The sequence below is a fragment of the Mustela erminea genome, chromosome 9 (assembly GCF_009829155.1).
Source record: "Mustela erminea isolate mMusErm1 chromosome 9, mMusErm1.Pri, whole genome shotgun sequence".
NCBI lineage: Eukaryota > Metazoa > Chordata > Mammalia > Carnivora > Mustelidae > Mustela > Mustela erminea.
The window spans coordinates 101,865,395-101,937,483 of NC_045622.1; the positions used below are offsets into that span (position 1 = coordinate 101,865,395).

At 37.4% G+C, this 72,089-nt stretch overlaps 5 protein-coding genes and 1 pseudogene across 5 annotated transcripts; 1 reads left to right on the forward strand and 5 right to left on the reverse strand.

Annotated features, from left to right (window-relative positions):
- Positions 1-8,073: 8,073 nt before the first annotated feature.
- LOC116599961 lies at positions 8,074-9,023 on the reverse strand (annotated as a pseudogene).
- Positions 9,024-21,860: 12,837 nt separating this feature from the next.
- Positions 21,861-22,805, reverse strand: LOC116599539 (olfactory receptor 5B17-like). The gene has a single exon (XM_032359425.1). It carries the CDS (start codon positions 22,803-22,805, stop codon positions 21,861-21,863), a length of 945 nt encoding a protein of 314 aa, XP_032215316.1.
- An 8,512-nt stretch (positions 22,806-31,317) lies between these two features.
- On the reverse strand, positions 31,318-32,256 carry LOC116599536 (olfactory receptor 5B3-like). Its single transcript, XM_032359423.1, has one exon. It carries the CDS (start codon positions 32,254-32,256, stop codon positions 31,318-31,320), a length of 939 nt encoding a protein of 312 aa, XP_032215314.1.
- Positions 32,257-37,790: 5,534 nt separating this feature from the next.
- On the reverse strand, positions 37,791-38,734 carry LOC116599962 (olfactory receptor 5B3-like). The gene is given in 2 exon segments (XM_032359896.1): positions 37,791-38,554; positions 38,557-38,734. Coding segments are annotated over 2 exon segments (942 nt in total).
- A 15,609-nt stretch (positions 38,735-54,343) lies between these two features.
- On the reverse strand, positions 54,344-55,291 carry LOC116599579 (olfactory receptor 5B2-like). Its single transcript, XM_032359475.1, has one exon. It carries the CDS (start codon positions 55,286-55,288, stop codon positions 54,344-54,346), a length of 945 nt encoding a protein of 314 aa, XP_032215366.1. The 5' UTR covers positions 55,289-55,291.
- A 13,290-nt stretch (positions 55,292-68,581) lies between these two features.
- Positions 68,582-69,519, forward strand: LOC116599586 (olfactory receptor 5B3-like). Its single transcript, XM_032359482.1, is given in 2 exon segments — positions 68,582-68,651; positions 68,654-69,519. Coding segments are annotated over 2 exon segments (936 nt in total).
- Positions 69,520-72,089: the final 2,570 nt, after the last annotated feature.

Genomic DNA, 72,089 nt, shown 5'->3' on the forward strand with positions numbered 1-72,089 from the left:
TTTGAGTCTTGTTTTACATATATACTTGCATTAGAATATGGTGGGGAAATATAAACATATGAATAAATAAAATATAATTAATAAGGTTCCTGATAAGCATAATTATTAAATATTTAAGGTCCTCATGACTATACTTTTAAAATTTTGGGGGGGGGAGGGCTTTTGAATTATAGTTTTAATTGATTCTCCAAAAACCAAGCATCTGTTCATGAAAATATTACAACTGTATGGGAGAAATCTGAAATTTCTTCTAATATAACTTTCTCAACTGAAATGTTAAATCTATTTTCTTCTCTTTTTTAAAAATTTTTTTAAAATTTATTTTCAGCCTAACAGTATTCATTGTTTTTGTACCACACCCAGTGCTCCATGCACTCTGTGCCCTCTCTAATACCCACCACCTGGTACCCCGACCTCCCACCCCTGCCCTTTCAAAACCCTCAGATTGTTTTTCAGAGTCCATAGTCTCTCATGGTTCACCTCCCCTTCCAATTTCCCCCAACTCCCTTCTCCTCTCTATCTCCCCATGTCCTCCATGCTATTTGCTATGCTCCACAAATAAGTGAAACCATAGGATAATTGACTGTCTCTGCTTGACTTATTTCACTCAGCATAATCTCTTCCAGTCCCGTCCATGTTGCTACAAAAGTTGGGTATTCGTCCTTTCTGATGGAGGCATAATACTCCATAGTGTATATGGACCACATCTTCCTTCTCCATTCATCCATTGAAGGGCATCTTGGTTCTTTCCACAGTTTGGCGACCGTGGCCATTGCTGCTATAAACATAAATCAGTAGCTTTCTTTTACACTAATAATGAAAATACAGAAAGGGAAATTAGAGAATCAATTCCATTTACTATAGCACCAAGAACCATAAGAATCCTGGGAATAAACCTAACCGAAGAGGTAAAGGATCTGTACTCGAGGAACTACAAAACACTCATGAAAGAAATTGAAGAAGACACAAAAAGATGGAAGACCATTCCATGCTCTTGGGTCGGAAGAATAAACATTGTTAAAATGTCTATACTGCCTAGAGCAATCTATACTTTTAATGCTATTCTGATCAAAATTCCACTGGTATTCTTCAAAGAGCTGGAGCAAATAATCCTAAAATTTGTATGGAATCAGAAGAGACCCCCGAATCGCTAAGGAAATATTGAAAAACAAAAATAAAACCGGGGGCATCATGTTACCTGATTTCAAGCTTTACTACAAAGCTGTGATCACCAAGACAGCATGGTACTGGCATAAAAACAGACACATAGACCAGTGGAACAGAGTAGAGAGCCCAGATATGGACCCTCAACTCTATGGTCAATTAATCTTTGACAAAACAGGAAAAAATACACAGTGGAAAAAAGACAGTCTCTTCAATAAATGGTGCTGGGAAAACTGGGCAGCTATATGTAGAAGAATGAAACTCGACCATTCTTTTACACCGTACACAAAGATAAACTCAAAATGGATGAAAGACCTCAACGTGAGACAGGAATCCATCAGAATCCTGAAGGAGAACATAGGCAGTAATCTCTTCGATATCAGCCACAGCAACTTCTTTCAAGATATGTCTCCAAAGGCAAAGGAAACAAAAGCGAAGATGAACTTTTGGGACTTCATCAAAATCAAAAGCTTCTGCACAGCAAAGGAAACAGTCAAGAAAACAAAGAGGCAACCCATGGAATGGGAGAAGATATTTGCAAATGACAGTACAGACAAAAGGTTGATATCCAGGATCTATAATAAACTCCTCAAACTCAACACACACAAAACAGACAATCATATCAAAAAATGGGCAGAAGATATGGACAGACACTTCTCCAATAAAGACATACAAATGGCTATCAGACACATGAAAAAATGTTCATCATCACTAGCCATCAGGGAGATTCAAATTAAAACCACATTGAGATATCACCTTACACCAGTTAGAATGGCCAAAATTAGCAAGACAGGAAACAACATCTGTTGGAGGGGATGTGGAGAAAGGGGAACCCTCTTACACTGTTGGTGAGAATGCAAGTTGGTGCAGCCACTTTGGAGAACAGTGTGGAGACGCCTCAAGAAATTAAAAATAGAACGTCCCTATGGCCCTGCCATTGCACTACTGGGTATTTACCCCAAAGATACAGATGTCGTGAAAAGAAGGGCCATCTGTACCCCAATGTTTATAGCAGCAATGGCCACGGTTGCCAAACTGTGGAAAGAACCAAGATGCCCTTCAACAGATGAATGGATAAGGAAGTTGTGGTCCATATACACTATGGAGTATTATGCCTCCATCAGAAAGGACCAATACCCAACTTTTGTATCAACATGGACGGGACTGGAAGAGATTATGCTGAGTGAAATAAGTCAAGCAGAGAGAGTCAATTATCATATGGTTTCACTTATTTGTGGAGCATAACAAAAAGCGTGGAGGACATGGGGAGTTAGAGAGAAGGGAGTTGGGGTAAATTGGAAGGGGAGGTGAATCATGAGAGACTATGGACTCTGAAAAACAATCTGAGGGGTTTGAAGTTGCAGGGGGGTGGGAGTTCGTGGTACCAGGTGGTGGGTATTATAGAGGGCACGGATTGCATGGAGCACTGGGTGTGGTGAAAAAATAATGATACTGTTATGCTGAAAATAAATAAATGAAAAAAAATAGAGCTTCCCTATGATCATGCAATTGCACTACTGGGTATTTACCCCAAAGATACAGATGTAGTGAAGAGAAGGGCCATCTGTACCGCTATTGCACTACTGGGTATTTACCCCAAAGATACAGATGTAGTGAAGAGAAGGGCCATCTGTACCCCAATGTTCACATCAATGGACACAATCACTAAACTGTTGTAAGAGCCAATATGCCCTTCAACAGATGAATGGATAAAGAAGATGTGGTCCATATATACAATGGAATATTATGCCTCCAATATAAAGGATGAATACCCAATTTTTGTATCAACATGGACAGGACTGGAAGAGATTATTCTGAGTGGAATAAGTCAAGCAGAGAGAGTCAATTATCATATGGTTTCATTTATTTGTGGAGCATAAGGAATAACATGGAGGACATTAGCAGAAAGAAAGGAAAAGTGAATTGGGGTAAATTGGAGGGGGAGACAAACCATGAGAGCCTGGACTGTGAAAAAGAAACTGAGAGTTTTGGAGGGGAGGGAGGCAGGGGGTTAGGTGAGCCTGGTGACGGATATTGAGGAGGGCATGTATTGCATGGAGCACTGGGTGTGGTGCATAAACAGTGAATCTTGGAATACTGAAAAAATAAAATAAAATAAAAAAATAAAAAAGAAATGCAAAGGCCAATAAAAGTCTACTATGAACAACTATCCATCAACAGATTGGGCAACCTAGAAGAAATGGATAAAATCCTAGGAATGTACAACCTCCCAAGACTGAATCATGAGAAAAAAATCAGAACAGATCAATAATGAGTAAGAGTTGGTAATCAAAAATTTGCTAAGAAAGAAAAGTCCAGGATTAGATTACTTCATAGGTAATTTCTTTTTTTTTCTACTAAACATTTATTTAAAAATATTTTTATTAGTTTCAAAGCTAGAATTTAGTGGTTCATCAGTTGCATATTAACACCCAGTGCTCGTTACATCAAGTGCTCTCCTTAATGACTTCCACCCATCCAACTTTCCTCCAGCAACCGTCAATTTATTTCCTAGAGTTCAGTATCTCTTATGATTTTCCTTCTTCTCAATTTTCATCTTATTTTTCCTTCCCTTCCCCTATGTTCATCTGTTTTGATCCTTAAATTCCACATACAAGTGAAATAATATGGTATTTGTTTTTCTCTGACTGAGTTATTTTGCTTAGCATAATGCCCTCTAGTTCCATCCATGTCATTGCAAATGGCAAAATCTCATTATTTTTCATGGCTGAGTCATAGTACACCTCTAAGTATATATATCCCAGTATACATCATATCTTTTTTTTTCTTTTTTTCTTTTTTTTTAATTTTTATTTTTTATAAACATATTTTTATCCCCAGGGGTACAGGTCTGTGAATCACCAGGTTTACACACTTTACAGCACTCACCAAAGCACATACCCTCCCCAATGTCCATAATCCCACCCCCTTCTCCCAAACCCCCTCCCCCCAGCAACCCTCAGTTTGTTTTGTGAGATTAAGAGTCACTTATGGTTTGTCTCCCTCCCAATCCCATCTTGTTTCATTTATTCTTCTCCTACCCTACACTTAAGCCCCCATGTTGCATCACCACTTCCTCATATCTTTTTATCCATTCATCTGTCTATGGACATTTGGGCTCTTTCCTTATATTGGCTATTGTGGACATTGCTGTTATAAACACTGGAGTGCATGAGCCCCTTTGAATTACTATGTTTCTTAAGATTTATTTATTTTTATTTTAGAGAGAGAAAAAGAGAACATGAGGGAGTGGGGCAGCAGGGGAGGGAGAGAGAATCTCAAGCAGTTTCCCCACTGAGCATGGAACCCAACTTGGGTTTTGATCTCACAACCTGAGATCACGACCTGAGAAGAAACCAAGATTTGGATGTTTAACTGATTGTGTCATCCAGATATTCCTCTACTAAACAGTTAAAGAAAAATTAACACCAATGCTTTTCAAATTCCTCCCCAAAGCTGAAGAGGCAGGAACACTCCCAAACTCATTTTACAGGGCTAGCATTACCCTAATGCCAAAGCCAGATATGCATTCTACAAAAAAGGAAATTACAGGTCAATATCCCTGATGAAGGTAGATGCCAAAATTCTCAATAAAATACTAGTAAACCTGATTCAGTAGCACATTAAAAGGATCATAAACCATGTTATCCCTAGGATTCAAGGATGGGTCAACACAAGCAAATTAATAAATATGATACATCAATATAGATAGAAGGAAAGATGGAAGTCAGTATTTGTAAATACAAAGCAATACAGTTAATAAATGTCTCAATATTTACATGGAGAGGATTGACAATATAGAGGAGGAAGTAAAACAAAAAGGCAGGAATGGAATGGAAAGGAAAGGAAAAGAAGGGAGACCAACAATTCTTGCACATCTCTTCTGTTTAAGGCACTGTACTCTGTTCTGGCTTAATCAGTTTGTAATTTTATGAGGCAGGCCTTATTTTCCTCAGCTGAAGCTCAGAACAATTGATTAACTTGCCTGTATCAGAAAAAAGCTTTCTTTTTTAGAATGGAATTCAAGTTGAGCTATATTCTGTTCCTAAAAACCTGTCCCAATTTTATTTTGTGCTAACCATTTTAGTGTTGATATGGAGGTTGAGTGAGGGCTCACAAGTAAACAACTCTGGAATTAAATTGTGTTAGAGCAGTTTGACAATTTTCCTCATTATATAGCTCCTCACTTCTGGTTTACTTCCAACAGCATATAGATTGACTTAAAGGAAACTTTCTTTTTAAAAATTTTTTAGATTATTTATTTATTTGTCTAAGAAAGAAAGAGAGAGAGCACAAACAGGGGGAAGGAGAAGCAGCTCCCTGCTGAACAAGAAGCCTGATGTGGGACTGGATCCCAGAGTCCCAGGATCATGACCTGAGCTGAAGGCAGACACTTAACCGACTGAGCCACCCAGGGGTCCTAAATTATAGGAGACTTTCTGTATTTGTTCATGTGAATATTGCCATCTGCTATACAAGCAAATTCCAGTATTGCAGTGCCATGAGCATAGAGGTTTTTCTTGTTTATATACAGCTCAATTATTTTTTCTATGGGAAACTGAACTGTGGTTCAGTGACCTGGAGTGTCTCCATTTGGTGGTTTTACCATCTCTTGTGGTATGAACTCTCTCTGTTGAGCTGGTGACAAGAGTAAGAATGAGCAGAGGAATCACACAAACGTTTAGTGAGACAAACCTGAAAATAGCACACGACATACACTCACATTCATTCACAAGATCATAATCACAGGGCCTCAATTAACTTCATGAAAGCTGAAAAAATTGAGCCTACAAGCTATGTGCTCAGAAATAAAAAGGAAATAGCTGGGAAAACAATTAACTGTCCTTTCCATTTCAATGCTTTGATCAGCAAATGTCTGGTTTACATTCCCTCCATCCAGAGGACACATTATCCACTTCTACCAGGGACACAGCCTAAAATCTAACTAATCACCATAGAAGTTTCACATCCAGGCTAACAGATAGATTTAATTGCCTCTCCATCTAGTCCAGATATGGCTGCTTATGGTCTAAACACTTATGAAATAAAAAGAAAACTTAACTCATTCTATAGGCACACTCAGCAATAATTTAGACCAAAAAAAAAAAAAAATCCCTCCCATTTGTAACAGACAGTAATGGAGGACCCACTGGACAGTTTACAAATCTTGCTGAATTGACATTACAAAGGCCCCCTCAATCCTGGTGATGGAAAATATTTCTTTATGAGACTGGATTTTTTTTTTCCTCTAGGCATAATTCGATTCTCTACCGTTTTCCTTGGCCTCTTATTCCAACCACTTGAATGTTTTTTCTTAACCATTATTCTTTACTGCCACTTCTTAAGCATATCAAACACAAAACACTGTCACACACAAAATTATCAAAAGCAGTTTATTCATAAATTTGCATCAGAGGAAACCATTTTCAGTGCTTCATTTTAGTAGGAGTTCAAAGGTGTTAGAAAAGAGAGTAAGTTCTTTGAGTAAAATGAAGAAATACTAAGTCAATGTTAAAGTGGCAGGTTTTTTTTAAAGATATGTTTTTTGGAAGTGGGAGAGATGTTCTAAGTAGTCTTCAGGTACATTTGTCACTGACTGGCTGGCTGCAAATGGACAAGAGAAGAGTTTGGACAACTTAAAAAGAGGGGGAAATCAGATGGGGAGATAAACCATGAGAGACTGTGGACTCTGAGAAACAAGCTGAGGGTTTTGAAGGGGAGGGGTGGTGGGTTAGGTGAGCCTGTGGTGGGTACTAAGGAGGGCACATATTGCATGGAGCACAGAGTGTGGTACATAAACAATGACTCTTGGAACTCTAAAAAAATAAAATTTAAAAAAATAAAAAGAGGAAGAATTTCTCAGTGTTAGAAGTGGAGAGTTTTCGGAGACTGCTAATTTCCTGTAAGAGTTGCAATGATTATCGAGTTGACACTGGTGATAGTCTTCCCTCGAAATAGAGTTTTTGTAGCTCACTTTTACCTATATAATTTGGAATTTCTGGAGTTGTTTGATGCTCAACAAAGTGATTTTTAAATCAGGCTCAAAGCTTTATTTTCAGTGAAATAACCGTATTAAGCTACCACTTAATGGGACTCTCCATGCAAGTCAAGGCAAATAGATGAACAGGTGAATACATAAATACAAGAGCTGAATGTGGATAGTGTTTCTGAAAAATAGAGAAGACTCAGGGAAAAAGTCCATAGGAAGGGAGTGAATATTTTGTAAAGTTGCTTATGGCAAGCATCTATGGCCTCCCAGAGTAGGTAACATTTTACCAGCAATCTGAAATAAATATAAAAATTCCATACATTGGAAATAATAAATACAAAGACCCTGGGACATGGCAAGATGGGGGCTGTCCAGTATTGCCAGTAACCAGTGTGAATGAGGTGGGATGAAAGGTAGCTCAACTAAAGCATAAAGCGATAAGTGACATTAACCATTTCAAAACAGTTATTACCAAAGAAAGCCGAATACCCTTATTATTTTTTAAATGGATTTAAAAAAAACAAAATGTGAAGAACTGTTATTCAAAATATTTAAGGTGACAATAATGTAATTACATCTCCTTTTATTCTAATGTGATTTTTTACTTTTGGAAACTGCCACATGAATGTGTTTTTTCTTTTTCAGATAACTCAGTAATGACTGAAGCATTAATCTATTGAGCTGCTATCATTATTTAACTCTGGATGGAATGTATCAACAAAGGCACATACTTCATTAAATAAATTTCATTAAAAACAATTGTTATATTTTTTCTGCACTTTAGTTGATTGGATCTAATCCTCAACTAAAGAAATAAATATTAGACAACATTTTTTTCTAATATCCCAAATGTCCACTACCATGTGAGTTCTGGCATGCAGTAGACCTGATTGGGGTGAAATAATTTCTCTGGATCTACATCACTCATAGACTACACCTAGAGAATATTTTGCCTTTTCAACAACCTTCCTGAATGCATTCTTGACCTCTTTGTTCCTCAAGCTGTAGACCACAGGGTTTAGCATGGGGATGACCATAGTATAGAACACAGATGCAATTTTGTCCGTGTCCATGGAATGATGGGAACTTGGCTGTAAGTACATGACGATGACTGTCCCATAAAATATGGAAACTGTAACAAGGTGAGAAGCACAGGTAGATAAAGCCTTCTGGTATCCCTCACCTGACTGTATCTTCAAAATGGTTATAAATATGAACAGATAGGAAATAAAGATAACAAAAAGTGCAAAAAAGACATTAAAGCTTGAGATAAAAACAAGAATGAGTTCACTGATGTGTTTATCAGAGCAAGACAGAGCCATGACTGCTGGAATATCGCAGAAAAAGTGATGAACCACATTGAACGTACAGAAGGAGAGGCTGAAGGTATCTCCAACATTTATAGAGGAATTTAAGACACCACAGGCATAAGAACCTATGGCAAGAAGTGCACATACACCTTTTGTCATTGTGGTGGTATAATGGAGGGGTTTACACACTGCTGTGTAGCGGTCATAGGCCATTGAGGCCAAGAGGCAATTTTCCAAGTGGCAAAGACTGCAAAAAAGAACATCTGGGAAGCACATGCTTTGTAGGAGATGATCTTGTCCCCTGTAAGGATCCCAGCCATGACCTTGGGAGTGACTGTTGAGGAGTAACAAAAGTCTACCAGAGACAGATTACTGAGGAAGAAGTACATAGGAGTGTGGAGACGAGAATCCAGCAAGATCAGCACGGTCATTCCCAGGTTCCCAACCAGAGTGATGAGGTAAATGAGGGTGAACATTATAAAGAGAGGACCCTGCAGCTCTGGGGCATTGGTTAGTCCCAGCAGGATGAAATCAGTCACCTCTGTGATATTCTTCATGGATGTGATTTGAGAATAACAAGATGTCTTATGACAACAGAAGAGAACAGAATGATCAATAAAGAAAAATTTCACAGAAACTGAAATGCATAGCATTATTTTATTATCACCATAATTTATTTTTTAACATTCTCCATTAGTAACCATGCTATGGGAATGGCAATCCAATTTAGTGATAACTTATCCATACAAGAATAGACTTTTGTTGGGCGCCTGGGTGGCTCAGTGGGTTAAGCCGCTGCCTTCGGCTCAGGTCATGATCTCAGGGTCCTGGGATCGAGTCCCGCATCGGGCTCTCTGCTCAGCAGGGAGCCTGCTTCCCTCTCTCTCTCTCTCTGCCTGCCTCTCCATCTACTTGTGATTTCTCTCTGTCAAATAAATAAATAAAATCTTTAAAAAAAAAAGAATAGACTTTTGTAGAGGAAGGTTAATCACAGAAGTTTCATCACAGATTGTCTTCCCAGCTTCTTATTTTTGTATATGAGTAAACTGAGTCAGAAGAAGGGCAGTAAGCTGTTGAAGCTCACATGCCTGGAATGGACTGAACTCCCAAATCAGGGAGTCCAAAATAACATCCACTTCCATATCCTCAAATGTATTTCATTTTCTCCATCATATTGATTTCATTATCTTTCATTATAGATAGATATATGTATATTTCATATTGATTTCATTATCTTTCATATCTTTCATTTCATTTCTTTCATTATCTCATCATATTGATTAGTTATTATGCCCATATATCTAATAAGTAAATTGACAACTAAGAGATTGAGTATTCAAGTTTACATGATTATTGATAGAACCATGCTTTAGACACCTTCAGAATGGTTACCAAACTAAATAACATCAATGAATTTGAATTGATTTTAATCTTACTCAATTTACACTTAATCATGGTATCCATTCTTCCAAGCTTAATGCAGTAGAACAATCCACAAATATATGCATATACATGCAGTGAGATAAATGCAACATTAGAGAAAAATACAGTCTATAAAAGCAAAAAAAGATACAGAATTGGATATAAATATTGTGCTCTGGGTGAAGTGCATGTGCATCCACACAGAAGAAGTCCCATTTACAACCTGGGAGACACTGATCCTAAGCTAAGTTTCCCAAGCCTCATTTTATCCATCAGTGAAGTGAAGGTAATATGAGAACCTACCTGCATGTTCCTGTGAGTGTTCAGTGAGGTAATCATGACAAACAGCTCTCATAAAGTGGGTATTCAGCCCCATCCTGATGAGTTCTACCTGTAATATTACAAGTAGGGTGGTATAATGGTGTCTGTTGGTGTAGGAAGTTTGGTAGTGACATGCATGGCTTCAAGGTGTCAGTGATTTTTGATGTCTGGTAGCTTTTCTCTGTCTTGTATTTTGTCTCTTTCTTTCTTTCCTTATTTTTTTTTTAAGATTTTGTTTATTTATTTGACAGAGATATACACAGTGAGAGAGGGAACAGAAGCAGGGGGATTGGAAGAGGGAGAAGCAGGCTTCCCGCTGAGCAGGGAGCCCAGTTATGGGGCTCAATCCCAGGACCCTGGGATCATGACCTGAGCCAAAGGCAGACGTTTAATGACTGAGCCACCCAAGTGCACTTGACTTGTATTTTCTCACGTGTCCACCTAGATCTTTTGTTTCCCCCAGTATTTCTCATTCTGTCCTACCTCTCTTGTGTTAGTGGTTTGTTAAACATTCTGTGTAAGAACACTCACACTGATATCTTTTGCTTAATTTCTTCCTTTTGATCCACATTTTAGCAGGGTTTGAAAGATTCCTATTTCATTTTAGACTCATTCTCACTGTTATTATTGTCAACACTTACCAGTTCATAACTATTGAAATTTGAAAATCCACATCTGCGGATTTGACTCTAACTCTGCAGATTGTTCTCAAGAAAGCACAATGTTTAAAATTTTTTATGTATATTTGAATCTTTGAAGGTGCATCCAAACAGTACCTACAAACAGTAGGTAACTACTGTTTGCTACCATCTTCCTCCTGGCCCTTCCACATATTACATGTCTGGAATTTATAGTATTTTTGGTTGTGAACCCACCACTCAATAATATTATAAGCTATAATTTCTTATTTAGCATTTGCTATGTTTTATGACAACTGGAATGTTCTTATTGGGTCCCCATGGATAACTCAGTATAAAATTTCTATCTCAAAATCCTTAACTCACTCATATGTGTACAATAATTTTTACCATGTAAGAGAACATAATTACAAATTCCAGGATTAGGATGTGGGCATACCAGGAAGCATTATTCTGACTGCCACAATGGGTATGAAAAGAATATATAATAGGTAAATTATCTAGAGAGTTAGAGATTGTTGAAGCTGAGACACCTTCACAGATCTTGTGGCCAATTTTCTGATTGTATATAATAATCAACAGAAGAGCAGAAAGAGGTATTAACTTCTCCATGGTCACGTATCTGGAATGAATCTGTTCCCAAATCAGATTTCTGGGGATTAATAACAACTGTACTACAGTGCTTATGTGATAGTTTATCTCCTAGATAAACAGAAATAAGAAAAGTCAGACAACCAGGCAGGCAAGTAGACACCAAAGATGGAAGATGGCAGGATGAGGAATGGATGGATAGATGGATAGATGGACAGAAATAACAGAAGAGTAAGGTGTATAAATTGTGTATGCACACACAATAACAAAGACACATACATATAACCTAATGTACAATTAAGAAAATGAAGGATTCGGGATGCCTGGGTGGCTCAGTCGGCTCAGGTCATGATCCCAGTGTCCTGGGATCGAGTCCCACATCGGGTTCCTTCCTCAGTGGGGAGCCTGCTTCTCTCTCCACCTCTGCCTGCTACTCTGCCTGCTTGTGTGCTCTCACTCTCTCTCTCTCTCTCTGACAAATAAATAAACAAAAAAATCTTAAAAAAAGGAAAATATAGTATTCAAGAAATCATGTGTCTTCTTAAAATTCTACACCTAGTATGAAATGTTTAAGATACAAAACTATATCTCACTGATATTAATGCGTGTGGCTTTAATCATTGCATTGTCAGATTTTTTAGATACTCGGGTAATAAAAGGGCAGGTTGTATGGAAATGGTATTAAAACTGGAGTTCATGGAGCACTGGGTGTGGTGCAAAAACAATGAATACTGTTATGCTGAAAAGAAAAAGAAAAGAGAAAAAAACTGGAGTAAGGATCTCGGTACTTCATGATGATCCTTCTAGAATCTAAAGAGTGTCATTTCATGCTGTTTGGTTAGTTATCTGTCAATAACATGTCAACACAAAGTAAACAGGAGAGATTTTACCACCTATTCAATCGAGTACAATCTATCATAGTTGCTGAGTAAGCCCCAGTTGATGGTTTTTCTTTTTTTCTAATGCAAGTATCCGATTTATGCTTTGATGTCTAGACATCCACTCAGAAAAGCAAACACTTCAAAGATTTCTATCTAGAATAAGCACATTGCCATCCACCAGATAAAGAGCCAGCTCCCCACCCCCTAGAGTCCTTGGTTTTAGAGATCTTGGTTGGTTTAGATAACCTACCATCTGTGCCACTTATTTTCTCTTCCTATGCTTTAAATTCTCTTTTATGTATTAAATTCATCACTAAAGAGCGAACCCAGGATACTCTAGGCTCCCATCCTTCACACCAATAAAAGCAGAACCCAGGCCTGCTCTCTTTCTCTATCCATGATCTTCCTATGTGGCCTCAGGTGTACCATGTGGTTTCCAGGACCTGTGAGTAATAAACCTTGTCTCTTTCAGAGTTACTTGGTGGTTATTGCTGAGCATGTCTTGCAATCATTTTAAGAACCACAAGGGTCTATCTAGCCAAAATATTGGTTATCAATAGCCTTCGAACAGCAAAAAACAAAACATTTATACTATCCTCCCTCTTAAGGAAAGCAGCAGGAAATATCATAAATTCTACACTACTCTCTGTTGATTAAAATGTTTTTACATTTGAATCCTGTACTTAAGACTGTGTTTCAGAAAGCGCCCAAAAAACTAGATACGAGCTCAAAAACTCATAGAAGAGGTAGCTGCCCCCGTGCTTCTGCATCCATTACATTTTTCACTAAAAGTATATATCCAATATAGAAGCTTACCTTGTTCTTGAAAAGAAGGAAAAGACAATCCTGAACTGTGAGTCTGAAATCAGAAATTCAGACCTGCAAGAATGTATAAACAATTTTGGAGCATATCTCAGATATTGGTCAAAATCTTCCAAGGTGTCTGAAAATGTTCCAAGGTGTCTGAGACATGGAGAAATAAAGAAGGATCATGAACATGGAGCTAGGAAGCCAAGTTTCAAGTCTTGCAATTACCTTGGATTTTTCTTTGTGTTAGGAGAGTCATTTACCTTACACTGAGCTCAGTTTCCTTGTTAATGGCATAGAAAAAATAAAATCAATTCTCCCCTGATTTCACAAAATGTTATCTGTTAATGAGTGTGGGTCTATGAATATCTTTTGTAGAGGTTATCCTTTCAATATAGAATAATCTAATTATTATCTTGGGTTTTCCCCCCCAGCTCTGGTTGCAGAGTCACTGCCAACTCTCCATTTGGGGAAAGACTGGTGTGTGTACTAAAAAGCGTTAGCATTAATTTGCATAAATGGTGACTGAATGGGTATACTCAGGGTCTGGTCCCTTTAAAATATTTTCAGGTGGAGTCATGATATGATTTCAGAGCCTGATGAATGAGAACCAGGAGAAATATGTAGGCATAAAATTCCTAGGGGATGTGAGCCCAGTGATGGGTATTAGGGAAGGTATGTACTGCAGAAGCAAACAACGAATCATGGAACACTACAACAAAAACTAATGATGTACTGTATGGTGACTAAAGTAATAAAAAAATTTTAAAAAATTTCCTAGGGGACAGGCCCCTATGAGGGCAATCACTTCTATCTAGGGAAGAAGCAATTAAACTAGATATAGGCATATATTTTGTTGCATTGAGTAGCACAGAGATGCATTTGTGAAAATAGTTTTCCTTGCCAGGGTATGTGAGTGGCTCATTTGGTTTAGCATCTGCCTTCTGCTTAGGTTGTGATCCCAGGGTCCTGGGATTGGGTCCTTCACTGGGCTCCTTACTCAGTTGGGAGCCTGCTTCTCCCTCTGCCTGTCCTCTAGACCCCCCTCTCCCCACCCCGGCTTGTGCATTCTCTCTCTCTCTCTGAGACAAATAAATTAGTAAAATCTTCAAAAAAAATTTTCCTTCCCTCAATTTTATTAAGTTGTCATTCAGTACATAAATACTGGGTATAATATTTTTGCATTTTTTTATATTATTGATATTTAGAATATGTTCTAAAAACATTTTGGTTTTGGTTTACCATCTATTTTATTTATTTCACTGTTTCCTCTTTCCATTATTTTACTTGTTATAATTAAATTGTAAGCTACTGGATTTTTAGAGATCGATAAATGAAATCCCTGTTTTTCTTTCTTGTGTTTACAACAAACTGACAATATGGCACATTGGCCAAAAATATGGAAAGTAAATTCAGCCTTAATACTAAGAAATCTGTTCAGAAATTCAATTCAGGTCTGTAGACAGATGGGCTTCTTTACTACCCTGAATTACCCTGTCACAACAGATGCTCTTAATGCTCTATCCACATCCCCCAGGCATTCACGTGGCTCCAAAAGTGAGAGTTGGGGACTCAAAAAAAACATGTATAGGTGGTCAAAGGTACAAGTTATATGATAAATAAGTTCTGAGGATATGATGTACATTGTGATAACTATAATTAATAATACTGGTATATATATTTGAAGGTTTCTAAGATATTAGATCTTAAAAGTTGTCATAATAAGACTAAAAAAAACCTTGTAACTATGTGAGGTCATACATGTTAGCCATTGTTACGGTCATTTCTTTTATTCCATGACTTTATATATTATTTTACTTAAATTCAAGTTAGTTAACATATAGTATCTTATTAATTTCAGGGTAGAATTTAGTGATTCATCAGGTGCATATAACATGCAGTGCTCACTATGCCAAGTGCCCTCTTTAATGTCCATCACCGAACCCAACCTCCCACCCACCTCTACTCGAGCAACCCTCAGGTTTTTTTTTTTCAGTCCATAGATAAATTACTCTCTTAAGGCTCATTTCCTTCTTTGTTTTTATCTTATTTTATTTTACCTTACCTTCCTCTGGGTTCATCAATTTTGTCTCTTAAATTCTACATATGAGTGAAATCATATGGTATTTGCCTTTCTCTGACTGACTTATTTCGCTTAGCATAATATACTCTAGTTCCACCCACATTGCTGCAAATTGCAAAATTTTATTCTTTTTCATGGATGAGTAATATTACTGTGTGTGTGTGTGTGTGTGTGTGTGTGTGTGTGTGTGTGTGTGTGTGATGTGAGATACATATATATCCCACATCTTCTTTAACCATTCATCTGTTGATGAGCATCTGGGCTCTAGTTTGTCTATGGTGGACATTGCTGCTGCAAACATTGAGGGTTGCAATTATTTCAAATAATTATGTTGTGTCTTAAAATTACATTATGTGTTATATCAATTACATCTTAATAAACTAGAAAAAACAAAATTTGAATGGTCAATGTAATTAACCAGATTGAGGAGAAAAAACACACAATTATATGATTTATTACTTCATAAAAAGTATTTGCCAAAATCTCCAATGACTTCATGATAACTAGAAATCTTAGAAGTGAACTTCTTCAAAATTATAAAAAGCATTAATGAAAAACCCACAGCAAACATCATACCTGAATGTGAAAGAGTGAAATACTCCCCTATAAGATCACATGGTAGACAGTGTGCCTGCTTTCACCACTTTTATTCAAAGTTGGGCTGAAAGTTCTATCTAGAGTAATTACACAAGACAATAAGAATTATAAGGCACAGAAATTGGAAAGGAAAAAATCACATGATTTTCAGATGATATGATCTTATATAAAGAAAACCTAAACAATGTGTAAGAAACTATTAGCTAATAAACTTATTGACCAATCAAAAATAAATTGTGCTTACATACACTAGCAATAAACAATCCCAGAGAAAATTAAGGGAAAAAATTCCACTTAAAACAGCATCCTTATGTTAAAATACAGAGGAATAAATTTAACCAAGGGATGAAAGGGATGGGTGCCTGGCTGGCTCAGTCAGTTAAGTGACTGCGTTCAGCTCAGGTCATGATGCTGGAGTCCTGGGATTGAGTCTTGCATCAGGCTCCACAAGAAGTCTGCTTCTCCCTCTTACCTTCTCCTCGCTCATGCTCTCTCTCACTGTCTCTCTCTCAAATAAACAAATACAATCTTTAAAAAAAAAGGGGGGGGGAAGGAAGGGCTTTACACTGAAACTACCAAACAAATTGCTGAAATTCAAGGAGGCCTAAATAAATGGAAAGACAGTCTATGTTCATGGATTGGAAGATATGATGCTGTTTACTGGCAATATTATCCAAAGCGACCTAGAGGATTAATGAAAATTCATATCATACTAAAATGGAATTTCAAGGGACCATGAATAGCCAAACAATATCAAGAAGGACAAACAAAGTATGAGGACTCATACTTCTTGATTTCCAAACATAATACAAATATGAAATAATCAAAGAAATTTGATATTGCCTTAAGGATAGAGACATAGATCAACTGACTAGAACTGAGAGACAAGAAATATATTTCTTGTTTGTGTGTGTGTGTGTGTGTATATATATATATATGTGTGTGTGTATATATATATATCCAATTGATTTTTGACAAAGATGTTAAGTCCAGTTAATTGGAAAAGAAGTCATCAACAAATGGTGCTGAGACAACGAGATGCCCAAATGCAAAAGAATAAATTTGGACCCCTTCCACACTCAACATATAAAAAACCAGCTCAAAATGGCTGATGACCAAAATATGAGATCTAAAAACATAAAACCATCAGAAAATATGGGGAAAAATCTACACATTGGGTCTGGAAATGGTTTCTCATGTATTACACCAAACACAAGCAACAACAACAAAAAAACATGCTTCTCCATACCTTCACTTTCAGTCTGGATGTGTTCTTAGGTTCAAAGAAGGACCATCTGTACCCCAGTGTTCATAGCAGCAATGGCCACAGTCGCCAAACTGTGGAAAGAATGAAGATGCCCTTCAAAGAAGATGCCCCTCAACAGATGAATGGATAAAGAAGATGTGGTCCATATATACTATGGAGTACTATGCCTCCATCAGAAAGGATGCATACCCAATTTTTGTATCCACATGGACAGGACTGGAGGAGATTATGCTGAGTGAAATAAGTCAAGTAGAGGGAGTCAATTATCATATGATTTCGCTTATCTGTGGAGCATAAGGAATAACACGGAGGACATGGGGAGATAGAGAGGAGAAGGGAGTTGGGGGAAATTGGAGGGTGGGATGAACCATGAGAGACTGTGGACTCTGAGGAGCTAACTGAGGGTTTTGGAGGGGAGGGGGGTGGGAAGTTAGGTGAGCCTGGTGGTGGGTATTGTGGAGGGCATGTATTGCATGGAGCACTGGGTGTGGTGCATAAATAATGAATTTTGGGACACTGAAGAGAAATATAAATGAATAAATAAAAATTTTAAAAAGAAATTAAAAAAATGGGTCTACCCCATGGCCCTGCAATTGCACTTCTGTTTATTTACACCAGAGATACAGATACAGTGAAATGAAGGGCCATCTGTACCCCAGTGTTCATAACAGCGATGGCTACAGTTGCTAAACTGTGGAAAGAACCAAGATGCCCTTCAGCAGATGAATGGATAAAGGAGATATGGACCATATACAATGAAAGATTATGCCTCCATCAGAAAGGATGAATACCCAACTTTTGTGTCAACATGGACAGGACTGGAGGAGATTATGCTGAGTGACATAAGTCAAGCAGAGAAAGCCAATGATCATATGGTTTCACTTACTGGTGGAGCATAAGGAATAACATGGAGGACATTGGGAGAAGGAGAGGAGAAGTAAGTTGGGGGAAATCAGAGGGGGAGATGAACCATGAGAGACTGTGGACTCTGAGAAACAACCTGAGGGGTCTGGAGGGGAGGGCATAGGGGGTTGGGTGAGCCTGGTGGTCAGTATTAAGGAGGGCATGTATTGCATGGAGTACTGGGTGTGGTGCATCAACAATGAATCTTAGAACACTGAAAAAATAAAATAAAATTTAATATTGAAAAAGAAAGAAAAGAAGAGTGGATTTCAAACTTTTGTGTATCAAAGTATGTCTTCAAGAAAGTGAAAAGGAGGGTGCCTGGGTGGCTCAGTGGGTTAAGCCGCTGCCTTCGGCTCAGGTCATGATCTTAGGGTCCTGGGATTGAGTCCCGCATCGGGCTCTCTGCTCAGCAGGGAGCCTGCTTCCCTCTCTCTCTCTCTCTGGCTGCCTCTCCAGCTACTTGTGATCTCTCTCTGTCATATTAATAAATAAAATCTTAAAAAAAAAAGAAAGTGAAAAGGAAATCTACAGAATGGGAGATAAAATTTGCAAATCATATTTCTGATGAGGACATAATATGTAAGATATATAAGGAACACAAAGAACTCAACAACAGAAAAACCAATAGCTCAGTTGAAAAATGGACAAGGCACCTGAACACACATTTCATTGAAAAAGATTTACTACAAGCCAATAAGCCCATGAAAATATGCTCAAAATAATGAGCATTAAGGGAAAGTAAATCAAAATCACAAGATACATTTTCACACCCATTAGGATGGCCATTATTAAAAAAATGGAACTAACAATTTGTATCAAGAATGTGGATAAATTGGAACCATTGTACATTGTTGGTGGGAATGTAAAATGAGACAGATGCTACTGAAAACAGGTTGGTGGTCTTCAAAAGTTAAGCATAAAATTATTGCATTAACCAGCAGTTCTGCTCATAGTAATATTATCAGAGAATGAAAACAGGTCCTCACACAATACTTGTGCATGAATGCAAATAGTTATGCTGCATTATTAACAATTGCCAATAGGTGAAAAACATCGAACTGTCCATCAATTGAAAATGGATGAAAAGATGTGGTATATACATACAATGGAATATTATTCAGCCATAAAAAGAAATTAATTACTGATACAGTGCACCACAGATGAGCCACAAAAACATTAAACTGAAAAAAGAAGTCATACATAAAAAAAATCACATATTATATGATTCTATTTACATGACATATCCATGATAGGTGAATCCATAGAGATTGAAGGCAGATATTGGTTCCCAGGGGCAGGGGGCCTTAATGGGTGTAGGGTCTTTGTGAATGAAAAAGTCTTTTGGAATGAAATAGAGGTGATGGTTGCAGAACACTTTGAATGTGCCAAATACTACCGAGTTGCACACTTTGTTTATTTTTGTTATTGAATTAAATTTGAACTGATTTAGTTATGTTAATCGCACATAAATTAAAAAAGGAGAAGGATAGGGAAATTAGATGATAGGAGGAGAAAATAATGTGACCACAAAAGTAGAGATTGAACTGATGGTAATAAAACCAGGAATATGGGTCAGCCATCTGAAGATGAAATATACAAGGGACAGAGTCTCCCCTTGACACTCTGGAGACTGATGCTTTTATTTCATCCCAGTGAAACTGATTTCCAACAACTGGCCTCCAGAGCTGTGAGAAAGCAAATGTGTGTTATTTGAAGGCCCCAGAGTGTGCTCAATTGTTACAGCAGCCCTAGGAAACTTGTATAAAATCTTTATGATCTTTGTTGTGTTCAACTGTATTCTCAATTTAATGTGTGACTGCAGCATAACCTAATGTGTTCAGTTGTTTGTGTTCTGTTTTTACAAACAGATACTGAGTTTCTCTGGTTCCTCTTATATGCAGCTTTTCATTCCTTAAAATCTTTTACTGAGCCTTAACTCTGATCTAGGCCTGAGTCTTTGTTAGACACCAGACAAGAAATTGTACTAGGATGCATAGAACTTTTATTTTAACAGGGAAAACAAACAAACAAACAAAAAGGAATAAACACACAAAATGAATATACAATGTTTTGATCAGTATCATGAAGGAAAAGATGATAGATGCAAATATTTGTGGGTTTTTCCATGTTACTTTGTTTCTACACAAGCTCACATTTCATCAGATACTCTTGAGTTCTATGAAATAGACGTTAGTCTAGGTTCTGAGAATACATACCTAAGTAAGATAATATTTTTGGTCTCCAAGGTTTGCAATTCAGGACCAAGTTAAACCTACAAAAACAAACCAATATAATCTATAAACGTTTTAATAGTTCTATGGAGAAGGTTGACAAATTAGATTAATGAAAGGATAAGAAAAGGAATAGAAGGGAAAGGATGCAAATACATTTTGAGCAGCTACTCTGCTTCAAGCACTGTGCTAAGATTTGGCTCATTCAGTACCCATTTAATATAAGCCTGTGAAACTAATGGGCATTAGTTTCCCCATTAGAAACTCAGAACCCTTAAATAACTGGCCCTATATCATAAAGTCTGGCTTGGAATGAAATTCACATTGAATTTGTCCTCTCTCCAAAACCTGTGCTAATTTTATTGGAGCTAGGCACTTTGGGTATGATATGGAGGCTGGGTGAGGATTCACAAAGAAATCATTGTAGAATCAAACTGTATTGGAGAAATTGATGTTTTTTTCCAGGCTATATCTTCCCCAATCCCACAACAGCATCCAGATGGTCATATGTGAAGCGCTCTCTATCTGTTAGTGTAAATAATATTAGCTGCCAACAAGCAAACTCCAGAATGGCAATGGCATGACCACAGAAGTTTTTCTTGCTTGCATATGGTTCCATTAGTTGTTCTGTAGGAATGTACACAGACATTCATTTGTACCAGTTCTTTCCATTTAGTGGTTTTGTCATCACTTGTGGTCTGAATTCTCTTCACCCAGCTGGTGATGAATAGAATGAACAGGACATCACATGGGGAGGTTCATGGGCAGACTTGGAAGTGGCATATATGACCTGTACTCACATTCCATGGACAAGAACCAAGCACATGGTCAAATTAACTATATGAAGTGTGGAAACATAGAGCCTATGTATGTTTCCAAGAGTAAATATAGTTTGGAAAAGAACTAACCAGTATTTTCCATTGTAATGCTTATGAACATCAAATATCCATCTTATACTTTCTCTCATACAGAAAATTTATTATCCCCTCCACAAAGGAAACAACCTAAATCCCAATTAACCAACACAGAAGCACAATGTCCAGGCTTTCCTACAGGTTAAATGGTCTTCTCTACCCAGTCCATGTGTGGCTCCTTGTTGCCCAGCAATTATACAAAGAAAATATAGTTCATTCCACATTCACACCCAGTAAATAGTGTTGGGCCTGAACAAAGATAATTGGGGAAAAAAGAGCCTCCATTCCGAACAGTCAGCAAAGAAAGACACATAAAATTTCAGTTTAGAAAATCTTATGGAATTGACAGTAAGTAGTCTGCTCCACCTGGTGACTGGATATATGACCCTGACTTTTCTTCCTGGGGAAAATTCCATTATCCACTGTTTTCCTTACTACATGTTCAAATCTTTTAAATTTTTTTCTTATCCATTATTTTTTATTACCATTATGGAAGTACATCAAGGAAAAAACTAAGTGTAACACAACAATAACAAGGAAGGTTTATCCATAAACTGCTTTCATTAAAAAATATCATATTTGTTCAGCATTTCAGATGCTTGGACCTGTTATTAAATTAAATAAATAAACAAAATTTGAGTGATCGACATGTTTTAATACTCTATATGGGCATGAACATTGAGTTATGACATAGAGAAGATTTAAGTGGGATGAAAAAACTTCTGTGAATTCTAGATCACTAGAAGATTAATCCTGAAGAATATCTTGTCTTCTCAAAACTCTTCTTTATAGCATTCTTGACCTCTTTGTTCCTCAAGCTATACACAATAGGGTTCAGCATTGGGATGACCATAGTATAGAACACAGATGCAATTTTGTCTGTGTCCATGGAATGATGGGAACTTGGTTGTAAGTACATGACAATGACTGTCCCATAAAACAAGGAAACTGCAACAAGATGAAAAGCACAGGTAGACAAAGCCTTCTGGTATCCCTCACCTGACTGTATCTTCAAAACAGTGATAAATATGAACATGTAGGAAATCAAGATTATAAGAAGGGCAAAAAAGATATTAAAGCTTGAAATAAGCATGAGAATCAACTCATTAATGTCTTTGTCTGAGCAAGTCAGAGTCATGACTGCTGGAATATCACAGAAAAAATGATGGACCACATTGGACATACAGAAAGAGAGACTGAATGTATCTCTAATATCAATAGCAGCAGTTAGAAAAGCAAAGACGTAAGAGCCTATGGCCAGACGAGCACACACACCTGTCGTCATGGTGGTGGTGTAATGGAGGGGTTTACACACTGCTGCATAGCGGTCAAAAGCCATTGCAGCTAAGAGGTAGTTTTCCACAGTTGCAAAGAATACAAAAAAGAACATCTGCACAGCACATGCATTGTAGGAGATGACCTTGTCTCCTATAAGTAATCCAGCCATGACCTTGGGAGTGACTGTTGAGGAGTAACAAAAGTCCACCAGAGACAGGTTACTGAGGAAGAAGTACATGGGAATGTGCAGACGAGAGTCCAGCAGGATCAGCATGATCATCCCCAGGTTCCCAATCAGAGTGACGAGGTAGATAAGGGTAAACATTAGAAAGAGAGGACCCTGCAACTCTGGGGCATTGGTTAGTCCCAGCAGGATGAATTCTTTCACCTCTGTGTTATTCTTCATATCACAAGATGTTCTATGGCAAAGAAAGGAACACAATGATGAATGAAACTGGTTGCACAGAAATGGAAATGTATAAGCATTATTCTATTAGAGTAATAATTTGTTCTTTAATATTCTCTATTTCTAAAGCATGTCATGGCAACCCAATTTAGTGACAACTCTCTCTAGAGTAATAAGCTTTTGGATAATGAGTGTCCTTACAGATCACATTCCCAACTTCTAGATTATGTATATGAGTAAACTGAGTTGCAGGAAAGGCTAACAAGTTATCCAAGTTCACATGTTTGGAATGAATCTATCTCCTATATCATATCTTTTAAATCTAACAAGTTACACTTCCACAGTGCTCTCATGCCAGGTGCTCTGTATGTGTATATTTATTTAATCTTCTCATCAGTCCTATTAGATTGTTTAGTTATTCCTCTCCTATAGATACCTAGTAATTTGGCAACTGAAAGATCAAGTAGTTTATATAAGTTTAGTTAGGTATTAATGGACAAAGCCAAGCTTTAGACACAAAAGGATTCCCAACCTAAGAGTTGTTAATAAATTTTTTTTATGTAATTAGATTTTATTTAAACTCTCTCAGCCATGTTTCATATTTTTCAATGTAGAAGCTTTGCATATATTTATCACATTTAACTCTATTTCATGTTTTTGATGCTATTAGGAATAATGTAAATTTAATTTCTGATTGTTTATTGCTAGTATATAGAATTACCATTGAGTTTTTTTTAATTAATTTTTTATTTTTTATAAACATATACTTTTCTACAAAGAAGACATCCAGATGACCATTGAGTTTTGAATATTGACCTTCTGACCTGCAAACTTATTCAATTTACTTATTACTCTTGCTAAGATTTTTGTAGATTAGATAAATTCTCAATGTATACAATAATGTCATCTGCAATTAAAACAAACTTATTTTTTCTTTACTATCTAATTGCCTTTTTAAATTGAATGTCTTATTGCACTAGTTTCAATCTGCACTAAAATGTCATATAGAAGTATTGAGAGCAGACATATTTTCTTGGCTTTAATTTTTTTATTAGAATTTTTATTTATTTTTTCTTTCTTTCTTATTTATTTTTATTTTTTTAATTTATTTTTTATTTATTTTCAGCATAACAGTATTCATTATTTTTTCACCACACCCAGTGCTCCATGCAATCCGTACCCACCACCTGGTACCCCAACCTCCCACCCCCTCGCCACTTCAAACCCCTCAGATTGTTTTTTAGAGTCCATAGTCTCTCATGGTTCACCTCCCCTTCCAATTTCCCCCAACTCCCTTCTCCTTAATGAAAAGCATGGTGTCTCATCATTTAGTATAATGATATCAGAAGATTATCACATATGTTCTATATCAGGCTGAGGGCATTCCCTTTTATTTCTTATTTGTTGAATTTACTTTGGGGGGGTATTGGAGAGGGCACGGATTGCATGGAGCACTGGGTGTGGTGCAAAAACAATGAATACTGTTACGCTGAAAATAAATTAATAAAAAAATAAAACATACTTCGACATGTAATGAATTTGAATTAACCTTAATGTCATTCATTACTTGTCTCTATTGTGCTGAACTTAATGCCTGGAATAGAATAGTTACATAGTTCACAGATAAATGCATAGTAGGTGCAGTGGACTAGATGCAGCATGAGAGCCATGTGCAATCAACAAAGGCAATTCTGAACAGAAGGTGTAGCATTGGATGTTAAGGCTTGTTCTCTGAGAATCATGTGTATACAATCACATATCACCCCTACCATTTATGACTGGGAGACATTGGTCCTAACTTCTCTAAGTCTCTATCCACCACCAAAATGAAAGTGCTGTTGGAACCTACCTCAAAGGATTATTGTAAGAATTTAAAGACATTGTGTATAAAAAGAGTTAGAATAATGAGGGTACCAAGCACAGTCCTAAAGAGTAGTAGCTATAATATTTTTAACATAGAACAATGGTCTCTATGTTGGTGTAGGAAAGTAAAGTGACAGATATAGGGGGCTGGGTTTTTTTAAAAAAATGTTATTTTACTTTTTCAGTGTTCCAAGATTCATTGTTTATGTACCACACCCAGTGCTCCATGAAATACGTACCCTCCCCAATATCCACCACCAGTCTGGGTTTAAGTCTGTTAACCTTAACCTTTGATTTGCCTTTTTGTACATGCTGTGTACACAGATGTTTGGTTTTCTCCCTATTTTTCACTCTGTGCTCATGGCTATGTCAATCACTTTGTAGGAGAACCGAGAGATCTTCAAGTTTTTCTTTTCTTAATTTCTTTCTTGAGACACACATTTTACCCTATCCCTCTTTCTTAGACCCGTTCTTATGTCATTCCTAAGAACACTGAGCTGGATCACAGATATTGATGGGTGAAAATTCATGGCATGGGGGTTGATACTAATCTGAAGATCTATTCATGAGAAAAAATCACAAATCTTTATATTTTTACTTGAAGCTTTGTGAAAGACATACATTCTTTGGTAACCGCTATTCTTTACCATCTCCCTCCTGGGTCCTAAACACATTTCTTCTTTTGCATGTCTTCACCTTAAAGTATTTGTGTTTGTCAACACCTCATCCACATAATATTTTATTATGATAACACATATATATCATTTGCTGTGTTCTATGATGACTAATAGCTCTCCTGAGGTTAGCAGCAGCTTAAAATTCCTGTTTATGTGTAACCAGTCTCATAGATCAAGAGATAAATAATATGGATAATAGATGATACTGATGATGATGATAATGATCATGGTTATGATGGTAAATAGAGCAGAAGAGAAAGAGATATAAATTGGGTATGTACACACGCTTGTGCGCGCGCGCACACACAAATAACCTTATTTACTGCTAAGAAAATGAGGAGTTGAGAAGTTATGTGTCTTCTTAAAATTCTACACCTAGGATGAGATAGTTAAGATATAGATACCTGTCCAACTGATCCTAATGCCTGTAGCTTTAATCATTGTATTGTCAGATTTTCTAGATGAACAGGTAATAATGGAGTAGGTTGTAGGGAAATAATAGTGAAAAATATGTAAGGGTCTTAGTGGCTTCCTGATGATCTTTCTGGAAAGAAAGAAAGCATCATTTCACTGTGTTTGGTTAGCTATCCCCTCAGTGACAAAACACACAGTAAATAGAACTTATTTAACACCTACCTAATTAGAGTACCATCTATCACAGGGTTTTCTTAACCTCTTAAGAAAAGCAGCATGGAAAAAAAAAAAAAAAGAAAGAAAGAAAAGCAGCGTGGAATTTCAGAAATATTTCTCTGCACTTCCCTGATTACAGGGTTTTCCCCTGGCTCCTATACTTATGCCAATATTCAGAAATAGTGTTCAAACAACCGGATAGGAGCTCAAAAACTCACAGAAGATGTAGACACCCTAATGCTTCTGCATCAATTACAGTTTTCACTGCAAGTGTAGATTGAATCTAGAAACTTACCTTACTTTTGAAAAGAAAGGAAAGACAGTGCTGAATTGTGAGTCTGCAATCAGAAATTCAGCCCCAAAAGTATGTTGTAATTAATGTTGGAGAAATTCTGTCTCATGTTCTGGTCGAGACATTCTGAGTTCTCTGAAGCATGATGATACGGAGAAAGGATCATTAATATGGGGCTTCCTAGGAAGCCTGTACTTAAGCAGTGCATCTACCATGGATTTTTTGAAGTATTCAGAAGATTATTTACCTCCTACTGATGTCAGTTTCCTTATTTATGATAAGGAGATAATTAAATTATCTGTCCCACAGACTTTTTAGAATTGTATTTGTGACCAGCACATGAGGGCAGATGTAAGCCCTTAGTAAGAGCTTAAATTTTCAACATGAAAGAATTTAATTTTTATTTCAGGATGTCTTCTCTGCCTGTCATTGCAGACTCACTGCAAATACCCAGTTTGGTGTCTACAACAAGGTTAGGTTTTAGTTCAATAAATGATGAATAAATGGGCTCCGCCCAAAATCTAACTTTAAACATCATGTAGCATCATGATGGAATTTCAGCCCATAATGAACAAGAACAAGGAGAAAATTGTACAGGTATGGAAATCTTGGGGGAAAAGACCCCTGTGAGGGCAAACACCTCTCCTCATCCCAATTATATAAGGCAGAAACAATTAAACTGTATTCAATGACGTAATTTGGTATGTTGTGTAACACATACATACATTGGCAATATTGCTCTCCTTTCTCTCTCCTCCCCCACTTAAAAAATTAAGGTGAATTTTGGTGCACCTGGGTGGCTCAGTTGGTTAAGTGAGGTTATGATCTCAGAGTCCTGGAATTCTTCCTGCGTTGGGTTGCCTGCCAACCAGGGGGTCAGCTCAGCTGAGGGTCTGCTTCACCCTCTCCCTCTGCCCCTCACCCCTGCTTGTACTCGCTTGTTCTCTTTCTGTCTTTCAAATAACTAAATACAATCTTTTAGAGAATTATGGTGACTTTTACATACACTGAGTGGTTTTGTTTAATTAATTTATATTTATTATTATTTTTGATATTTGTTTTTTGAATTTAATTTTTTCAGTGTTCCAAGATTCATTGTAGATGCACCACGCCCAGTGCTCCATGCAATATGTGCCATCCTTAATACCCACCACCAGGCTTACCTAACCCCCAGCCTCCCTCCCCTCCAAAACCTTAAGTTAGTTCTCACAGTCCAGTCTCTTATGGTTCATCTCCCCTTCCATCATCTCATGGTTCATCTTTCCCTCAATTCACTTTTCCTTTCTTTCTCTTAATGTCCTCCATGTTATTCCTTATGCTCCACAAGTAAGGTAAACCAATGATACTTGACTTTCACTGCTTGATTTATTTCACTCAGCTTAATTTCTTCCAGTTCCATCCATGTTGACACAAAAGTCAGGTATTCATCTTTTCTGATGGAGGCATAATATTCTATTGTATATATGGACCACATCTTCTTTATCCATTCATCTGTTGAAGGGCATTTTGGCTCTTTCCACAGTTTGGTGATTGTGGCCATTGCTGCTATGAATATTGGGGTACAGATGGCCCTTCTCTTCACGACATCTGTATCTTTGGGGTAAATACCCAGTAGTGCAATTTCAGGGTCATGGGGTAGCTCTGTTTTTAATTTCTTGAGGAATCTCCACAGTGTTTTCCAAAGTGGCTGCACCAACTTGCATTCCCACCAACAGTGTAAGAGGGTTCCCCTTTCTCCACATCCTCTCCAACACTTGTCGTATCTTGTCTTGTTAATTTGTGCCATTCTAACTGGTGTAAGATGATATCTCAGTGTAGTTTTGATTTGAATCTCCCTGATGGCTAATGATGATTAACATTTTTTTACATGTGTCTGTTAGCCATTTTTATGTCTTTGGAGAAGTGTCTGTTCATGTCTTCTGCCCATTTTTCCTATAGATCTTTGATCTCAGCCCTTTATCTGTTATGTCATTTGCAAATAGCTTCTCCTATTCTGTGGGTTGCCTCTTAGTTTTGTTCACTTTTCCTTTGCTGTGCAAAGGCTTTTTATATTGATGAAGTCCCAAAAGTTCATTTTTGTTTTTGTTTTCCTTGCCTTTAGAGATATATCTTGAAAGAAGTCACTGTGGCCAATGTTGAAGAGGTTACTGCCTATATTCTCCTTGAGGACTTTGATGGATTCCTAGCTCATCTTGAGATTTTTCATCCATTTAGAGTTTTATCTTTATGTAGAGTTTATCTTTGTGTAAGACAATTTCATTTTTGTGTAATTTATTTATTTATATAATATATTTCATTTTGTGTAATTTCATTTATCTTTGTGTAAGACAGTTTCATTCTTCTGCATGTGGCTGTCCAGTTTTCCCAACACCATTTGTTGAAGAGACTGTCTTTTTTCCATTGGACATTCTTTCCTGCTTTGTCAAAGATATAATTTACTATAGAGTTGAGAGCCCATTTCTGGGTTCTCTATTCTGCTCCATTGATCTATGTGTCTGTTTCTGTGCCAATACCATGCTGCCTTGATGATCACAACTTTGTAATATAGCTTGAAGTCAGCTATATTATGATGTGATGCTCCCAACTTTGGTATTCTTTTTCAACATTCCCCCAGGGATTCAGTGTCTCTTCTGATTCCATACAAATTTTAGGATTGTTTGTTTCAGCTCCATGAAAATGTCAATAAATATTTTGATAAGTATCTCATTGAATATGTAGATTGCTTTGGGCAGCATAGACATTTTAACAATGTTTATTCTTCCAGTCCATGAGCATGGAATGTTTTTCCATTTGTTTGTGTCTTCCTCAATTTTTTTCATCAGGGTTTTGTAGTTTCTGGAGTATAGATCCTTGACCTCTTTGGTTAGGTTTATTCCTATGTACCTTTTGGGTTTTGGTGCTATTGTAAATGGAATCAATTCCTTAATTTCTCTTTCTTCAGTCACATTATTAATGTATAAAAATGCCACTGATTTCTACAGATTGATTTTGCATCCTGCCACATTGCTGAATTGCTGTATGAGCTCTAGTAATTTGAGGGTGAAGTCTTTTTTAAAATAATAGGTAGATATGTTTCCAATAAGAAAAACATCATTGCAAAACTGTAAGTGAATATTTGTGTTGTTCTATATGTCCCCCAAAATAGTAGCATAAGAATATTAGCATATTCAAGTACAATCTTACAAATACTGAAATATTAAAGCCTCCTATTAACTAGAGGTGACAAATTAGATGATGATACACATTTATGTGGATAAATTTTGTATAATATAGTGCTCTCTGAGGATCAAAACTAAAAGCATAAAAATTGTGCATTATACTAGCATATTGAATGTGCATCATTTTTATTATTGAAAGATATTGCCACGTTTATATTCTAGATATTCCGAATCATTTCAGTTAATTATATTTCATATGTATGAAGTAATTTTCAAATATAATCAGATACTAACTCTTAATCTCACATTTAATGTCTTTCTTATGATTTACCTACTAGCATTTATTTGTTGTGTTACTTGGCATTTAATGAGACATCACTGCTAATTGAAAATTATGAGATTATTACAGATGAGTCACTTGATTATGGGAGCCAAGAAATCACTGTGTCCAAATATTGGAGTGCAAATACTTGGTAAAAATGTAGATAAAAATATTTAAACAAAGCAGAAAATCAACTGTTCTTCTTGAAATGCATTATACATTTATCTAAAAAGTTTATGCTATAGATAATATGCTAAAACCTCCAATGCTTGAATAATTATCATATTAATACATTCTGACTCAGAGCTTAATTATTTTATTCATTCATTTATTGAAAGTCTACTATGAAACAGATACCCACTTAGGTACTGAAGACTGTGTTGTAAAGAAAGCAAATAAAGCCATAGCTTTCACAGAATTTAAATTTTAGTTGGAGTACATGGATCATAAACAAGGAAACAAATAAATATATAAGAGATGAAGGTTTATAAGGATATGAAGAATAACACAGAGTGAAAGAACAGTGTACATAGTGAATAAAAAGGGATTGTTTTATAAAGGTGGTCAGGAAAACATTGTGTAATAGTGTAACAATTAAGCAATGATCTTAAAGAAGTAAGGGAACATTCTACACAGAGAAAAGCAAGTACAAATGTCCTAATCAGGAACATGATTGAAATTGTCAGATTGTAAGGAAATAGGAAGAAAATCATGTGAATGAAGTAGGGCAGAAGAATAAAGAGGCACCAAAAATAATTTAGATCAACAAAAGAAACATGAAATATGAGCATTAATCATTCCAAAGCATTTTCAGAAGCAAAATGTACATTAGTAGTTTTCAGTGAGTTTTTAAGTACTGTGTGAATTGGTAATAATATCTGAAGAAATTAAAAAATACTTCTAGTCTTCTTCCATCTTCTCATACTCTGGCTGTGTTTTATCTTTTTGAAAAGTGTAATATGAGCATGTTAGTTCTATGTAATGACTCAGTTAAAACAGAAATATTAATTCACTTAAGATGCTATATGTAAGCATCTCCCAGTAAAATGAGCTCTCCAAAACAGAACCTTTCATTGAGTAGTATATTATTTTCATTCTGAAGTTAGGACTCTTAGAAAAGAATTCAAATAAAGAGGTGAAAAATACAGGAGATAAATTTCTACTCTAATACATGAAATAAACATTAAAATTATTATTATAAAACACTAGCAACACTCCATTTAATTTTGGGAAATTTCCTACTCCAGTGTGTATGTATCTTCATGGGCACACGCATGCACTTCTGTTCATGGTCTCATCTGTGCACTTATTTTATGGGTCTCTACATTGATGCAGTAGAAAAATGCATGTAGAATAAGTGACTAAATCCATATCCTAAATAAAATTTTGAAAATTAAGCCCTAAGACATCTTAATCATTCTTGTTCAGGCTTTTATTTGTATACATAACGTTTGCTTTTTTTTTTTTTCCAGTACAAAAGAGTTTTGAAGAAGTTAGGCTACCACATCAGGAGCTTAATTTCACTATGGCCTTATTGTAACTAGTTAGTGCACATTGTACAATATTAAAATCACAATCCTAGAGATAATTTTGACTCTAAAATGGTCTTAATGAATGCATTCTTGACTTCCTTGTTCCTCATGCTGTAGACCACAGGGTTTAGCATGGGGATGACCATCGTGTAGAACACAGATGCCATTTTGTCTGTGTCCATGGAATGGCTGGAGCTGGGCTGTAAGTACATGAAGATGACTGTCCCATAGAAGATGGACACAGCAGTGAGTTGGGAGGCACAGGTAGATATAGCCTTCTGATATCTTGTAGATGAGTGCATCTTCAGGATGGTGATAAATATGAATATGTAGGAAATCAAGATAACCAGGAGAGCAAAAAAGATGTTGAAACTCACAACATAAACAAGAACCAGCTCACTGACATATCTATCAGAGCAAGAAAGAACCATGATTGCTGGAACATCACAGAAAAAGTGATGGATTACATTATTCATACAGAAAGAGAGACTAAATGTGTCTCTAATGTGGATAGAGGCATTCAGGAAACCACAGACATAGCAGCCTATGACCAAACGAGCACACACACCTGTTGTCATGGTGGTGGTGTAATGGAGGGGTTTGCACACTGCTGCATAACGGTCATAAGCCATTGAGGCTAAGAGATAATTTTCCACAGTGGCAAAGGCTACAAAAAAGAACATCTGAGCAGCACATGCATTGTAGGAGATGACCTTATCTTCTATAAGTAATCCAGCCATGACCTTGGGAGTGACAGTTGAAGAGTAACCAAAGTCCATCAGAGACAGATTACTGAGGAAAAAGTACATGGGAGTGTGGAGGTGGGAGTCCAACAGAACCAACATGGTGATCCCCAAATTCCCAACCAGAGTGATGAGGTAGATGAGGGTGAACATTATGAAGAGGGGAAGCTGCAGTTTTGGGTCATTGGTTAGTCCCAGCAGAATGAACTGTGTCACTTCTGTCCTGTTCTCCATCAATGTTGAGAACCACTAATGCTCTGTGGCTACAAGAAGAAATAAATGGGTGATAAACAAAAAAAAATTACAATGACAGTGTACATATAGTGTGTGTTATTTCATTAGAGCAATAACTTGTATTTCAAGATTCTCCAAATAAAACATTAGCTTGACAACAAAGTCAATGCACTAATTACATGTAGATTTACAAACTGTTGACTCTGAAGTAGGGAGCTTCTCCTCAATTCTAAAATTTTATAGAATTGTGAAATGAGGTGTAGAAAATTGACTAACTTGATCAAGATGACTTGTCCAGAATGAATAGAGTTCCCTTTTTCCAAGCCTGGTAAAGCAGATACTTGCATGCTGCTGACTTGCCAGGAACTGCCGTAGACACAGTAGGTGTACAGATAGTCCCCAACTTACGATGATTTGACTTAATGATTTTTCAACTTGACAATGGTGCAAAAGTGACACACTTGCAGTAGAAACCATACCTCAAATTTTGAATTTGGATATTTTTCTGGGTTAGTGATAGCCAATATGATCCTCTCTCCTGGTGCTGAGCAAGGACAGTAAACCACAGCTCCAGGTCAGCCAGATGATCATGAGGTCCAACAATTGGTACCTTTACAACCATCCTGTACCAGCTCAGCCATTCTGTGTTTCACTTTCAGTACTGTATTCAACAAATTCCAGATATTCAATGCGTCATTATCAAGTAGGCTATGTGTGAGATGATTTTTTCCCAACTTTGCATTAATGTTAAGAGCTGGAAACATGGTTATGGTAGGAGAGGCTAAACTATGTTGTTCAGTAGGTCAGATGTAGTAAATGAATTTTCATCTTATGATATTTTCAATGTACAATGGGTTTCTAGGGACATAACCCCATTTTAAGTACCAGAAGATCTGTATATTCATCACATCCTCTCAAGAACATTATGAATTTGATTTGTTATTATGTTCATTTAAATTATGATGCACAGAGGGGTCAGTAGAGCCTGCAACCCTTGTTCTTGGGATTGTGAGTTCTAGCCCCATGCTGGGTATAGAGATTACTTAAAACTTTAACAAAAAAAGCTGGGAGAAAAACAAACTATGATGCACAGAAGTTGAGTAAATGTTTATATTTCAAATGAGTATTAATTAACAAGCCATGCTCGGGGCCAAGCCAACCTTTGAGCTCACACTGAGTGGTGATAGTCTAAACTGTATTTGAATCAAATTGAATTTAACTCAGTGCAATTGTTCATTGTCTCCACTGATACAAATTCATTGAATTTTCCTAGTGAAGTATCCAAGAGATATATGCATAGTAGATGTGGTGAAATAGTAGAGCAGTAGGGGCATGACAGCCAGCAGAGGCTATATGAGGGGAAGAAACAAAATCGAGTATAGAGCTTATGTTCCAGGATGAGGTGCATAGCAGCCCTACTATCATTTAATAACAAGGAGCCATCAATCTTAACCTATCTGAACCTCCTATTTCCATCAGCAATAAATAAATAAATAAATAAATAAAATAAGACAGTAATAAGACCTATAATACAGCATTATAATGAGAATAAAATAAGATAATAATTAAAAGCTGATAATATCTGGGTGATTAGCACAGTTTCATGAGCTATAGTGTTATTCTTAGAGTGGGATGATTGTGTTTACATTGCTTTGGGGAAAATGGGTGTCACCCTGTAGAGCTTCAGGTGTGTGTGATATATGAAGTCTTATGGTCTCTTTAATTTGCCTTTCTCACACACAAGGGCCTCAGAGGTTTTCTGTGATCTCCAGGATTTCTCCGTCTGTTTTCTTTTCACCCGTGCAATCGGCTGCCCCAACAGGTCCACACAAGCTTTCTTTTGCTTAAAATCTTCCTTGAAATCTATACCTTAGCTTGGATGACAGTCCTCTCCTGGATAACTCATTCTTTCTCTCATGACTGCATCTCACAGCAGAATCAGAGATCAAGGGTGACAGTTCCTTGTCTATGGGCTCTCTTCAGCCTGCAGATCTGTTTTGGTGGCAAGTGCCACATAATAAAATATTTCATTTGAATCTGCTCCTCCATAGAACAGTAATATAAATCTGTTCCCTTGCATTTGAAGCATTGGAAGGGTATCCCTCTTCTGCTAACTACTAAAATCTTCCTCCTAAACTTTGGAAAATTTCCTGCACAAGTCTGTTCCCTGATAACATTGTTTGCCAACCTTAACACACATGTCCACTTGGAGCCTAGTCTATGTTCTACAAGCAATAAGAAAGGCTTTATAGGTCAATGTGTGTGTGTATATGGTAGGTTGTAATGTTATTCCTCCTTCACCATTGTAGAGCATGAGGATTTGAGAAGATTTGTGATGCTCTAAAATTACACAGTTATCCTGGGAAGGTGTCAAGATTCAAGAGTTAAATCCATGTTCTGTGTAATTAAAAGGCTCTGCTCTTAGCCAGTCGCTGTCACCATGTGTGGATGTGCTGGTAACAATAAGCTTATGATGGTAGGGGAAAGTTTAAAATACCATTTGGATTTTATTAATTCATATTAGAAATTTTGTTGTAAAGATTACTTGGGGACATGAAGGTGGATCCATCAGTTGAGCATCTGACCCTTGATTTCAGCTCAGGTCATGATCTCAAGGTCATGAGATGGAGTCCCCTGTTGGCTCTATGGTCAGTCTGAGGTGCAGAATCTACTTTAGTTTCTCTCTCCTTTTCCCTCTGCCCCTTCCCCCACTCTTGCATGCTTTATAAGTAAATAAATTAATTAATTAAATCTTTTAAAAAGATTATTACACTCACAGTTTTTTGTTCATTTTGCTTTTTTGTTTACATTGATGAAAGGTCAGCATTTAGAGAGCAGGATATAAAAACCAATAAATTAATTAGAGACTCTTCTGTGACTTTTTTGTTCATATCCTTAGGAAAGAAGGATGATGGTCCTTAAGTACCAGTAAATTCCCTCCTGATGGAAATTTTTTCATTTATACCCTGATCTCACCTCAGTATTTTGAAAAACATTAAAGATATCTATTTCTGCCCCCAAAGAACTTGAAGTAGGTAGAGCAGTCCCACAACTTTTGCATGGATTACAGTTCTAATTTAAAATGTTTACAGGATATAGATGCTCACTTGTCTGCTGGGAGAGCAGGAAGAACCATTTCTGAGCAATGGGTCTGAATCAGAATTTCAGCTGCAGAATAACACCTAATTACTACTCTTAGGACACGGTCATAAGGCTCTAAGTTCTCTAAGACAGGGGAAAATGGAAGAAAGAACATTAACGTGGTTCAATTTCTGTACCTACCTTGCATTCCTTCTGTGTCCTTAGAGGATCACTTACCTTCTTATTTGTAAAATAAAGATGATAAGATTACCTCTTCTGTAATTCACACACTTGTGTCTGTAAATAAGAGGCAAAGGAGGGTTTATAAAACGCCTCCATAAGAAGTTATCACTTTTAAGCCACATCTTAATGAAAAGCTCTAAAGTTCTTGTCTAAAAAGTTATATAATGAAAAAAATAAAGAATTAAATAAGGGGTAATCAACTCTAATTATCAGTAGTTCCAGTATATTTACTGCTGGCACAAACAATTAGTCTACTCATTAATTTAACAAGTGTTTGTTGAGAAATTAGTATGAACCAGGCCACAGTTTAATTACAGGGGATGAAGTTGTTAGTAAAGAAGACAAAGCCGTTCTACTTGTGCAGTATACATTCTAGGTAGGTAGGTAAATAAATAAACAAGCTAATGAACAAGTAAATAGAAATTTTGAGGAGTGATTGGGACTATGAAAAGTAAAGCAAGTTGGGAACATTTTTCATGGGGAGTGGGGAGACTATGATATGGTACCATTTAAGCAAAGACCTGAGGGAAGTAAGGAAGCTTTCTGAAAATTGGCAACAGCAAGTACAAAGACCCTGAGGCAAGAGGGAGCTTTGATTGTCCAGGAACAGCAGGGAACTCAGTGTGAGTGAAGTGGAAGGTACAAGTAGGAGAGTGGCAAGATGTGACATAGCTCATCTGAAAGCAAAATGTCCCTGCATGAGGGAAACTAGCCACTTTGTAGTATTTCCAGAGAGAAATATAATATCATACTGTATTCATCTTTCACAATTGAAGAGTTGGTAGAGTTGAAGAAATTTTTTTTTTAATTAATTTTTTTATTTTTTTTATAAACATATATTTTTATCCCCAGGGGTACAGGTCTGTGAATCACCAGGTTTACACACTTCACAGCACTCACCAAAGCACATACCCTCCCCAATGTCCATAATCCCACCCCCTTCTCCCAAACCCCCTCCCCCCAGCAACCCTCAGTTTGTTTTGTGAGATTAAGAGTCACTTATGGTTTGTCTCCCTCCCAATTTTGAACAAACAAAATTTCTTCTTTTGAACAAACAAAATCTTCTTGATCATGTCTTCTTGTACTCTTGTTCTCTTGCTTTTGAAAATTATCCTGTAATTATACTTTTTCTAACAACAGTACAGAAGATAGAAAAATTAATTCCTTTGAAATATTATAATTTGTAGCTCTAAATAAATGTACCCCAAAAAGCATATATCTTTATTTAAAAATATGTATTTAAAAATTTTTTTTTTATTATGTTATGTTAGTCACCATACAGTACCCCAGTAGTTTGTGGTGTAGTGTTCCATGATTCATTGTTTGTGCATAATATCCACTGCTTCATTTTGGTCTCTTGAAAGTTTTTCAACTAGAGAAAAAAAAAAAAGTTAGGCATAAATTTATATTCTGACACTTAAGTTGATTATTTGAACTTTTTTATTAGAAACTAGCCAGACTGCGTACAAGTTCTTGAACAAATTCTCCATTCCTGTGTTTATGTGCACATATGGGACTCTTGCATATGCTTCTATTCATGGGTTTGTGTATCCCATCGTTTACTTATAGGCTTGCATTGTCATATAGTAGAGTACATACAACATGTAATTAATAAGGTTCATTATGAGCAGGGTCCCAAAATTCTTATGGTCCCCCTTGGTCATCCTTGTTCAGATATCATATGTTTGGAATACTATTTCCTTTCTTAAAGGATAGACTTTGGAATAGGAAATGTTATCACCTACCTCATAACTGAGGTGCAGTGTGGGCATTAAAATGTCATGTGGTTCAGTCATATGTGGAATTCAGGAAACAAAACAAATGACCAAAGAAAACAAGTGACAAACAGAAAACAGACTCAAATACAGAGAACTTGTGGTTGCCAAGGGTGAGTTGGGTAGGGGGATGGGTGAAAGGAATTAAGGGGACTAAGAGGTTAAACATCCAGTTACAAAATAAATAAGTCATGGAAATGAAAAGTACAGCATAGGGAATATAGTCAGTAAGATGGTCATAATGGTGTTTGGTGACAGATGGTGCCTATAACTAGTGTGGTGAGCACAGAGTAATGTATGGAATTGTTGAATCATTATTTGTACACCTGAACTAATATAACACTAGGTGTTAATTATACTTTGAATTAAAAAATGTGAGTCATTACATGTTGAAGATCTGAGAGGAATGAAAGTAGGTCACTGTGATCCTACACTTTAAGAGGTAAATCCTAGAGACAATTTCACCTTCTCAACCACTTTCTTGAATGCAGTTTTAACCTCTTTGTTCCTCAGGCTATATACCAGCAGATTCAGCATGGGGATGACCATAGTGTAGAACACAGATATGATTTTGTCTGAGTCCATGGAATGGGTGGAGCTGGGTTGGGAGTACATGAAGATGACTGTCCCATAGAAGATGGACACTGTACTGAGGTGGGAAGCACAGGTGGATAAAGCCTTCTGATATCCCTCAGCTGAGTGCATTTTCAAGATAGTAATAAAAATGAACAGGTAGGAAATCAAGATAATGAGAAGAGCAATAAGAATATTGAAACTTGCTACAATAACAAGAACCAGCTTACTGACATGTCTGTCAGAGCAAGAGAGAGCCATGACTGCTGGAACATCACAGAAAAAGTGATGGACTAGATTGGACATGCAGAAAGAGAGACTGAACGTGTCCCGAATGTGGATGCAGGCATTTAAGAAACCACAAATGTAGGAGCCTATGGCAAGATGTGCACACATATTGGTTGTCATTATGGTGGTGTAATGGAGGGGTTTACACACAGCTGTGTAGAGGTCATAGGCCACTGAAGCCAAAAGTAGGTTTTCAGCAGTGGCAAAGGCTACAAAAAAGAACATCTGAGCAGCACATGCATTGTAGGAGATGACCTTGTCTCCTACAAGTAACCCAGCCATGACCTTGGGAGTGACAGCTATAGAATAACAAAAGTCCACCAAAGACAGGTTACTGAGAAAAAGTACATGGGCATGTGGAGATGGGAGTCCAAGAGAATCAGCACCATCATTCCCAGGTTCCCAACTACATTGATGAGGTAAATGAGGGTGAACACAATAAAGAGGGGGATCTGTAGCTCTGGGGCATTGGTTAGTCCCAGCAGGATGAATTCAGTCTCTACTGTGTTGTTTTCCATGGATTTTGTTGGGGAATCACAGGAAGCCCTGTAGCAATGAGAAATAATGGAACAGAGTCAAAAACAAAACGGCAATTTAAGTGTGATTGAAACAGATCCTGAAGAGAAAGAGAGAGAGAGAGAGAGAAAGAGGGAGGAGAAAGAAAGAAAGAGAAAAAGGAAAGAAAGTTGATAGATGTGCATTTTTCATTATAGCAGTAATTCTTCAAAATTATTCAAGTCTCTAGTATGAACTTGACAAAGAAATTTAATGCATGAATTACCTATATAGTTATACATTGATGAAACTAAAGGATCTTTCTGGATCATTTCCTCCATCTAAATTTTGTAAACTTGTAAACTGAGATGTGGAAAAAGGAATGTCTTGATCAAGATGGAATCAAATACTCTGTCATTTCAGTTCCACAAGCTTGTAAATTTTGATACTTCTATGTTGTTCATGTGCCAAGAACTGTTCTACACAATACGTATGTATCTATTTTCTCAAAAACCCCCACGAGATTGAATAGTAATTAAGCCCATTTAAGTTAAGAGGCACAGAGATTGATTAATGTATCTGATTTATAAAATTATCATTGCCAAAACCAAGTTTTATACCCAAAGATTCGTTCTTTAGGCCACTGGTTTTAATTTTTAAAAAACGTTTTGTGTCTTCAATTTCTTTCATGAGTGTTCTGTAGTTCCTTGAGTACAGATCCTTTACCTCTTTGGTTAGGTTTATTCCCAAGTATCTTATGGTTCTTGGTGCTATAGTAAATGGAATCGATTTTCTAATTTCCTTTTCTGTATTTTCATTATTAGTGTATAAGAAAGCCACTGATTTCCGTACATTGACTTAGTATCCTGCCACGTTGCTGAATTGTTGTATGAGTTCTAGTAGTTTGGGGGTAGAGTCTTTTGGGTTTTCCATATAAAGAATCATGTCATCTGCAAAGAGAGAGAGTTTGACTTCTTCTTTACCAATTTAAAACACTGAGCTTACTTGGAATACTGCATCAAAAAATAATGATGTGTTTTATGGTGACTAACATAACACAACACAACAAATGCAACATATATACTATGGAATATTATACCTCCATCAGAAAGGATGAATACCCAACTTTTATATCAACATGGTCAGGACTGGAAGAGATTATGCTGAGTGAAATAAGCCAAGCAGAGAGAATCAATTATATGGTTTTGCTTATTTATGGAGCATAAAAAAATAACACAGAGGACAAGGGGAGATGAAGAGGAGAAGGGAGATGGGGGAAATTGGAGGGGAAGATGAATCCTTTGTGAGACTGTGGACTCTGAAAAACAATCTGAGGGTTTTGGAGGGGCGGGAGGTGGGAGGTTGAGTGAGCCTGGTGGTATGTATTATGGAGGACACATATTGCATGGAGCACTGGGTTTGGTGCATAAGCAATGAATTCTGGAACACTGAAAAGAATTTTAAAAAATGAATAAAAATTATTTAAAAATGCAACAGGTCTCTGTAATATAAACAAATAAACAAACAAACCAGTGAGTTTAACTCAATTTATAGTTACTCACTGTCTCCATTGTCCCAAAATCAGTGTTTAGAGCTTTATACTTAGGTAACTGCGGCATATAAGCAGAGTAGATATAGTGGGCCAACAGGAGCAGTAAGAGCATAAATGACAAGTAGAGGCAATTCAGAGAGCAAGACACAACATTCAGTTTAGAGCTTGGACTCTGGGAAGAGGTGCATATCAGCACTATCACTGACTACGGAAGAGTCCTTAGTTCCAACCTTGGTACCTGGACCTGATTTTCTCCATACACAAAATGAAGATTGTCATGAGATCTACCTCAAAGTATTATTTTGCTTTTTAGGTTTTTTTAAAATTCAACTTTTAATTTAAATTCTGCTTAGTTAACAAATATGGTAAAATTGGTTTCAGGTGTAGAACTTAGTAATTTATCACTTATATATAACATCCAGTGCTTACTACAGTGCCCTCCTTAATACCCATCACCCACTTAGCCCATTCACTGCCCACCTTCTGCCATCAACCCTCAGTTTGTTCTCCATCATTAAGAGTCTCTTGTGGTTTGCCTCTCTCTCTCTCTTTCCTTATAGAAAGAAAGAGATCATGCACTAAAAACGATGAAAATGCTGAGTTTTAGCATGGCCTGATATATTTGTTAGCTGTAGTAGTATTCTTAGGATGGAATGATAGCCCTTAAGTTTGTTTGAGAAAGGTAGGTGGTGACATATAGGGGTGGGTCAGTTCTGAAGCCTTATAGTCTCTCTTTGATTTCCTTGTTCTCACACATTTGATCCATGGATGATTTTGTTCGGTCCAGGGTTCCTCAGTCTGTGTCTTCTGCCAGCTTGAGTGGCTGTTCTAACCATTCAAAATAAGCCATTCTTTTGCTTAATTTCTTTCTTAAAATCCATATTTTAGCACAAGTCAAAGAATGTCCTTTCTGAAACTCATTCTTCCTCTCATCACTATTATCTCATAGTTGAATCACCAAGATCAAGGGCTAAAAGATCCTGGTCTGTTGGCTGCCTTTAACCTGCAGGTCTGTTTTGGTGGTGAGCTCCACATTAAAAATTTTTTTATGTGCTATGTTCTTGTGTGGGAACAGTGTCTTAAATATTTTTAATTTGAATCAGAAACCTTTAGAAAGACATCTCTCTTCTGCTAATCCTTCTCTACCACTGTCCTCTTGATTCTGCACATCTTCTCTGTACAAGCCCAGGCTCTAACATCATTAGGTTTGTCAACCTCTGGCAGTTGTAACCACTCTTAGAATGTGGCATATTCTACAAACAGTAAGAGCTACATACATTTATATTTTTCTGTGTGCATGTCTGTACATGCATACACTTATGCATATGTTTACATACATGTATATAGACACATCTTATTTCATTTAAATTCATGGTAATATTGAGGTAAGTAGAATTATTTCTCCTAAGTTACCATTAGAAGAACTGAGGATTTGAGGAGTTATGTATAGGTCTACAATTATACAGCTCAGATGAGGAAGATTCAAGATTCAAATACAGCTGTGACCACCAAATCAACCTCATCAGCAGCACTTGTAGATGTGGTAGCAGTAAGAACAAGGATGACATTGCATGGGAAAGATTATAGTGGAGTATGGATCTGGTTAATTTAAATATAACACTTTTGCACTTTATAGAATGGCTATTTCACTGTGTTCCATTTTTCTATTTTTTAATTTTAATTTTATTTTTTCAGTGTTCCAAGATTCATTGTTTATGCACCACACCCAGTTCTCCAGGCAATACGTGCCCTTCTTAACCTCCAGTGAGAGGACAGAGATAGCAAATAAAATAAATTTAAAAGTTACTGAATAAGAGCATCACTTCTCTTTTTTGATTGGCTGATCTTTTGTAAAGACAGCAGCACTGAAAAACAATCTGAGGTTATGGGGAGATATAGAGGAGAAGGAAGTTGGGGGAAACTGGAAGGGGAGATGAACCATGAGAGACTATGGACTCTGAAAAACAATCTGAGGGTTTTGAAGGGGCGGGGCGTGGGAGGTTGGGGTACCAGGTGGTGGGTATTATAGAGAGTACAGATTGCATGAAGCACTGGCTGTGGTGCAAAAATAATGAATACTGTTATGCTGAAAATAAATAAAAAATAAATTAAAAAAAGAAATATATATATATTTATATATAAGAAAAAAAAGAAATAGACGGGACTGGAGGAGATTATGCTGAGTGAAATAAGTCAAGCAGAGAGAGTCAATTATCATATGGTTTCACTTATTTGTGGAGCATAACAAATATCATGGAGGATAAGGGGTCTTAGAGAGGAGAAGGGAGTTGGGGTAAATTGGAGGGGGTGGTGAATCATGAAAGACTATGGACTCTGAAAAACAGCTGAGGGGTTTGAAGTGGCGGGGAGGTGGGAGGTTGGGGTAACAGATGGTGGGTATTATAGAGGGCACAGATTGCATGGAGCACTGGGTGTGGTGAAAAAATAATGAATACTGTTTTTCTGAAAATAAATAAATTAATTTAATTTTAAAAAATTAAAAAATAAAAAATAAAAAATATTTTAAAAACTAAAAAAAAAAAAAAAAAGACAGCAGCATGGTGATGTTCCATAAGTATCACTAAACTCCCCATTGATGGAAGTCTTGATGTTTAAAGCCCAGCCCCAGCTCACTGCTTTAGGAATAATATTCAATTCACCTATTTCTGTGCTCAAATATATAGTAGGTCAAGCTGCCCCAAAGCTTTTTATGAATTATAGTTCTCACTAAAGTATATATGGAACATAGAAGCTTACCTTGCTGCTGGAAAAGAAGGGACAGGCAATCTTTTTTTTTTTTTTTAAAGATTTTATTTATTTACTTGACAGAGAGAGATCACCAGTAGACAGAGAGGCAGGCAGAGAGAGAGAGAGAGGGAAGCAGGCTCCCTGCTGAGCAGAGAGCCCAATGTGGGCCTCGATCCCAGGACCCTGAGATCATGACCTGAGCCGAAGGCAGCAGCTTAACCCACTGAGCCACCCAGGCGCCTGTGGAAAAGAAGGGACAGGCAATCTTGAATAATGAGTCTGAAATCAAACTTTTCACTATGGAATAATGCAGATACACTCCTAGAGATGTTCTCTACAAGATATCAGTCAAATATTTCAAGACCTCTAAGGCAGGTAAAGATGGAGGAAAGATTCTAATAGGGAGTCATAAATCTGATCCATGTCTTGAATCTACCATTAATTCTTACTATGTTTTTGGAGGAGTCACTTGTTCTTTCCTTATTTGTAAGATAAAGAATAAAATGACTTCTCCTACATCACTCAGCCTCATTCACAGAATTGCGTCTGTGATAAGCAAAGGAGGGAAGCTCAATAAAACACCTTGCTGAGTAGTTATCCCTTTGAAGTCCATCAATGTAATTTTTATGTTGAGATGTTTTCCCTGCCCATGTTTGCAGGCTTGAAGCACATCCTCAGGTCCAAGGTGAGGCAGGAAGGTGTGCATGTACTAGCAACCACTAATGGTCAGATGAATAAATGATGGCCAAAGGGGCTGAGCACCTGGTCTGGCCCCTCCAAAAATGATGTCACACTGAGTCATCTTAGGATTTCAGGGGCTAACTCATGAAATCAGGAGGGATTTATGTAGGCAAGGAGTTCTCTGTGCATGTCCCCCAGGGGGGCATCTGTAGCTCTCATCCACCTTCTTAGGGAGAAGCAATTTCGCAACTTTTGTGTCCCTAGCTGGATTTGATTAAGGTGCACACATGCTTTCATATCACTTGCTATTTCATATATTTCCCCATCTTCTAATTAAAGTAGAATTTATAAACAGTAACATCCCTAGTTTCTATTGTATAAATCTCAGAGTTTGGTCACATTTACAAGGTCATGTAACCACTAGCACAATCGTGACATAGAAGAGTTCCATCATCTAAACCAAAGCCTCCAGCTTCTTTGTGACCAACCCCTTCTCCCATCTGCCACCCCTGGAAACCACTAAATTGCTTTTGTCCATGTAATTTTGCCTTTGCAAGAATGTCCTATAGATTGAATCTCAATGTGTGTAGCCCTTGTATCTGGATTCCTTCACTTAGCATGTCGTGTCTGAGATTCATCCATTCTGTTAACTGTATTAATTTCCTAACACTGCCATTAAAAAGTACCACAAAATTGATGGTTTAAACAACAGAAATTTATTGTCTCACATTTCTGGCCTAGGAGTCAGTAGTTAATGTGTTGATGAGGTTGGTTCTGCTGGTGGCTTGTGGTTTCTGAAAGGGAGAATTTTTCTCACATTTGTCTCTGAGCACTTGGGTGATGTGTTGGCATTCTTTGGCATTCCTTGGTCTGCTACATCTCCTTGACTTCTATCTTCATCTTTATATGTGTTCTCCCTTATTCCTGTGTCTGTCTAAATTTCCCTTTTTAAAGGGACATGAGTCCTATTAGATTTGGAGCTCACTCTAACACCAGTATGACCACATCTTAAGTAACTAACCCTGCAACAATTAGGTCGGGGTACCAGGTGGTGGGTATTATAGAGGGCACGGATTGCATGGAGCACTGGGTGTGGTGCAAAAATAATGAATACTGTTATGCTGAAAATAAAAAATAAATTTAAAAAATCAGTTGAGGTAGAGGAAAGAGTCCTCTTAGTTCTCTTTAAAAAAAGAAATATTAAAAAAATTCATTGCTAAATTAAAAAAGAAAAGATCACATTGTGAGGTATGGTGGGTTAGGACTTCAACAAAGGAGACAATGAACTGGAATTAGGACTTCTCATAAAAGCATTTTGTTACTTATATTGCTAAATCTGTGTTTCTAAGGGGGGATGTGGATTTGGATTTCCTATTCCTTAATTCTGCTAATCTCACTTTGTGGTTATTCATTTATTTTTTTTATTAATTTATTTATTTTCAGAAAAACAGTATTCATTATTTTCTCACCACACCCAGTGCTCCATGCAATCCGTGCCCTCTATAATACCCACCACCTGGTACCCCCAACCTCCCACTCCCCCGCCACTTCAAACCCCTCAGATTGTTTTTCAAAGTCCATAGTCTCTCATGATTCACCTCCCCTTCCAATTTACCCCAACTCCCTTCTCCTCTCTAACACCCCTTGTCCTCCATGATATTTGTTATGCTCCACAAATAAGTGAAACCATATGATAATTGACTCTGAATACCCAACTTTTGTAGCAACATGGACGGGACTGGAAGAGATTATTCGTTTATTTTTAAAATTTTTCTGTTTTAATTGATTATTTGTTGTTTTTAACTTTTTTCTTTTTTTCATTTAATTTTATTTTTTTTGGTGTTCTAAGATTCATTGCTTATGCACCACCCCCAGTGCTCCATGCAATACATGTCCTTCTTAATACTCACCACCAGGCTCAGCCATCTCCCCACCCTCCTCCCTTCCAAAACCCTCAGTTTGTTTCTCAGAGTCCATAGTCGCTCATAGTTCATCTCCCCCTCTAATTTAGCCCAACTCACTTCTCCTCTCCAACTCCCAATATCCTTTGTATTATTTCTTATGCTCCATGAGTAAGTGAAGCCATATGATAATTGACTCTCTCTGACTTATTTCACTCAGCATAATCTCTTCCAGTCCTGTCCATGTTGATACAAAAGTTGGGTATTCATCCTTTCTGAGGGAGATGTAATATTCCATTGTAAATATGGACCATATCTTCTTTATCCATTTGTCTGTTGAAAGGCATCTTGGCTCTTTCCACAGTTTGGTGACTGTGGCCATTGCTGCTATGAACATAGGGGTACAGATGGCACTTCTTTTCACTATAGCTGTATCTTTGGGGTAAATACCCAGTAGTACAATTGCAGGATCATAGGGAAGCTCTATTTTTAATTTCTTAAGGCACTTCCACACTGTTTTCCAAAGTGGCTGCACCAACTTGCATTCCCGCCAAGAGTGTAAGAGGGTTCCCCTTTCTCCACATCCTCTTCAACATACGTTGTTTGCTGTCCTGTTAATTTGGTCCATTCTAACTGGTGTAAGGTGGTATCAAAATGTGGTTTTGATTTGAATCTCCCTGATGGCTAATTATGATGAAAATTTTTTCATGCCTCTGTTAGCCATTTGTATGTCTTCTTTGGAGAAGTGTCTGTTGGTGTCTTCTGCCCATTTTTTAATGTGATTATCTGTTTTTTGAGTGTTTAGTTTGAGGAGTTCTTTACAGATCTTGGGTATCAGCCCTTTGTCTATAGTGTCATTTGTGAATATCTTCTCCCATTCTGTGGGTTGACTCTTTGTTAAGTTGACTGTTTAACTAATTTATTTTTATTATATTATGTTGGTCATCGTAAAGTACTTCATTAGTTTTTGATGTAGTGTTCCATGATTCATTGTCTGCATATAATACCCAGTGCTCATTGCAATAGTGCCTGCCTTAATACCTGTCATCAGACTAACCCACCTCTCCACCCACCTCTCTCTAAAACCCTCAGTTTGTTTCTCAGAATCCATAGTCTCTCATGGTTTGTCTCTCCCTTTTATTCCCCCCCTTCATTTTTCCCTTTCTTCTCCCAATGTCCTCCATGCTATTACTTATGCTCTACGTATAAGTGAAACCATATGATAATTGTCTTTCTCTACTTGACTTATTTTATTTATAAGTAGTACACTTTTTAAAACTGAAGTATATTTGACAGATAATGTTACATTGGTTTCAGGCATAGGACATAGTGATTAGACAAGTCTATATGTTATGTTGTTCTCACCATAAATGTAGCTACCCTATGACCCCATACAATGTTATTACAATACCATTGACTATATTCCCTATGTTGTATTTTTATTACTGTAAATTATTCATTCCTTATCTAACAGCCTGTATCTCCCACTCCCCTTCACCTATTTTGCACGTCTCTGCACACCCCTCCTCTCTGGAAACCATTAGTTTGCTCTTTGTATTTGTGGGTCTGTTTCTTCTTTTTATTTGTTAATTTGTTCATTTGTTTTTTAGATCCCACATACAAGTGAAATTATATGGTATTTTTCTTTCTCTGACTGACATTTCACTTAGCATTATACCATCTAGGTCCATCCATGTTGTTGTAAATGGCAAAATCCCATCCTCTTTTACAGATGAGTAATATAATGAAATATTTCTCTATCAGTGGGTACCTGGGTTGCTTCCATGCTTTGGCTGTTGTAAATAATACTGCAACAAACATTTTATTTTGATGAAGTGCCATACTGTTTCACAAAGTGGTTGCACCAATTTACCTTCCCACTAACAGTGTGTGAGTGAACCTTTTCCTCTACATTCTTGCCAACACTTTTATTTCCTGTCTTTTTGATTTTAGACATTATGACAGGTGTAAAGTTATATCTCACCCTGGTTTTGGCTTGCATTTACCTGATGGTGAGTGATACTGAATATCTTTTCATGTGTCTGTTGGCTGTCTGTATGTCTTCTTTGGGGAAAATGTCTATTCAGGTCTTCTGCCCACTTTTAAATCAAATTGTCTATTTTTTTGGTGTTGAGTTCCATAAATTCTTTATATATTTTGGATATTAACCCTTTATCAGATATATGATTTGTAAATATCTTCTCCCACTCAGTAGTTGCTTTTTTGTTTTGTTGATGGTTTCCTTCATTGTGCAAAAGCTGTTTATATTGATAGTTTATTTTTGCTTCTGTTTCCTTTGCCTGAGGAGACATATCTAGAGCAATATTGATAGGGTTGATGTCAAAGAATTTACTGTGTATGTGTTTTCTATACGTTTTATGGTTTCAGGTCCACATTTTTGTCTCCATTCAATTCTGAGTTTAAATTTCTGCATCTGTGTAAGAAAGTGGTTCAGTTTCATTCTTTTGCATGTAGCTGTCCAGTTTCCCAGCCCCATTTATGGAAGATACTGTGTTTTCCTCATTGTATATTCTTTACTCCTTTGTCAAAGATTAATTGACCACATAAGCATGGGTTTATTTCTAGGCTCTCTGTTCTCTTCTAGTAGTTGATATGTCTATTCTTGTGCCAGTACCATACTGTTTTGATGACTACAACTCTGTAGTATATTTTGAAATCTGGGATTGTGATACCATCAGCTTTATTCTTTTTCCAGGTTCTTTAACTATTTGGAGTCTTTTGTGGTTCCATATAAATTTTAGGATTATTTGTTCTAGTTCTATAAAAAATGTTTTTGGTATATTGATAGGGATTTCACCAAATCTGTAGATTGCTTTGGATAGTATGGACATTTTAACAGTACATTTTTCAATCTGTGAACATGCAATATCTTTTCATTTGTTATTTTCACCTTCAATTTCTTTCATCAGTGTTTTGTAATTTTCATAGCATAGGTCTTTCACTTCCTTGGTTAGGTTTGTTCCTTGGTATTTTTTTTAAGATGTCATTTATTTATTTGACAGACAGAGATCACAAGTAGGCAGAGAGGAAGGCAGAGGTGGGGGAGAAGCAGGCTCCCCATTGAGCAGAGAGCCCAATGTGGGGCTTGATCCCAGGACCCTGGGATCATGACCTGAGCAGAAGGCAGAGGCCTTAACCCACTGAGCCACCACGTGCCCCTCTTTGGTATTTTTTTAAAAAGACTATTTATTTTAGAGAGAGAAAGAGAGAAATAGAGTGGGGGGGATGGGGCACAGTGAGAGGGAGAAAGTCTTTTTTTTTTTTTTAAGATTTTTTATTTATTTATTTGAGAGAAAGAGCAAGAGAGAACATGTGAGGGGTACAAAGGGAGAAGCAGATTCCCTGCAGAGCAGGGAGCCTCTTGTGGGACACGATCCTTGGATCCCCAGATTAGAAGCTGAGCCAAAGGCAGCCACTTAACCGACTGAGCCACAAACGCACTGAGAGGGAGAAAGAGTCTTAAGCAGACTCTGCCCTGAGCACAGAGTCCAGTGCAGGGCTCAATCCCATGACCCTGAGATTATAACCTGACCTTAAACCAAGAACCAGACATTTAACTGACTGGACCACCCAGGAGCTCCCACTAAGTATTCTTTTTTTTTGGGTGCAATTATAAATGGAATTATTTTCTTAATTTCTCTTTTTGGTACTTCATTATTAGTGTATAGAAATGCAATCAATTTCTGTGTATTAATCTTGAATTCTGCAACTTTACTGAATTCATTTTTTCTGATTTTTTTTAGTGTTTTCTTCAGAGTTTTCTATGTACAGTATCATGTCATCTATAAATAAGATAGTTTAACTTCTTCCTTACCAGTATGGATGCCCTTTATTTCTTTTTCTTCTCTGATTACTGTGGCTAGGACTTCCAGTACTGTGTTCAATACAAGTGACAAACATGACTCATTTCTTTAATTAGGACTTAGAAAAGTTATTCAAATAAAGAAATCAAGAAGACCCCAATGTTCATAGCACCAATGTCCACAATAGCCAAACTGTGGAAGGAGCTGAGATGTCCTTCAACAAGTGAATGGATAAAGAAGTGGTCCATATAGGCAATGGAATATTACTCAACCATCTGAAAAGGTGAATATCCAACTTTTGCATCAATATGGGTGGGACTGGAGGAGATTATGCTAAGTGAAATAAGTCAGGCAGAGATAGTCAATTATCATATGGTTTCACTTACTTGTGGGACATAAGGAATAACATGAAGGACATTAGGAGAAGGAAGGTGAGATAAACCATGAGAAACCGTGGTCTCCAAGAAACACATTGAGGGTTTTAGAGGGGAGGATGGTGGAGGGGTGGGTTGGTCTGGAGGTGAGTATTAAGTAGGGCATGTATTGCATGGACCACTGGTGGTTATATGTAAACAATGAATCTTAGAACACTACATCAAAAACTAATGATATACTGTATGGTGACTAACATAACATAAAAATTTTTTAAAAATTTTAAAGAAATTCAAATATAAAAGCATAATTTTATTACAACAATAAATTTTCTTCAGAATTCTCCAAATCTAAATCACAAGCATGACATTGCCATTTAGGGTATAATTTATTTATACAGCAACAGACACAGACACTTACAATTTTTTCAGCAAGGTATTTTACAAATATCAACACACTGATTCTAAACCATAAGAGACTCTTGATCTCAGGAAACAGACTGAGGGTTTCTGGGGGGTGTGGGATATGAATTGGGTGGTTGAGTTATGGACATTGGGGAGGGTATGTGCCATGGTGAGTGCTGTGAATTTTGTAAGACTGATGATTCACAGACCTGTACCTCTGAAGCAAATAATACATTATATGTTAATAAAATAAAAATAAATAAAAATAAAATAAAATAAAGTCTATGCAGAGAGGCAAGAACAGTATAGCTAGTGCAGTGTAGAAGAAGAACAACATCGTAAAATTGACCCCACCTAATTTCAATATTTTCTGTAAAGCTATGGTAATCAAGACAGTGTGGTGTTGGGGGAAAAAAAGACAAATAGGTCAATGTAATGGAATAGAGAGCCCAGAAATAGACCTCCATTCATGTAGTCAATTGACCTTTGACAAAGGAACAAAAGCAATCCAATGAAACAAAGATGTTCTTTTCAACAAATGGTGCTGGAACAACTGGATATCCACATGCAAAACTGAATCTAGAAACAGAACTTACTTACAGTCTTCACAAAAAATAAGTTATAGACCAAAGTGTAAAATGCAAAATATAAAATTCCTAGAAGATAACACAAGAAAAATAACTTAGATGATCTTGGGCATGGGGATGACTCTGTGGATACAACACTAAAGGCACAATTCACAAAGGAAATAATAATGGACATCCCTGCCGTGTTCCTGACCTTAGCGGAAAAGCTTTCAGTTTTTCTCCATTGAGAATGATATTTGCGGTGGGTTTTTCATAGATGGCTTTGATGATATTGAGGTATGTGCCCTCTATCCCTACACTTTGAAGAGTTTTGATCAGGAAGGGATGCTGTACTTTGTCAAATGCTTTTTCAGCATCTATTGAGAGTATCATATGGTTCTTGTTCTTTCTTTTATTGATGTGTTGTATCACATTGACTGATTTGCGGATGTTGAACCAACCTTGCAGCCCTGGAATAAATCCCACTTGGTCGTGGTGAATAATCCTTTTAATGTACTGTTGAATCCTAATAAACTAGACTTCATTAATATCAGAAACTTTTGCTCTGTGAAAATATCAAGAGAATGGGAGAACAATCCTCAAACAGAGAAAATACTTGCAAGTGACACATCTGGCAAAAACAAAACAAAACAAAAAACTGTTATGCCAAACATACAAGGGACTCTTAAAACTTAATAAGAAAACAACTCAATTTTAAAATGGACCAGAGCTTTAACAGACACCTCACCAAAGACAATAAAACAGGGGCTCCTGAGTGGCTCAGTTGGTTAAGTGTCCAACTCTTGATTTCAGCTCAAGTCATGATCTCATGTTTGTGAGATTGAGCCCCAATGCTGCTCATGGAGTCTGCTTAAGTTTCTCCCCCTCCCTCTCCCTCTACCCCTGGCCACCACTCTCCCTCTCTTTAAAAAAATAGAAGAAGATAATACAGATGGCAAATAAGTGCTTTAAAAGATGATACATATCCTATGTCATCAGGGAAATGCAAATTAAAACATCAATAGATTTTACTATACACCTATTAAAAATGGCCCAAATCCAGAACACTGACAACATCAGTGATGGTGGGGCAACAAGAACTTTCATCCATTGCTGGCTAAAATACAAAATGGGGGAGCCACTTTGGAAGACAGTATAGAGGTTTGTTAGAAAACTAAACATACAAAAAAAATTAAACATACTCTTTCCATATCATACAGCAATCTTTATTACTGGTGTTTACCCAAATGAGTTGAAAACTTGTGTTCACACAAAAACTTGCACATGAACCATGAGAGACTATGAACTCTGAAAAACAATCTGAGGGGTTTGAAGTGGTGGGGGGGTGGGAGGTTGGGGGAACCAGGTAGTGGGTATTAGAGAGGGCACGGATTGCATGGAGCACTGGGTGTGGTGCAAAAACAAGGAATACTGTTATGCTGAAATAAAAATTAAATTAAAAAGAAAACTTGCACATGCATGTTACAGTAACTTCATGCTTACTTGCCAAAACTGGAAGCAAACAAGATGTTCTTCATTAGTTTAATGGATAAATAAACTGTGGCATCATTATTCAGCACTAAAAAGAAATGCACTATGAAGCCATGGAAAGATATTTAGGAACTTTAAATGTGTCATACTACATGACAGAAGCCAATCTGAAAAGCCTATGTACTGTATGATTCCAACTATATGAGATTCTGGTAAAGACAGAACTATGGAGGCACAAAAAGATCAGTAACTGCCAGGGACTTGGGGAGAGAAGAGTGACTAGGCAGACCACAGGTCATTTTTAGAGCAGTGAAAATACTCTGTATGATACTATAATGATGGATACAATCCATTATATATTTGTCCAAAGCCATAATATATAACACCAAGAAAGAACCCTAAGATAAGCTATGGAATTTAGGTGATTCTATTCTTTATCCTTTTTTAAAATTTATTTATTTTCAGCATAACAGTATCATTATTTTTTCACCACACCCGGTGCTCCATGCAATCCGTGCCCTCTATAATACCCACCACCTGGTACCTGACCTCCCAACACCCCCCCACCACTTCAAACCCCTCAGATTGTTTTTCAGAGTCCATAGTCTCTCATGATTCACCTCCCCTTCCAATTTACCCCAACCCCCTTCTCTCTAACTCCCCATGTCCTCCATGCTTTTTGTTATGCTCCACAAATAAGTGAAACCATATGATAACAAAGAGGCAACCCACGGAATGGGAGAAGATATTTGCAAATGACAGTACAGACAAAAGGTTGATATCCAGGATCTATAATGAACTCCTCAAACTCAACACACACAAAACAGTCAATCATATCAAAAAATGGGCAGAAGATATGGACAGACACTTCTCCAATAAAGACATACAAATGGCTATCAGACACATGAAAAAATGTTCATCATCACTAGCCATCAGGGAGATTCAAATTAAAACTACATTGAGATATCACCTTACACCAGTTAGAATGGCCAAAATTAGCAAGACAGGAAACAACATGTGTTGGAGAGGATGTGGAGAAAGGGGAACCCTCTTACACTGTTGGTGGGAATGCAGGTTGGTGCAGCCTCTTTGGAGAACAGTGTGGAGATTCCTCAAGAAATTAAAAATAGAACTTCCCTATGACCCTGCCATTGCACTCCTGGGTATTTACCCCAAAGATACAGATGTCGTGAAAAGAAGGGCCATCTGTACCCCAATGTTTATAGCAGCAATGGCCACGGTCGCCAAACTATGGAAAGAACCAAGATGCCCTTCAAGAGATGAATGGATAAGGAAGATGTGTTCCATATACACTATGGAGTATTATGCCTCCATCAGAAAGGACGAATTCCCAACTTTTGTAGCAACATGGACGGGACTGGAAGAGATTATGCTGAGTGAAATAAGTCAAGCAGAGAGAGTCAATTATCATATTCTTTATCTTTTTGAAAATTATAATGTGAACATGTTGATTCTGCACGATGAATCAGTCAAGACAGAAGTATTAATTCCTTTCGATCTTATCTGTATCACTCAATAAAATGTGACAAAAAGTACATACTCTCATTAAAGGTACATGGCACTTCTATTCAGAATCTTAAAACAATTTCTCAGTGAAATAAATATTTATAATTAGATATAACTTTATATTTAATATTTCAATTAACTACTTAAATTATTTTTGTAAAAAACTAGCCAGACTCCATTTGCCTCTGACAAATTTCTCACTGCAAGTGCCTATGTGCCTACATGGACCACATACATGTGCTTTGTTCATGGGCTTGCTTGGGCATATATGTTTGCACTGACATGTGACAGAGAAAAAGTAAGTGTAACAAGTGAATAAATCAAATATTATTAGTCAGATTTGACAATGGGTTCCCAAAGTTCTGATGCTTCCAATTAGCCATCCTCATTCAGGTATTATATTTCTGAATTTTTTTTTTACCAGACAATAAAGTTTTGAAGAGGTAACGATGTTACTTCAGAAATTTAAATGCAGCATGGGACTTAAAAAGTAGTTCACTGCATCGGGAAAGTCTGAGTGGAATTAAATAAAGTTATTATGCATTAAATAAAGTTATTAAATAATGTTAAATTGCCAATCCTATAGAAAAATTTGCTTTTTCCAACACCTTCTTGAATGCACACTTGACCTCTTTGTTCCTCAGGCTATAGACTACAGGGTTCAGCATGGGGATGACCATAGAATAAAACACAGCTGCCATTTTGTCTGTGTCCATGGAATGGCTGGAGCTGGGCTGTAAGTACATGAAAATGACTGTCCCATAAAAGATGGACACTGTAGTGAGGTGGGAAGCACAGGTGGATAAAGCCTTTTGGTGCCCTTGAGCTGACTGCATCTTCAAGATGGTTATAAATATGAATAGGTAGGAAATCAATATAATCAGAAGAGCAAAAAGGGCATTAAAGCTTGACATAAAAACAAGAGCCACCTCACTAACATGTTTCTCAGAGCAAGAGAGAGCCATGACTGCTGGAACATCACAGAAAAAGTGATGGATCAGATTGGAATCACATAAAGACAGACTGAACATGTCCCCAACATGGAAGGAGGCATTTAGGAAACCACAGATGTAGGAGCCTATGGCCAGATGAGCACACACACCTGTTGTCCTGATGGTGGTGTAATGGAGGGGTTTGCACCCAGCTGCATAGCGGTCATAGGCCATTGAGGCTAAAAGATAATTTTCCACAGTGGCAAAGGCTACGAAAAAGAACATCTGAGAAGCACATGCATTGTAGGAGATGATCTTGTCTCCTATCAGTAATCCAGCCATGACCTTGGGAGTGACAGCTGTAGAATAACAAAAGTCCACCAGAGACAGGTTACTGAGGAAGAAGTACATGGGAGTGTGGAGATGAGAGTCCAACAGAATCAACACCATCATCCCCAAGTTTCCAATCACTTTGATGAGGTAAATGAGAGTAAACATAATAAAGAGGGGGATCTGTAGCTCTGGGGCATTGGTTAGTCCCAGCAGGATGAACTGTGTCCCTTCTGTGTTGTTATCCATCAATGTTATTTGGGAATTATGAGATACCCTGTAGCAATGAGAAATAAAGGAGATAAGTAACAAACAAAAAAGAAATTCTAGTAAAACTGAAATGCATAAGTACCATGTGTATTATTTCATTAATAATTTGTACTTCAAAATGATCCTGGTCTAATGTGAATGGCCTTACATATAAATGTGTGTGTGTGTGTGTGTGTGTGTTTGCATACCATGAATAGTATTATTATTTTTATTTTACCATTAAAGGAATTAAGGATTTGAAAAGTTATATGATATTTTACAATTATGTCACTAATATGGAGATGATTCAAGTTTGAAATTCAGTTTTGACTTAATCAGAATCTGTGTGCCTTTAGGCCCCTCACAGATAGCATATATAAAGGTATCAGTGATAGTAAGGATGAGATTATAGGACAAAGTTTACACTGCAGTTCAATCTTGCTAATTCATTTAGTTCCCTGTGTAGCTTAAAGTGGAGTCACTTCACCATTAGCCACCTGCTGGAACATGACCCAGATCCTTGCCAATGTGACTGGGTCCAGTCAGATCCTGTGAGAAAACTCCCGGAGATGGAGGGCAAGAGTCTTCCTGGGCCAACACCCAGAATAAACAAGTGTTTTCCAGTCATCCTTTAGATAGATCTGATAAGTGTGGAAAATCCTTAACTTGTTCTTGTCATTTAGAGCTAAGAGATATTGTCATTTAAAGCTAAGAGATTATCGTAGTTCACTTGTCTCACTTGATTGCCTGAGCGTAAATCACATCTCACACGTAGCCCATGCCCTGCACATACATCTAGATTCTGTTTGTAATTGGATTTTGTTGGAAGTACAAAAGAAGTGATTATAAGAAATAAAGTGGTCTACTGATCATCAGTCAGTAGTCCCCCCATCACTTTGGCTCCTCCGATCACCAGGATCCCCACCTCGTGAAGGTGACAGCCCCCCACCTTTCTTTTACCTCCAATGAGAGATGAACTGACAGGGAACAAAACAAAATTATTATGTACTCAAACAGAGTGTTATCCATCTTGTTTTTTATAGGGAAGTAGCAGGATACTTCACAAGTATCACTAAAACCCCTACTAATGGAAGTTTTGACACTTACACTCCAGCTTCAACTTACTGTTTTTGAAAAAATGTTCAAAACATCTATTTCTTGTTCAAACCCATGTTGTTCAAGAGTCAACTGTATATAAACATTATGTAAATATTTAAAATATTTATATGTATTTAAATATTTTAAATATTTATATGTATATAAAGTACATATAAATTATATAATTATTATGACTGACAATATGTTCTGTTCAATAAATATTATTGAAATTTTAAAAAATCTATTTCTCAGCTCAAACAACTGATAGTAAGTATAGTTCTTTTGTCATGAATTATGTTTTTTCACTAACAGTGTATATAGAATATAGTAGCTTACCTTGCTCCTTGAAGAGAAGGACCAGGCAACCCTGAATAGTGAGTGTGCAATGAGAAATTCATCCATGAAATAACCCATAAATAATGTAAAGAAGCTATATCTTAAGTATGGTCAGAAGTATCCATGTTCTCTAAGGCAGGAAAAGATGGATGAAAACACACAAAGGACCTGGGCTCAAGTTCCAAATCTACCATTAATTCCTACTGTGCCCTTGGAGGAGTCACTTACCTTCTCCTTATTTGTAAGATAAATATAGTAAAAATACTTCTTCCACATATTTTACAGAATTCTGTATGTAAATAGCAAATAAGGCAAAGTCTACAAAATAACTCAGTAGGGGGTTGCCATTTTAAAGCCACTCAATACAACTTTTATCTTGAGGTGAATTCCTTGGCCACGGTAGCAGGCTCAAAGGAATTCCTCAGGTAGGGAGGAAACCCGAGAGCCATGATGACTATTAACATTCAGATGAATGTATGATGATCACAGAGCCCAGTGTGCAATCTATTCTTTCTAAAATGATCTCATGTGGACAGTTGTTGCTATTTCAGAGGCTAATATAGGGCATCTGGAGTGAGATAGAGAGAGATGGGGCTCAGGGGATGGTCCCTTGAGAGCATCTGCAGCTCCTCATCACACCTAATTACAGAAGAAGCAATTAAACTACCAATGGGAACCTAGCTACATGTATTGAATGGACATGCACAGTTGTCATCACCTGTTGGTGTTTCTTTTTTTTTCCCTAAATATGTGATTTAGCTATTATTCAGCCTAGGCAGGGTCATATGGGAATATTTTGTACTAGCTTTGAAATTTTTCTGTAATTCTGAAAAAATTATAAAATTAAATAACTAAATAATTAGGGGCATCTGAGTGGTACAGTCAGTGAACCAACTCTTGGTTCCATCTCAGGTCGTGATCCCAGGGTCATGGGATTGAGTCCCTCATCAGGCTTGCACTCAGTGTGAGTCTACTTGAGATTCCCTCTCCCTCTCCCTCTGCCCCTCCCACTTGTGCTCTCTCTTTCTCCCTAAAATAAATAAATAAAATCCTTTAAAAATAAAATTAATTAAATTTCAATAAAAGAAACATCCCTATAAAGACAGAAGGGAGTCTTTTGATACACTACACTGTCCCACAAAAAGCATGAACAGACACATGGAAAAATGTTCATCATCACTAGCCACCAGGGAGATTCTATCAAAACCACATTGAGATACCACCTTACACCAGTTAGAATGGCCAAAATTAACAAGACAGTAAACAACGTGTGTTAGAGAGGATGTGGAGAATGGGGAATCCTCTCACACTGTTGGTGGGAATGCAAGTTGATGCAGTCACTTTGGAAAACAGCGTGGAGATTCCTTAAGAAATTAAAAATAGAGCTTCTCTATGACCCTGCAATTGCACTATCCCAAACATACAAATGTAGTGAAAAGAAGGGCCATCTGTACCCCAATGTTCATAGCAGCAATGGCCATAGTTGCCAAACTGTGGAAAGAACCAAGATGCCCTTCAATGCATGAATGGATAAGGAAGATGTGGTCCATATATACTATGGAGTATTATGCCTCCATCAGAAAGGATGAATATCCAGCTTTTGAGTCAACATGGACAGGACTAGAAGAGATTATGCTGAGTGAAATAAATCAAGCAGAGAGAGTCAATTATCATATGGTTTCTTACTTACTCGCGGAGCATAAGAAATAACATGAAGGACATGGGGAGATGGAGAGGAGAAGGGAGTTGGGGGAAATTGGAGGGTGGTACGAACCATGAGACACTGTGGGCTCTGAAAAACATTCTGAGGGTTTTGGAGGAGATTGGTGTGGGAAGTTGGGTGAGCCTCATGGTGGGTATTATGGAGGGCACATATTGCATGGAACACTGGGTGTGATGCATAAACAATGAATTCTGGAACACTGAAAAGAAATTTTAAAAAGTAAATAAATTTTTTTTAAAAAGTAGCATGACCATCCTAGCACATTCAAGCAAAATCTTACAAATAGGGAGATGTTGAAGCCTATAATTAGACAGAGACAAAAAAATGAAGCTCTGAGTGCACATTCCCAGAGGTAGTTTTAGTATAGAATGGGGCTCCTTAAGGAACAAATTACATGCATAAGCACTGTGCATTGCTTTGGAATTTTTGAAAGCATGTTATGTTTATTTACTGACAGATATTTTCTGGCTTAGATTCTACATGGACATTTTGAATCACTTCTGTTAGGTGTATAATCAGTGTGTACAAAGTAATTTTCCAAATTAAATCAGGCAGCAAACTTTTACATAATCTCATATTAATGTATTTCTGCAATTTACTAAATAGAATTTATCTGATGTTTACTTGGCACTTTATAAGCTATTACTTCTGAGTAAAAATTATAAAATGATTTGAAATCACCCAGCTGTTGAGATTTCCAGGAAATCAAGCCAAAAGTGAGGAGTGCAGGCACTGAGTGAGAACATATATTGAAATATTTCAGCAAAGCAGAAAACAAGCTATAACTCTGGAAATGTTCTAGAAGTATATCTAGACCGTTACTTCAGGGAATAAACTACAATCATCAAAGAGTCAAAGACTTAACAAATGGTACAACTGGACTCAAACTTAATTTATTCATTGTTTATAATTATTTATTAAGAATCTACAATGAATCACGTAGTCATTTAGGTATTGGTGATCACATGATAAAACAGATAAATTCACCATTCTTATGGAGTTGCATTCTAGTTAAGAGAGATAGTTAGCAAAGCAACACGCAAATAAATATACAACTGGTGAGTGTTTAATAGGACTACAAAGAATAAACAATGAATTTTGGAACACTGGAAAGAAATTTTAAAAATAAATAAAAATTTTAAAAAAGGACTAATGCAGGTGAGAAGTTTGTGTATGTGGGAAGGAAAGTGACTATTTTTTTAAATTTTGTATTTAAATTTTATTTAACTAACATATACTGTATTAGTAGTTTCAGAGATAGAATTTGGTGATTCACCAGTTGCATATAATATCCAGTGATCATTACTTCAAATGCTCTCCTTAATGCCCATCACCCAGTTATCCCATCCCCCAACCACCTCCACTCCAGGAACCCTCAGTTTGTTTCCTAGAGTTAAGAGTCTCTTATGTTTGCCTCCCTTTCTGTTTTTATCTTATTTTATTTTATTTCACTTCCCTTATGTTCATTGTTTTGTTTCTTAAACTGACTATTTTTTAAAGGTGGTCAGAGAAGGTCTCTGTGATAGGGTAACATTTAAGGAGACCCTGAATGGAGTAAGGGATGATTCCATTCAGAGGGAACAGCAAGTGTCAAGAGCCTGAGCGGGGAGGAGTCAAGATGGCGGAGAAGTAGCAGGCTGAGACTGCTTCAGCTAGCCGGAGATCAGCTAGATAGCTTATCTAAAGATTGCAAACACCTGAAAATCCATCGGCAGATCGAAGAGAAGAAGAACAGCAATTCTGGAAACAGAAAAACAACCACTTTCTGAAAGGTAGGACCGGCGGAGAAGTGAATCCAAAGCGACGGGAAGATAGACCCCGGGGGGAGGGGCCGGCTCCCGGCAAGCGGCGGAGCAACCGCGCACAAAATCAGGACTTTTAAAAGTCTGTTCCGCTGAGGGACATCGCTCCAGAGGCTAAACCGGGGCGAAGCCCACGCGGATTCAGCGTGGCCTCAGGTCCCGCAGGGTCACAGAAGGACCAGGGTTGTCTGAGTGTCGCAGAGCTTGCGGGTATTGGAATGGGAAAGCCGGCTACAGAGACAGAGCCGACAGTAAGCTCACAGCTCGGTGTTACCTTGAACCGGTCGCAGGCTCGGTGAGCTCGGAGCGCGGCCGGAGGTCAGGCAGACGGGAGTAACTGGGCGCTGTTCTCTGAGGGCGCACTGAGGAGTGGGGCCCTGGGCTCTCGGCTCCTCCGGGCCGGAGACCAGGAGGCCGCCATTTGTATTCCCGTCCTCTGGAACTCTACGGAAAGCGCTCAGGGAACAAAAGCTCCTGAAAGCAAACCCGAGCAGATTACTCACCCGGGCCCCTGATAAGGGCGGTGCAATTCCGCCTGGGGCAAAGACACTTGAGAATCACTACAACAGGCCCCTCCCCCAGAAGATCATCAAGAAATCCAGCCGAGACCAAGTTCACCTACCAAGGAGTGCGATTTCAATACCAAGGAGAGCAGCAGAATTCCAGAGGGGGAGAAAGCCAAGCACGGAACTCATGGCTTTTTCCCTGTAATTTTTTTTAGTCTTGCAGTTAATTTAATTGTTTTCTTTTTCATTTTATGTTTTTTTTCTCGCCTTCTGATAAAATTTTTTTTTAACTTTTACCTTTTTCTTTTTTAACGTTTTTTAACCAGTTTATCTAATATATATATATTTTCTTTTTTATATTTTTCTTATTTGTTTTTTTTTAATTCTTTTCTTTTTTTTTTTCTTTTTTCTTTTTTTTTTCTTTCTTCCTTTTTGAAGCTCTTTTTATCCCCTTTATCCCCCCTCACGATTTGGGATCTCTTCTAATTTGGTTAAAGCATATTTTCCTGGGGTAGTTGCCACCCTTTTAGTATTTTACTTGCTCCTTCATATACTCTTATCTGGAAAAAATTAGAAGGCGGAAAAATGCAACACAAAAAAAAGAACAAGAGGCAGTACCGAAGGCTAGGGACCTATTCAATACAGACATTGGTAATATGTCAGATCTAGAGTTCAGAATGACAATTCTCAAGGTTCTAGCTGGGCTCGAAAAAGGCATGGAAGATATTAGAGAATCCCTCTCGAGAGATATAAAAGCCCTTTCTGGAGAAATAAAAGAACTAAAATCTAACCAAGTTGAAATCAAAAAAGCTATTAATGAGGTGCAATCAAAAATGGAGGCTCTCACTGCTAGGATAAATGAGGCAGAAGAAAGAATTAGTGATATAGAAGACCAAATGACAGAGAATAAAGAAGCTGAGCAAAAGAGGGACAAACAGCTACTGGACCACGAGGGGAGAATTCGAGAGATAAGTGACACCATAAGACGAAACAACATTAGAATAATTGGGATTCCAGAAGAAGAAGAAAGAGAGAGGGGAGCAGAAGGTATACTGGAGAGAATTATTGGGGAGAATTTCCCCAATATGGCAAAGGGAACGAGCATCAAAATTCAGGAGGTTCAGAGAACGCCCCTCAAAATCAATAAGAATAGGCCCACACCCCGTCACCTAATAGTAAAATTTACAAGTCTCAGTGACAAAGAGAAAATCCTGAAAGCAGCCCGAGAAAAGATGTCAGTAACATACAATGGTAAAAATATTAGATTGGCAGCTGACTTATCCACAGAGACCTGGCAGGCCAGAAAGAGCTGGCATGATATTTTCAGAGCACTAAACGAGAAAAACATGCAGCCAAGAATACTATATCCAGCCAGGCTATCATTGAAAATAGAAGGAGAGATTAAAAGCTTCCAGGACAAACAAAAACTGAAAGAATTTGCAAACACCAAACCAGCTCTACAGGAAATATTGAAAGGGGTCCTCTAAGCAAAGAGAGAGCCTACAAGTAGTAGATCAGGAAGGAACATGCACCCGAATGTTTATAGCAGCAATGTCCACAATAGCCAAACTATGGAAAGAACCTAGATGTCCATCAACAGATGAATGGATCAAGAAGATGTGGTATATATACACAATGGAATACTATGCAGCCATCAAAAGAAATGAAATCTTGCCATTTGCGACAACATGGATGGAACTAGAGCGTATCATGCTTAGCGAAATAAGTCAAGCAGAGAAAGACAACTATCATATGATCTCCCTGATATGAGGAAGTGGTGATGCAACATGGGGGCTTAAGTGGGTAGGAGAAGAATCAATGAAACAAGATGGGATTGGGAGGGAGACAAACCATAAGTGACTCTTAATCTCACAAAACAAACTGACGGTTGCTGGGGGGGAGGGGGTTTGGGAGAAGGGGGTGGGATTATGGACATTGGGGAGGGTATGTGCTTTGGTGAGTGCTGTGAAGTGTGTAAACCTGGTGATTCACAGACCTGTACCCCTGGGGATAAAAATATATGTTTATAAAAAATAAAAAATTAATTAAAAAAAAAAAAAAGAAAGGAACAGAGACCATATATAGTAACAGTCACCTTACAGGCAATACAATGGCACTAAATTCATATCTCTCAATAGTTACCCTGAATGTTAATGGGCTAAATGCCCCTGTCAAAAGACACAGGGTATCAGAATGGATAAAAAAACAAAACCCATCTATATGTTGCCTCCAAGAAACTCATTTTAAGCCCGAAGACACCTCCAGATTTAAAGTGAGGGGGTGGGAAAGAATTTACCATGCTAATGGACATCAGAAGAAAGCAGGAGTGGCAATCCTTATATCAGATCAATTAGATTTTAAGCCAAAGACTATAATAAGAGATGAGGAAGGACACTATATCATACTCAAAGGGTCTGTCCAACAAGAATATCTAACAATTTTAAATATCTATGCCCCCAATGTGGGAGCAGCCAACTATATAAACCAATTAATAACAAAATCAAAGAAACACATAAACAATAATACAATAATAGTAGGGGACTTTAACACTCCCCTCACTGAAATGGACAGATCATCCAAGCAAAAGATCAGCAAGGAAATAAAGGCCTTAAACGACACACTGGACCAGATGGACATCACAGATATATTCAGAACATTTCATCCCAAAGCAACAGAATACACATTCTTCTCTAGTGCACATGGAACATTCTCCAGAATAGATCACATCCTCGGTCCTAAATCAGGACTCAACCGGTATCAAAAGATTGGGATCATTCCCTGCATATTTTCAGACCACAATGCTCTAAAGCTAGAACTCAACCACAAAAGGAAGTTTGGAAAGAACCCAAATACATGGAGACTAAACAGCATCCTTCTAAAGAATGAATGGGTCAACCGGGAAATTAAAGAAGAATTGAAAAAAATCATGGAAACAAATGATAATGAAAATACAACGGTTCAAAATCTGTGGGACACAACAAAGGCAGTCCTGAGAGGAAAATATATAGCGGTACAAGCCTTTCTCAAGAAACAAGAAAGGTCTCAGGTACACAACCTAACCCTACACCTAAAGGAGCTGGAGAAAGAACAAGAAAGAAACCCTAAGCCCAGCAGGAGAAGAGAAATCATAAAGATCAGAGCAGAAATCAATGAAATAGAAACCAAAAAAACAATAGAGCAAATCAACGAAACTAGGAGCTGGTTCTTTGAAAGAATTAATAAAATTGATAAACCCCTGGCCCGACTTATCAAAAAGAAAAGAGAAAGGACCCAAATAAATAAAATCATGAATGAAAGAGGAGAGATCACAACTAACACCAAAGAAATACAAACTATTATAAGAACATACTATGAGCAACTCTACGCCAATAAATTTGACAATCTGGAAGAAATGGATGCATTCCTAGAAACATATAAACTACCACAACTGAACCAGGAAGAAATAGAAAGCCTGAACAGACCCATAACCAGTAAGGAGATTGAAACAGTCATTAAAAATCTCCAAACAAACAAAAGCCCAGGGCCAGACGGCTTCCCGGGGGAATTCTACCAAATAACTTTATTTTTATAAATGTTTTTTTATAAACATTTTACAAATGTTTAGATCAGCTTTATTTGTAATCAACAAATGCTGGAACCAACACAAATGTTCTTCAATTGAGAATAGGATAAAAAATTGGTAACGACCATACACTGAAATACTATTCTGTAGGAAAAATATTCCACTCTAACAGGAAACAATACAGACAGGCCTTAAATGATAAATCAAAGATTATAGACTCAGAGTACATATTATAGGATCACACTTAAGGACACTGTTGGAAAGGCAAATTTATTTGGGCAAAACAGGGTATTGGTTGTCAGGGGCAGTCAGTGGGTGGGAAAATGGGTTTGTCAGAAGAGGTTCACATAGTTTCTTAGGTGACAGGGCTTACTGGATATAAATTTGACAAAATCTTACAATTATCCACTGGGATTGTGGATACTAATGTACAGAAATTATACTTAATTATAAACTGACAAAAATTAGAAGAAATGACAAGTAATACATAAACATGTGTGTTCAATGAAATAACCAGCATGGCCCCCATAGGCAGTTTAATTGCCTCCATCTGGGAAAGTGGGATGAGGCACTAGAAGTGCTCTCCCAAGGAAAATTCCCAGCAAGCTCTGTGTCTCTATAATTCTCTCCACATCCCCATGCACTAGCCATTGAAATCCCAATATGATCCCACATGTCACCATTGTAGAGACACCAGTCTACATGCTGAACCTGTTTGGTGATCATTTATTAATTTTCTAGGGCGCAGAGGCCTTATCCCAGGATTTGCTATGAACTACCAAGGGCATTCAGGGGGAAACTCCCCAAGATAAAAATTACATTCATTGACTTAAAAGTGATAACTTCTTATGGAGATGTTTTACAGACCCTCCCTTGCTTCTTATTTATAGACACAAGTCTGTGAATTATGGAAGAAGTAAACTTGTCATCTTTATTTTACAAATAAGGAGGAGGTAAGTGATCCCTCTAAGGACACAGAAGGAATGCATGGTAGGTACAGAAATTGAACCTTGTTAATGTTCTTTCTTCTATTTTCCCCTATCTTAGAGACCTTATGAATACATCTAAGAGTAGTATTTAAGTGTTATTCTGCAGCTGAGATTCTGATTCAGACCCATTGCTTAGAAATGGCTCTTCCTGCTCTCCCACCAGACTGATGAACATCCATATTGTGTAAACATTTTTAATGAGAAGCGTAATCAATGCAATAGCAGTGAGACAGCTCTGTCGACTTCAGGACGTTGAGGACAGAAATAGATATTTTCAATGTTTTTCCAAAATACTGAGGTTAGCCTGGGATATAAATGTCAAAGTTTCTATCAGAAGCGAGTTTATTAATACTCATGGAATATCGTTCTACTTTCCTAAAGATATGAACAAAATGGCCACAGATGATTCTCTAAACAATCAAGAGGTGATTTCCTTGTGTTCACAAAAAGCTGGCCTCTCGTTGGACATAAATAAGCAAGCAAACAAAAAACTGAAAAGGTGAAATAACCTTTAACTACAAAATTTCTAACATAGTTTAACAAGATCCAAATGGCAATTTAAACTTTCCCCGACAGTCTCAAGCTTATTGTTACCAGCACATCCACACATGGTGACAGTAACTGGCTAAAAACAGAGCCTTCTGATTACACTGAACATGGATTTAACTCTTGAATCTTGACTCCTTCCCAGGCTAACTGTGTAATTTTAGAGCATCACAGAACTTCTCAAATCCTCATGCTCTACAGTGGTGAAGGAGGAATAACAATATAACCTACCATAAACACACACACATTGACATATAAGCTTTCCTTATTCCTTGTAGAACATAGACTAGGCTCCAAGTGGACACATGTGTTAAGGTTGGCAAACAATGTTATCAGGGGACAGGCTTGTGCCGGGAATTTTCCAAAGTTTAGGAAGAAGATGTTAGTAGTTAGCAGAAGAGGGATACCCTTCCAATGCTTCAAATGCAAGGGAACAGATTTATAGTACTATTCTATGGAAGAGCAGATTCAAATGAAATATTTTATTACATGGTACTTGCCACCAAAACAGATCTGCAGGCTGAAGAAAGCCCACAGACAGGAACAGAACAGCCAAAGACAGGAAAAGAGCCCTTGATCTCTGATTCTGCTGTGAGATGGCAGTCATGAAAGAAAGAATGAGTTAGCCATGGGAGGACTATTGTCCAAACTAATGTATAGATTTCAAGGAAGGTTTTAAGCAAAAGAGGGCTTGCATGGACCTGTTGGGACAGCCGACTGCATGGGTGAAGTGAAAACAGACGGAGAAATCCTGGAGATCACAGAAAACTTCTGAGGCCCTTGTGTGTGAGAAAGGCAAATTGAAGAGACTCTTCAAGCTTTCATACATCACACGCACACACCTGAAGCTCTAGAGGGTGCCACACATTTTTCCCAGAGCAATGTAAAGATAATCATTCCATCCTAACAATAATATTACAGTTCATTAGACTGTGCTAATCACCCAGATTTATTGTTTTAAAGCATTACCTTATTTAATTCTCATAACTATATTGCTATATACTGCTGTATCACAGGTCTTGTTACTGTCTTATTTTTTTTCTGCAGATGGAAATAGGAGGTTCAGATACATGGCTTAAGACTCATGGCTCCTCGTTATTTAATGGTAGTAGGGCTTTTATGCACCTCATCCTGGAACATAAGCTCTACACCCTATTCTGTGTCTTCCCCACAGATTGTTCTGTTGGCTGTCCTGCCCCTATTGCTCCACTATCCCACCATATCTACTATGCATGTATCTCTTGGATACGTCACTGGAAAACCTCAAACAATGAATTTGCACCAATGGAGACAATGAATGATTGTGCACAGTTTAATTCAATTTGATTCAAATACAGTTTAAACTATCACCATAGGAACAACTCAGTGTGGGCTCAAAGGTTGGCTTGACCTTGAGCATAGCTTCCCAATTAATACTCACTTGAAATATAAAAAATTATTCAACCTCTGTTGAATAATTTCCCTTCCAGCTTTTTTTGTTAAAGGTTTTAAGGGGTGCCTGGGTGGCTCAGTGGGTTAAAGCTCTGCCTTCGGCTCAGGTCATGATCTATGGGTCCTGGGATTGAGCCCCACATTGGGCTTTCTGCTCAATGGGGAGACTGCCTCCCTCTCTCTCTCTGCCTGCTGCTCTGCCTACTTGTGATCTCTGTCTGTCAAATAAATAAATAGAATCTTTTAAAAAAAAAAAAGGTTTTAAGTAATCTCTACACCCAGTGTGGGACTAGAACTCACAATCCCAAGAGCTAGGGTTGCAGGTTCTACTGACTGAGCCAGCCAGGCACCGCTCTGTGCATCATAATTTAAATGAACATAATAACAAATCAAACTCATAATGTTCTTGAAAGGATGTGATGAATGTACAGATCTTCTTGTACTTACAATGGGGTTATGTCCCTAGAAACCCATTGAACATTGAAATATCATAAGATGAAAATTCATTTACTACATCTGACCTACTGAACATCATATTTTAGCCTCTCTTACCATAACCATGTTTCCAGCTCTTAACATTAGTATACAGTTGGGAAAAAAATCATCTCACAGAAGCCTATTTGATAATGACGCATTGACTATCTCAGGAATTTGTTGAATACAGTACTGAAAGTGACAGAGTATGGCTGAGCTGTTACAGGATGGTTGTAAAGGTATCAGTTGTTGACCCTCATGACCCTGGCTGACCTGGAGCTGTGACTCTGCTGTGACTCAGGAGCTGTGACCCCTGCTCAGCATCAAAAGAGAAAATTATATTGGTTATTGCTAGCATAGAAAAAGATCTAAATTCAAAATTTGAGGTATGGCTTCTACTGTATGTGTATCACTTTTGAACCATTGTCGAGTTGAAAAATCATTCAGTCAAATCACCGTAAGTTGGGGACTGTCTGTACACCTATAGTGTCTATGGCAATTCCTGGCAAGTCAGCAACATGCAAGTATCTGCTTTTACCAGGCTTGGGAAAAGTGAACTGTATTCGTTCTGGACAAGTCATCTTGATCAAGTTAATTAATTTTCTACATTTCAGTTTACAAATCTATAAGATTTTAGAATTGAGAAGAAGGTCTCTATTTACAGTTTGTAAATCTACATGTAATTAGTGCATTAACTTTTGTTGTCAAGCTAATGTTTTATTTGGAGGATCTCAAAATACTATATGTACACTTTCCACTGTAAGTTTTTTTTATCACCCATTTATTTCTTCTTGTAGCCACAGAGCATTAGTGGTTCTCAACATTGATGGATAACAAGACAGAAGTGACACAGTTCATTCTGCTGGGACTAACCAATAACCCAAAACTGCAGCTTCCCTCTTCTTAATGTTCACCTTCATCTATTTCATCACTCTGGTTGGGAATTTGGGGATTACCATGTTGATTCTGTTGGACTCCTGTCTCCACATGCCCATGTATTTTTTCCTCAGTAATCTGTCTCTGGTGGACCTTTGTTACTCTACAGCCATCATTCCCACTGTTATGGTTGGATTACTTATAGGAGACCAGGTCATCTCCTACAATGCCTGTGCTGCCCAGATGTTCTTTTTTGCAGCCTTCGCCACTGTGGAAAATTATCTCTTGGCCTCAATGGCCTATGACCGCTATGCAGCAGTGTGCAAACCCCTCCATTACACTACCACCATGACGGCAGGTGTGTGTGCTCATTTGGCCATAGGCTGCTATGTCTGTGGTTTCCTGAATGCCTCTATTCAAATTGGAGACACACTTAGTCTCTCTTTCTGTATGAACAATGTAATCCATCACTTTTTCTGTGATATCCCCGCAGTCATGGTTCTTTCTTGTTCTGATAGACATGTCAGTGAGCTGGCTCTTGTTTATGCATCCACTTTCAACATCATTTTTGCTCTCCTGGTTATCTTTGTATCCTATACATTCATATTTATCACCATCCTGAAGATGCACTCATCTTCAGGATATCAGAAGGCTATATCTACCTGTGCCTCCCACCTCACTGCTGTGGCCATCTTCTATGGGACAGTCATCTTCATGTACGTACAGCCCAGCTCCAGCCATTCCATGGACACAGACAAAATGGCATCTGTGTTCTACACAATGGTCATTCCCATGCTGAACCCTGTGGTCTACAGCATGAGGAACAAGGAGGTCAAGAATGCATTCATGAGGACTGTCTTAGAGTCAAAATTATCTCTAGGATTGTGATTTTAACATTATACAATGTACACTAATCTAGTTACAATAAAAACATAGTGAAATTAAGCTTCCGATGTGGTAATCCTAACTTATTCAAAAGTCTCTTTTCCTGAAAAAAAAAAAAGCAATTATGTTTGGAAATATAACCCTGAACAAGAATGGCTAAGATGTCTTGAGGCTTAATTATCAAAAAGTTTATTCAGGATATGGGTTTTATTCCCTTTTCTACATGCATTTTTTTCTGCCACATCAATGCAAAGACGCATAAAATAAGGACACAGATGAGACCATGAACAGAAGTGCATGCATGTGCCCATGAGGATATGTACACACTGGAGTAGGAAATTTCCCAGAATTAAATGGAATGTTGTTAGTTTTTAATAATAATAATAATTTAAATATTTAATTCATGTATTAAAATAGAAATCTATGTTCAATATTTTTCACCTCTTTAGTTGAATTCTAAAAGTCCTAACTTTTTTCACTTCAGAATGAAAATAATATACTACTCAATGAAAGGATCTGATTTTGGGGAGTTCATTTTATTAGGAGATGCATACATATAGCATCTTAAGTGAATTAATATTTCTGTTTTAACTGAGTCATTACATAGAATTAACATGCTCATATTACACTTTTCAAAAGGTAAAAAAAAACAGCCAGAGTATGAGAAGATGGAAGAAGACTAAAAGTATTTTTTAATTTCTTCAGATATTATTACCGATTCTCATACTACTTTTGTTTTAAAGAATTTATTTATTTATTTGACACACAGAGAGATCACAAATAGGCAGAGAGCCAGGCAGAGAGAGAGGGGGAAGCAGGCTCCTCACTGTGCATAGGGCCCAATGCAGGACTTGATCCCAGGACCGTGAGATCATGACCTGAGCCAAAGGCAGAGGCTTTACCCACTGAGCCACCCAGGCGCCCAAAATCCTATGTATATTTTTAAGAGGAGGTCCAAGAGATGTGACCACAGGTAAAAAAAAGAGTAGACAGTGTGACTTTGAAAACAGATTGAAGTGATGTGACTACAAATCATGGATGATAGCAGCCACCAGAAGATTGTGATGCAAGAAATGTATTTCTCCTTAGATCCTATGGAGGGAGGATGGTTCTTCTGACACACTGACTTCTGTCCAGGAAAACTGTTTTTGGACTTCTGGTTTCTGAATGAATGAATGAATGAATGAGTGAGTGAATGAAAGAATATATGAAAGATTGAATACGTCTTGCTTAAGCTTCCAAGTTTCTGTTCATTTGTAACAGCAACCATGGACAACTAATATAACTCTTGCTTGGTTTCCCCTACAATGTAATCTTATATTAGCTGGGACATCTGTAAAATTAGGAAACAAAGATTGGCACCTATTATTTTCTAAACTTCTTTATTCAGAATTCACTAATAATATCCTTTTCCTCTTCTTGTATTTAGTTGTCATACTTCTTTACTCTCTTGGTCTGTGACAAGTTCTCTGTCTGTGCCTATTTATAATGACCTTGACAGCTTTGAGGAGTTCTGTTCACATGTCTCATAGAATGTTCTTCGGTATGATCTTTTCTCATAATGAGATTGGAATTACAGTTTTCAGAGGGTACTACCACTAAGGTGAATTGTTCTGTTCACATAATAACAATACCAGCATGAATTGTACCTGATAACATTAACCTTGATCACATGTCCTATGTGGCGTTTGCAAGGTGTCTCCCTGGTAGAGTTATATTTCTCCCCCTTTTCTAAAGTCTATTTTTAAGAAAGAAGTCACAAAATCCTGAATGGAGAGAAATTGGAGAGGAAGACAAACTGTGAGAGACTCTTAATGCCGGGAAACAAACTGAAGGTTGCAGAAAGGAACGGGATGGGGTAACGGCATGATGAGCATTAAGGAGGGCACATGATCTGATGAGCACTGAATGTATTTGCAACTAATGAATCATTGAACACTACATCAAAAACTAACGATGTAATATATGTTGGCTAATTGAATTTAGGTTAAAAAAAAAAAAGTAAAAGAAAAAGAAGAAGAAGTGGGTTCCTGGGTGGCTCAGTGGGTTGAGACTCTGCCTTTGGCTCAGTTCATGGTCTCAGGGTGCTGGGATTGAGCCCCACATTGGGGTCTCTGCTGAGCAGAGAGCCTGCTTCCCCCTCTCTCTCTGCCTGCAGCTCTATCTACTTGTGATCTCTGTCTCTGTCAAATAAATGAATAAAATCTTTAAAAAATTTTAAAAAGCAAGCAAGCAAGCCAGGAAGGAAGGAAGAAAGAGAAAAAGAAAAAGAAAGACAGAAAGACAGAAAGAAAGAGGTATAAAACATATGTTTATAAAAAATAAAAAATTAAAAAAAAAAATCAAGTCCACACTCCAGGTGTTATGGAACTATGCTCCACATTCTGGAAAAGACAATATTTAAATAACTTATTTGGAGTTCCTCTGTCAAAAATATTTGTCTCTTCCCCCTCAATTATTTATTCACTCAATCATTATTTATTGTTCTCATTTATTAATAATAATATTAATATTATTATTAATAATAAATATATTATTATATATTATGTATTCTCATTTATTTGTTTTGTATT

What these genes read in the sequence shown, in the direction of transcription:
- LOC116599539 (XM_032359425.1), bottom strand. Translation starts at nt 22,805, where the DNA reads ATGAAGAATAACACAGAGGTGAAAGAATTCATCCTGCTGGGACTAACC.
- LOC116599536 (XM_032359423.1), bottom strand. Translation starts at nt 32,256, where the DNA reads ATGGAGAACAGGACAGAAGTGACACAGTTCATTCTGCTGGGACTAACC.
- LOC116599579 (XM_032359475.1), bottom strand. Translation starts at nt 55,288, where the DNA reads ATGGATAACAACACAGAAGGGACACAGTTCATCCTGCTGGGACTAACC.